This window comes from Canis lupus, chromosome 1 (genome assembly GCF_048164855.1).
Source record: "Canis lupus baileyi chromosome 1, mCanLup2.hap1, whole genome shotgun sequence".
Taxonomy (NCBI): domain Eukaryota; kingdom Metazoa; phylum Chordata; class Mammalia; order Carnivora; family Canidae; genus Canis; species Canis lupus.
The window spans coordinates 102,137,215-102,199,156 of record NC_132838.1 but is presented as its reverse complement, the minus strand read 5'-3'; the positions used below and the strand labels follow the sequence as shown (position 1 = coordinate 102,199,156).

Below are 61,942 nucleotides of genomic sequence, written 5' to 3'. Positions count from 1 at the left end.
CAGTCAGTTAATCATTTGCCTTTGGCTCAGCTCATGACCCCAGGGTCCTGGGATTGAGCCCTGCATTTGACTCCCTGCTCAGCGGGGAGCCTCCCTATCCCTCTGCCTGCTGCTCCCCCTGCTTGTGCTCTGTCAAAAAAAAATTATTTTTATTTATTTAAAAGACTTTATTTATTCATGAGAGACAGAGAGAGAAAGAGAGAGGGGGGTGCAGAGACACAGGCAGAGGGAGAAGCAGGCTTCATGCAGAGAGCCTGATATGGGACTTGACCCCGGGACCCCAGAATCACGCCCTGGGCCAAAGGCAGGTGCCAAATCATCGAGCCACCCAGGTGTCCCACAATTTTTTTTTTAAGAGATATTCTTGGATCCCTGGGTGGCTCAGCGGTTTAGCGCCTGCCTTTGGCCCAGGGCATGATCCTGGAGTCCCGGGATCGAGTCCCGCATCGGGCTTCCTGCATGGAGCTTCTCTCTCTGCCTGTGTCTCTGCCTCTCTCTGCGTATACACTCTCATGAATAAAAAAATAAAATCTTTAAAAAAAATAAATTTTCTAAACCACAGTATTAACATTTTTATGTTAAGAGGTCACTTTTGTTTATAGTTTTTTGCTTGAAAGAATCTCATATTTGAGATTAAAAATGCTGACTTAAGTAACTGAAATATATTTGTGTTTATACCAAGTTTAAAAACACTACTGGAATAGAGTGCAGTTAAAAATGTGGTGGGGGATCCCTGGGTGGCGCAGTGGTTTGGCGCCTGCCTTTGGCCCAGGGCACGATCCTGGAGACCCGGGATCGAATCCCACATCGGGCTCCCGGTGCATGGAGCCTGCTTCTCCCTCTGCCTGTGTCTCTGCCTCTCTCTCTCTCTCTCTGTGAGACTATCATAAATAAATAAAAATTAAAAAAAAAATGTGGTGGTATGCCTGGGTGGCTCAGTGGTTGAGCATCTGCCTTTGGCTTGGGGTGTGATCCCGGGATTCGGGATAGAGTCCCACGTCAGTCTCCCTGCAAGGAGCCTGCTTCTCCCTCTGTCTCTGTGTCTCTCATGAATAAATAAAATCTTTAAAACAATTTTTTAAAAATGTGGAACTATGTGGTATTAAAATATCTAAGAAGGAGTTTTTGAAAAATGGAGTAAGACCTGTAAGCCAAACTTAAAAGGCCTAGGGGGGCACTAAACTTTTGGATTTATAACAAAAAAACCTATTTACCAACCCCAAACACTTAGAATGGACAAAAGAAGAAACTGACACATACCTTATTTTTAACTTTATTTTTATTGTCGACACTATTACAGATAGATAGAACAACCACAACCATATTAACAAACCAAAAACCTGTGCACAGAAACAAGATGAAGAAAATATATCAAGATGTTAACCACAGTCTTTGGATGGTGAAAATATGGGTGAGTTTCTCTTCTACATTTCTGCAACTTCAAAGTTTCTATAATGAATACATACAGTGTTTATAATGGAAATATATGTAATAAAGGTAGATTACCAAAACACTATGATAAAGACCATTTGAGGAAACCAACACAAAATATTTAACCATAATCCCACAACAACCACCCAACTATTTAACTGTTTTCCATATTTCTTCCCATCTTTAAACTCTATGTATACTTCTCATTAACATCCTAATTATCATAGACTGGTGCACAAATCAAGATGTTAACAGCAACTGTTGCTGGGTGTTGGGAATATGGATGAATTTCTTCTTTTCTTCTAGTTTACTGAATTTTCCAGTTTGCTATGAGTATGTATTACATTTGTGATGGAGAAATACATACATAAGATTTAATACCAAAACACCAAAGGTCATTCAAGGAATTTGAGACAATATATTTAACCATAATCCCACAATGACAACACTATTTTAATTATTTTCCATATTTTTTTAGACTTTATGCATACATATTTAATACCAGTATAATCACAAGCTTGTGCACTAAAACAAGATGGAGGAAATAGATCAAGATGTTAACAGTAGTTGTTGGGTGTTGGGTATATGGGTGACTTTTTTCTTTTCTAATTTACTGCATTTTCCAATTTTTCCTCTGGGTATGTATTATGCTCGTAATGGAAACAAACATAATAAACTTTGTTATCAGAACACTATTATAAGGAACATTTGAAAACATTAAGATGAAAGTATTTAACCATAATTCCACAAAGATAATGTAATAGCTATTTTGAATACACATTTTGACACAGTTATAATTATAAACCTGTGCACAGAAACAAGAATAAACAAGATGTTGAAGAGTGTATTTGTCTTTGGATGGTTGGAATATGGATTTTTTTCCTCCACTTTTCTGTATTTTCCAAGTGTCTGATAATGAGTTCAAATTATGTTCACAATGGAAACGTGATTATAAACCTTTTAGTAATACTACCATAAAGAACATTCAAAGAATTTAAGAAAATAATGCTCAACTATAAGCCTACAACAACAACACAACAGCTTTTGACTATAAGCATACATTTTTAATCAGTTATAATTGTAGTATAAATATAATTCTGTGTCCTGCTTTTTCCACTCAATATTCTGTAAATATATTTCCATGTTGCTACATAACTCTTCATGATTATCAATTTTAAACAGCTGCATAACAGCCCATGGATACCTTCATGTAATCATTCTGTTTGGCATTTATGTTGTTCCTAATTTTTCACTAACATAAGGTTGGAATGGACAGCCTGACATTAAGCAAGTTGTTTAATACTGGCAACAGTGATAAACCCAAATTCGCCCCAATAATATCAATGCTGGTTCCCATCTAAAGGGTCCTCCTGTGATGTGGGGCCTCAATGCTCCTTGGATGTCTATTCCGACCTCAGGTCTTTGTATGCAGCTGGCTCTTACCTACACTGAAAAGGCCCCTTCTTAACTGCCCAGGGGATCCTGCTCAGTTCATTCCCACTAACCTGGCCTTCTAAAGCCCTGCTTTCCATGTTTCCTTCTGTCTGCTTCCTTACCCTCCTAGATCTGGTGATGTATTAGGACTCCCTTTGGCTTTCCCATCTCTACTTCATGCTTTCAACACAACCTCCCTCGACTTTGGCATTCTCTGCAGCTCTGACATACACTTCCCAAACCCCAACCATTGTGGATCTAGGAGAGTGAGATTTAGACACATTCCCCCAGCAATGTGGGAATTAATAATTTTGCTTGCTCAAATTATCTGCTGTTATCTTTTGCTCACTTAATCTATAGATCCACTTACATTTTTAAATTTTTTTTTCCAGCCAACTCAAAGCCAAAAAATTTAATAGTCATTATGCAAGGGGAGGGGAAGCAAAAGGAACACAAGTGGTCCACAGAACAGGACACAGGAAACCTCAAGCTATGAGGTCGATTTGTGATTAAGTGGAAAACTGAGGTTATCACACAAATGTGACACTAATGGGTAGCTCGGAAATACTTAGAAGGGTTGAAAGAGGGAGGAACAGATGATAAGGAAACAAATTAAGGCTGCTGGGGAACCTGAGTCCATGTTAAGCTTAAGTTGACTGTAAAGAAAGTTTTTTTTTTTTTTTAAATTCTTAAAATGGAAGTTAGACACGGGGTGGAGGGTCAGACAGGTGAAGACAATAATTAAGCAATAGAAAGCTCTAAGGATACTAGCTCCTGGGCACCCAAGGTGCAAAATGATTTGTGGCAGTATAATACTAATGAAGCCACACTGCTACTTGTCTCTTAAGGCAGGAAGCGCACAAAGGAAGTGATGGAAGTTGTAAGCCTGCATCCTTATTTACAACATGAAAGCCTCTCCCTCTGGTTCTCAATCATCAGTAGGCACTACTGTGATCTAGTGATGGTTGCAATCCACTTTTTAAAGGCAAAAGCATAACATTTACAGGGAAAAGTTTCAGCTTTTGTAAATTTGCTATCAAACACACATCAAGTTGGTTTTAAAAAAAAACAAACTTGTAATATTTTTGCATGACAATCACTGCAAGGTACAATGTGGCAACCAACCACTTTGGGTCACAAAAGGCCAATCCACGTATTGTAAAAGCTTACACAGCATTAGGTTCCAAAGCATAAGGTTCCAAAGGGTTGGTGTAGACAAAATGGTTGAAGAGGAAGTTCCAAGTACTTCTCTTTTCAAACAGCAAAGAATAAAAGACACTTTAACCTTTCATGCTTACACTTTTACAGGAATACTTAAGGGTAAGGAACAACACAATTACTCAAAACAATACTGATGGGGTTCAAATAATGTACAATAAGTCTTTCTCAGAATCTAAGATACTTAGAAATATATTCTAATTTGTTGCTCTCTTCCTCCTCCAAAAAAAAAAAAAAAAAATTCAGAGTACCAGGTAAGGTACTCTGCACAGTAAACTGTAACTGTATATCATAATAAATCCAAATATATGTGACTACTGTTTTGCTATGATATGCTATTTTATATACATTGCAGGGAACATTATATATAGGGTACAGAAGTGTCATTTACAGTTGACTGGGGCAATTTCTGTAATCTTGAAAGCTTCTAAGGTTTTCCCTCAATATGATTACTCAGATGAAAAGTAGGTGCTATAGCTTTCCCATATGCCTACACCAATGTTTGATGGGAGAGAGCTAAGACCAAGGGAGTTTCTACCTTTGGTCTCTTTCTAGTCTGAGTTTTCTGATGTTAAAAGTCAGGTGTGTATACGCCAAGATAAGTTTCCTTCTGACGTTATTATGGATTGGTTTGAAGTATCTGGTTTAGTAAGGGTCAAGTTCTAAATGAAAGTTTTCTAACCTTTATACTTGTGTTCTCAGCCAGTATGAGTATTCTGGTGTCTAGCAAGGGACAGGCGATCACTGAAAAGCTGCCCACAGACATCACATTTGAAGTACTTGTCATCTGCCCTATCATTGTCACTAGTGCTGGTGCTGGCATGTTCAGTGTAGTGTGAGCTTTCCCCATAGACATTTCCAGGCTCAAATATTATCACCCTGGCATGGGTTTTCAGGTGCTCACCATAGGCTGAGTTGGAAGTGAAGGTTTCTCCACATTCCCTACAGTCATAGTACGGTTCTTCAACCTGAATCTCTTGATCTTCACCTTCTTCTTCTGGGTCTTCGATCCCTGCCCCATCTGGCTCATCAGCATCTCCCTCTGGCTCTTCAGCCTTTCCCTCTGGCTCTTCAGCTCTTTCTTCTGGGTCTTCAATCCCTGCACCATCTGGTTCATCAGCATCTCCATTGGGCTGTTCAGCCTCTCCATTGGGCTGTTCGGCCTCTCCATTTGGCTCCGCAGCCTCCCCATCTGGCCCTTCAGCCTCTCCATTGGGCTCAGCAGCCTCCACATTAGGCTCGGCAGCCTCCACTTCTGGTTCAGCAGCCTCTACCTCTGGCTCAGCAGCTTCTACATTTGATCCCTGGATTCGTAAAACTTCTCGTGGAACAAGGACATTGGCTTCCACCTCTTGGGCTCCTTCTTCTTCCTCTTCTTCAAGATGAAGCTTCTGATGTTTATTGAGAACTGTGTTATGAATAAAGGACTTCCCACAGTCCTTGCATTCATAAAATGGTGAATCTCTTTTGGGAGGCTCAGTAAGAAATGAGGTGTGAACAAAGGAGGCCCCATAATCATAGGGCTCATCCTTCTCATGAATTCTCATGTGCTCCCTAAGGTCTGCCTGATTGAGGAAAGATTCTCCACATGTTTTACATTCATAGTGTTTCTCTTCGGTTTGGCTTCTCTGAAATTCAGTGAGGGCTAGGCCTGGACTGACTGCATCTTCACTTCTCTGGCCCTGCTCTGGTAAATCCTCTCCAGTATGAATTCTCATATGTTCACTAAGGACAGAGCCATGAATGAAGTCTTGTCCACACACATGGCATTGAAGAGATGTTCCTGCAGGAGGATTCTTCTGTGGGGCACGAGGCCTCCGCGGGTTAATGACCAAGGGTTGCACAAAAGGCTCATCGTACCTTCTATGGCCATAAAATTGATCTTGCTCATGGATTTTCTGATGCTCAAAAAGGAATGAGCTATGAACAAAAGATTCCCCACATGCAGGGCATTCATAGAGCTGCTCTCCGATATAATCTTTCTGATATTCACTGACAGAATGGGTATGGATCACAGAATGTGTGTACTCACGACTATCGATGAGATACTCTCTGCCATGTACCTTCTGATGATCCTTAAGGTCTGCGCGATGTGCAAAGCCTAGCCCACAGTCCTTACATCCATAGATTGTGTCTTCAGGCTCATCTTGCTCATCTGGCTCATCCTGTTCATCTGGCTCTTCCTGCCGAGGCTCTTCAGGCCGAGACTCTACCAGCCGAGGCCCATCAAGGCCTACGCCCTGAATAACAGAGTTTCCAAAGAGCTTCCGACCATGAAATTCCTCTCGGGCATAGATTTTCTGATGTGCACCAAGCTCTTCAAGGGTAGCAAAGCATTCCCCACACTCCTTACATTTGTTGTGCACTTGCTGTTCAGCAAAACTCGTCTGTGCTTGCTCTTCAGTGTAATTCATCTGTGCTGGCTGCTGTGCGTAACTCACCCGTCCTGGTTGTTCAGTATAACTCATCCGCACTGGGTGTTCAGAGTAACTCAAGTGCACTGGGTGTGCACTGTAACTTGCCTGTGCTGGTTGTTTGGCATAACTGGCCTGTGCTGGCTGTTTAGTGTAACTGGCCTGTGCTGGTTGCTTAGTGTAACTTGTCTGTGCTGGTTGTTCGGGGTACCTCATCTGCCTTGAGTTTGAGTGTTCAGCATAACTTGTCTGTGCTTGCTGTTCAGCGTAACTTGTTTGAGGGTCAGTAGAGGCTAAGCTGCGAATTACAGATCGTTCATAGTTTTTGCTTCCAGAGGGCTTCTTTCTATCGTGAATCTTCTGATGCTCAGTGAGGTCGGAGATACGAACAAAGGATTCTCCACACTCTGGACATTCATAGAATTTCTCTCTAGGGCGAAATGTTTGAGGTTCACCAAAACGTAGGGAGTGAATTACAGAGGTCTCATAGTTCCTATGCTCGATGTTTTTTTTCTTAGCACGAGCCTTCTGATGTTCTCGGACATTTGAGCTGGGAATAGAGGATTCACTGGACCCCTGACTGGGAAGACTTTTCTGAGGTTCGATACGGGATACACTTTGTATGACAGAGTCCTTGTGGTTGTTACTCTTAGCCCCTTCATAAGGGGTCTCTCTGGCAGGAGTTTTCTGTTGCTTATCACAGAGATTTGAGAGGTAAGTGGAGGATTCTCCCTTCTCATCACATTGAACGACTTCGTTTCCACTGCAATTTTTGGGAGGTTTGAAAGCAGCTAAGGTATGGATAACAGATGTTTCATATTTCTTTCCTTCAGAATTCTCTCCAGCATGGACTTTCTGATGTTCAATAACACCTGAGGTCTGAGTGGCAGATTCTGCAATCACTTGTGGTTTACTGGGCCCCACTGCACTGTGACAACTTTTCTGAGCTTTAGCAAAGGCTAAGCTATGAATAACAGACCTCTCGTATGGTTTCCTCTCACAGGCATTTTCTTTAGTGGGAATCTTCTGATTGTCATCAGGGTTAGAGCTAATGGTGAACGCCTTCTCATCCTCCTCATTTTCAGGTGGTCTTGTTATGGTATGACTCTTCTGAGATTCAGTGAATGGCACGCTATGAATGACAGACTTCTCGTACCCCCTGCCTTCATATAGGTTCTTTCGAGAATGAATTTTCTGATGCTCACTGAGGTCTGAGCTTTGCCGAAAGGCATCCCCACCATCCTTAAAATCATAGAGCTTCTCTTTTGAGTAAGATTTCTGATGCCTTTTAAGGGACTGACCAGGAATAAAGGTCTCCTCACACACTTTACCTTTATTTTCAAATAGGTTTCCTCTAGTATGGATCTTCTGATGTTCTTTCAGGGATGAGCTGTGATGGAAGGTCTCCCCGCACACCTTACATTCATACATTTTCTCTTTACCATACATTTTCTGAAGCTCATTAAGGCTGGGTTTAAAGGCTTCCCCACGCTCATTATCTTTGTCATCTCTACCATGTGTTTTCTGGTGGTCAATCAGGGCAGAACTATGAAGGAAGGTTTCCTTACACACCTTACATTCATAGAATTTATCTTTTCCATATATTTTCTGAAGCTCACTAAAGGTTGGGCTAGGCATGAAGGGCTCCTCATACTCCTCATCATTACATTCTGCAAGATGCTCTCTAGCATGAATTTTCCGATGTTCAGCAAGAGCGGTACTCTTACTGAAGGTTTCCCCACACTCCTTACATTCAAAGCGTTTCCCCCCAGCCTGACTTTTCTGAACCTCACTGACAGCCACACTATGAATAAACGATTCACCGTACTCATAGAGGTTCTCTCTAGTATGCATGATCTGATGTTCGACAAATTCTGAAATCACACTGAAAGACCTCCCACACTCATCACACACATAGGGCATTGCCCCAAAATCAAATGGGTGCGACTCGGTGAAGGAGGGTGCACTAAGGCTGCTCATACTCATGGCTTTTCTCATTTCACTACATTCAAAAGGTCTCTTCCGCGCATAGCCTTTCTGCTCATGAACTGAACCCTTCCCATCTGTGTCAAACTGATAGCGCCTTTTCCTTTCAAGAACTCTCTTTTTGGAAACAAGACTCGAATTCATATTAAAGCCTCCCCCAAAGGCATTCCCTTCATAGCCCCTCTCCTGAATCACTGACTCTCTCTTGTTGAATGAAACTCCTTTCCAGTCATTTTCTGGCCTTCTGGGGAACCTCTGTGACCGATCGTTAGATTCTCTGGCCCTTCCCGATTTGGAGTTACGTGAAACATCCTTGATGAATTTTTCCATTATCACCCCGTGCGAAGATTCATCTTCACAAATCCCCCGCCGATGGGCCAACTTTTTGGTTTCAGGTGTGGTTTTCAGCCCTGGAAAGAAACCTCAATGTAAATACGCCCTAGTCCCTGCACCTGCACAGAATAAGAGTGGGACTTGGGAGATGATGGTAAGAGATTTACCAATATGTATGTATAGCTCCTGTCTCACTAACCAAAGTAGCTGCTAGCTGTGGTCTGCCTAGGGCTTACCTCGACTGGTGCTCGGGTAGGCGCCTCTCTTTGATCTCGATGAATGGCCTTGTGTCATGTGCGAGTGGCCATCGTCCTCGGCAAGCTGAACCCCTGTTCACAAGAATAATATGACCTACAACTTAGACAGCTATAGTCAAGCTGGGTATAAGATTCATTACCATAAGATGGTGCCTACCTTCCTACAAACCACTGACAGGAGGTGGCCCACACCCAACTCCCTGAATGTCTTCTAGGTGCAGCTCAACATCCTATTGTTCACTTCCCAGCTGATTCTAGCCAAAATTGTAATTAAGTCTATTGTTTCCACCTAGAAATATGTACAGGGATGACCCATGTCCTGAAATCCAGTGCATCATTTTTCGTCTTCACCCTCCTGTAACCACCTTTTAAATCTGACACCCTCTTTTTCACTGGCCTCCATGGTTCTCTTCTTCCTTGACTCTGTTTTTCCAGCTGTTCTCTGAACACCAGAGCTCCTGAAGGCTACACTGCCTTGCACAGCTCTCTCTTCCCAGCACCAGACCTGCACAGCCAACTGCCCACTACAACTAGAGCTAGATGACTTCAAGGACAGTCCAAACGTGAACTCAGGATCCCACTCTACACATGTATTTAAAAAGCTTTACTGCCACCTCTCTAGAAAAAGTACCAACTCTTGTGGCAAGAGACACCTGGTACAATACACTCTTCCCCTAAAGCCAGAATGATTTCTCAAAACATAAACCTCATCAATCTACTTCTCTGCTTGACATATTTCAAAGGCTTCTTTTATTACCCTTAAAGTCCAAATATATGAATGTCAACTCTAATATCACACAGTTTTAAGAATAAAGGTGACGAGAAGCTCCAATGACTAGGTCTGGAGTACGTGACCGAAGCAGCTGCTTACCAAGAGAGAGCAGTTTCCTATAGTTCTCCATGTTGTCCTGAATCGGGTTCTGAGGCTTCCTGTCCTCAGTCAGGTTCACAACGTCCTGGTATGACACTGCATCCTAAAATACCAAACACAGACCTCTCAATAGAGTTTTTCTATTGGCATCTGAGAGAGAATTCTGGCACCATGGGTGCTACACATACAAAGATATGTAGAAAGTGCTCACAATGTTTGGGGTTCTGAGTGATCCAAGGCAAGTTTTACTACGGACCTACTTTGTACCTACCTTGGCGCTATACTCTGAGGAAGATCCAAAAGACGTATGACACATATTCCTTGCCCTCATGCAGCTTATAATTTGGTTGGAGAGAAAAGACTCATGAAACAATTAGAGAACAATAATCAATAAAGTGGGGTACAGATAATAAGTGCTAAACAGGTTCAGCAGAGGAACAGTTTAGGATTTTATAGAGGGGTTTGGGTGGGACTCTAAGTGGTTAAGACTCTGACACAGAGAAAAGGAATTAATGGGAGAGCTTCAACAGGCCAAACATTAACCATGTGTAGCATGTGCAGGGACAGAAGGAGAGCGTGTCTCAGCAGACATCTGGTCACAAAGTGTGACGTAGGCATCTGTCTACAGTCCCACTATGTCCTGTGCTCACCTTCACTGTACAACATGGATACATGGTGAGCTCTTCCAGAGGACAAGTTCCAAATAGCCCAGATGGAACTCTAAGCTTGGAATGCCTTCATTTTATAGCTGCCTCTTCTGATTTAACAACTACATCTCAAAATAATTTTAAAATTCTCTGCATTACTCAGAAGAGTCTTCTGTGTAGGATCTTATGGGACTTTTTTTTTTTCTTTTTTTCTTATTTTTTTTTCTTATGGGACTTTTTCTCGCTGCTGCACAAAGATGTCACTGGCCTCAGGGAGGTGTGGTTCCATGGAGTATTGCACCAAGGCCTGGAGACAGACTTAAGGATGGACACGCATCATGGGAAGCCCACGTTTTGAAGCCAGAGGAAACTCAAGGGTCAAAGGAAAACTGTACCATTTATGAGCCATGCAACCTTGGGAACAGAAAACTTTCTGAGCCTCAGGTTCTTCATCTGTAAAATGGAGAGCTAGGCACCAACCTGCCTTGCACTATTGTGGGTGAAGATTTTCAGCAACATGATGCGTTGTTTAAAAATCAAGAAAAATTATGTAAAGAAAATGTAAATTACTATAGTACTATGTAAAAGATATTTTGATATTAAATTTATTATAGTTAGTTTCTGAGAAGCAGCATGGACATTACAGCCATGTAAAATATATCAGAAAAAGTATGCGCACAATTAGATGGATCTCCTATGGAGAAAGACAGGCACATACACTGGGATTTAAAAGGAAAGCTTCATTTATGCAACTGCCAATATCCAATGATAAAAAACAAAAACCACAACCAAAACTAAGCAGAGCTTCAAAAATGGAATTCTTTCTAGGTCCAGGCTGAAAATTCCTAACAATGAACAAGCTACATAGCCCAAGAGGTACTGCAAACTCAGTTCAACTGCCACCCTATAAAGCTAAGTGCATCATTTTTGCTGAGTGTCAATTTCCTTCTGTCCAACAGCAAGTTCAATAGCAAAAGCTGTGCTATGTTCCGATTTGTGACACTACTTCCTAAGTCCCAGCACTGGTTTATCATACTGTGAAGGAAAGAATGGGTAGGAACATAAATGCATTTGTAGTGAGAGGAAGGAAACCAGGGCTCCTAACTTGGGGGATTAGCAGAGGAACAGATGAGGTCAAGAACATGGACACAGAGAATCAGAAGGGTCACCATGCCTGGTGTTGACAGACCCCCAAGGGCAATGGCAAAGAGAAGTGGCTATTTTTCATATTCTTCTCTCCATTTGCCTGAGTAAAATAAATGCATGTTAAATTTTGAACTACGTTGTTCCTATGAAAGAAAAATGATGCTCTGATTTAAAATGAAGTTAATCTATGTAAGTGGCCATCTCTAAAGCAGTTGGTCAATATAATCGAAATGGCATCTAAATTTGTACAAGATGCAGTCAAGTACCACCTGAATGAGCACCGCCCAGAGAGCAATGCGGCATAGCTTCCCTTTCAGAATCCACACCATTAGTGATTCAGAGATCTACAAACACTGGTAAAAGATGATGAGGATTTTCTGTTGTGCACATCCTCAAGATATAATTTACATCTGCTGCTGCTGCTGCTATTCCTACCACACTAAGTTAGGAGCAATCAGTGGCTTCTAGACTTTTAGATGACAGCCCTAGAGCGTACTCTTCTCAGTGTCAAAGAATGGCATTCTTTTTTTAAGTAGGCACCATACCCAGCATGGAGCCCAATATGAAACTTGAACTAAAGACACTGAGATCAAAACCTGAGCTGAAAAAAAAAAAAAAAAAAACCTGAGCTGAAATCAAGAGTTGGATGCTTAACCAACTGAGCCATCCAGGCTCCCATCAAGGAGGGGCATTTAAAAGGCAAAATAAGACAATAGCCAATTACTAATCTATCACCTTTATTTCATAATTTTAACACTACCAAAATAAGGACACTTACATTTCTCATTTCCCCACATATCACAGTGAAAACTTAGTTCCCATCTGGCACAGCAGTGCTCAGGAGTCACTGATATTCATCACAGACCACCTACATGGGTGGCAAACGCATATCAATTAGACTTTTTTCACCATCAAGTTTAAGAGAGAGTCTATGATTTTTTTTTTAATCTAGATTCCTAAAATTTTGGTCATTTTGGTTTCTTCAAATAAGGCAGCAAAATTAGCAACAAACTAAGTACGTCACAAACTTCAATTGTTTCCCTGGCATATGGGCATCTGGCCTGGAGGAAGTGAGTCACCTCTGACCTTCTTCCACATCCCCTCCCCTGTCAGTTACTCTTGCTGCAGGAGCTCTGCTTTCAGTATCTGGACCCTATCCTTCCTTCTCATACACACCTGTGGATCCTTGCTTGCCTTCAGGACAGAGGACAAAGGAGAGACCTCTCAGGGTAAGATACAAAGCCCTCTGTCAGCTGATCCCAAATCATATATCCCACTGCAGGAACCATTATTAATATATCTCAGTGCACTGGGGATAGAATTGAGCTCTTTGCTTGGCTACAGGACACCAGTGACCAGGCCTACCCGTGCCTCAGGCTATCTTGGGTCTCTTGCCCTTTATGTTCTGGCCAACCTGGTCTTTGGTTCCTGCCTCAGGGCCTTTGCCTGGGCTCTGACTACAACACTTTACCCAGCCAACCGTTCCTGTCTTTCAGATGTCAAAAGTTACTGCCTTCAAGATATTTCTTTTCAAATCTAAATCAAGACCCCCATGACAATTTGTCATAACCCCCAATTTTTCCTTAGCAGCAGTCTGTATAACGAGCAGTCATATATGGTATTTATATATAAACTTATTACTTATTTGTGGGATTGTTGAATGCCCTTCTCTGTTGTAAGGTTCAGAGTTTCCAGGGCATTCAGGGATCCTAATTATCTCAACCGCCACTGTACCCCCCGACATGGGGGAAGTCCTTATTATTAATAGTAAGATCAGATGCAGGCTCCACACACTCAGCCACCCCCTTCCTCTCAGAGCCCTTTCCATGCTATGGCTCCTCTTCATAATGCCACGTTGTACATCACCTTTGTTCTTAAAGGTCGGCTCAAATCTCAAGTCCTTTTTTCCTTCACCAATTTTCTAGCACATCACCTCTTAAAGTTACAGCCATAACCACTGACAGGTAGGCTGTGCCAACCACATGCCAGGCATCATATTAAGCACTTCACAAGTACATAAGAATCGCACTCACTCCTCCCAGCAACCCTGTTAAGCCAATCGCCACATCCATCCTGCAGATGAGGAAACTGAGGTTCAGCTTGCTTAAGTAAATGGTTGGAGGCTGCACACCCAACAGCTGGCAGAGTTGGGCTTCGAACCCAGCTCACGTTGGCTATAGAGCCTCTGCTCTCCTTTGCCAGTTTGCTGTATGGCTTTGCAACTTCCCTGGCTCCCCACAGTGGGTTGGCCAGAAAGATCTCCAGAATAGTTCTGCTTCCCTGGCCCCAAAGGGAACAACTGACATGACCAAAGTACCACATGACCCAGATGCTGAGCGGATAAGTGTTCCTTCTGACTACATGGATAAATGAGAAAATGGGAGTCACCCCAGCCACTTGCCACTTCTGGGAAAGGGCATGGGCTCTTTGCAGGGAATAACTGGCCCCAATCCCTGCTGGGATTATAGGGAGTGGATGAATTACAGGGAGTGGATTACCCTCTCTCGGTAAAGAAAGGCATTTCTGCCATGAAAGGAAGATGGCCTTTCCAGAAAGAGAGGAAGCCTAAGCATACCTGGGATCTTGACTCATAATCCATCACAGAATCCCTACGTTTGCACTCTCTTTCCATCGCAAAACTTGTTTTCTCCATCAGAGGAAGGGAAAGATCCCGTTGAGGAAGTCCTGGGAAGAGAAAAGGCATTGGGAAGGAACAAGAACCAGTCTAACCCTGCATACTCATCAAGGACATCAGAGTGTGGGACTTACTGCTTCTGGGATTCCTGGTATATGGCCAGCGGTCTCGAGACTCCAGGTCTCTGCTTCTGCCTCTCCGCTCCCTCTCCCGGTCCCAGTCTAGCTCCCAGTCCCGTTTCCGATCTCGGTCCCAGTCCTGGTCCCATTCCCGGTCCCGGTCACCTGAGAAAGCCAGACACTGGTTAACAAGTGCTTGGACACCTGTGCTCTCCCTCCACGTACACACATAGCACTTGGGAAAGGAACACTCTCCTTGCTCCTCCCTTAAGGAAATGGATCCCGCTCTGAGGTCTCCAGACTCCCTAACAGGATCTGGGCTCTTCCTATTACCCTACACCTGGAACCCCACCCATTGCTGGAGGCTTTGCCTAAGTGGGGCACATTGCAAAGCAAGTTCCAAAGGCTGGCTTAGAGGTTAATTCTTCTTCGAACACTTCTGTTGGTTTCCCAGTTCCTACACAGACAAGCCCACACTCAGGACAATGACATCAGACCCTCTACTGTTGGGTTCACCCCTGACAATCTTCATAGACACATTACACTACTTCAACAAAACACATCCCCTCCCCAAAAGCAAGCCTCCTTTTAAAAAGGTCACTGAAGAACCTTTAGCCAAAAAAAAAATCAGCTTTTAGAGAGAGTAGTGATGAACTTTGCCCCTCACAGTGGGGAGGCTGTGGATATACCTTCAAACAGCCTGCTACAAATTCCAACAGCTTTAAATACTGTCTCATTATTTAAAAAGAAAATTGTATTTCATGCCACATACTAGTGTCTTTGATATTAAAAATGTCTCTTTAGGTCATCAATTAATTTACTTTCCCCTCAGACCTGTAAGTAGCAGCAGTGGCCCTGGGGAAGGAGCTGCTATCTTCACTGAAGGTTTCATGCCCACTGCTGTACTTCCATGCCACGTGGCAGGCTTGGTGAAGGGAAGCTAGGTTGAAGTCTGGAAGCATGCCCCAACAGGGGCATATTCTGACAGGGTTACTCACTGCAGAAAGAAGAGGCGGAGCGTGGTGGTGGGGACTCTGCTCCCTTTCGGCTCATGCTGTCTTCACTGTGGAGGTCACTGTTGTTGTCGTCTGAGAGGACACCAGACAATGACTTAATGCTTTATCACCTCTTGCCTGTGTTCTCAAATAGCTCCTCCAAGTGGAGTCTGTCCTTGCCCCGACCACACTACCCACCCTCCAGAGCAAGCTAGAGTGGTCAGATCCTCTCATTCCTCAGCTTCCTACTGCTCCTTGGTGGGCAATGTGACTGCAACTCCTCTCCCATCTCACCTCTAAACAGCAGCCACAGATACCTCTCTGGGATAACACACCCTCTGTTTCACAAAAGGGAACCAGGCCCAGGGCTGTGAGGCCCACAGGGGCTCACCAGTTCCTCACGGAGACCCTCACTTAAGTATTGCTCTTCCTTCTCACACCACCCTGGGGTGGTGGTCCTTAACCAAGGCATTCTACTTCCCAGGTGACATTTGGCAACATCATGTTGTGGCTGTCACGGCTGGGGGGATAGTGCAACTGGCACCCTGTGGGTAGAGAGGGGCAAGAGGTGTCACTGTACGTCCTATATCGAGCTGGCCCCCCAGAAGAGAATGATCAAGCCTCCAACACAAGCAGTGCTGAGGCTGCGAACCCCAGGGAGCTCACACTCCCCTGACTGCCTCAACATGCTTCTATAAAGTCTCACCTCCTGGCTCATACATCCCCTTGTAATTTTCCAGGAGAGTAACTAGCTTCTCACAGTTCTCTGGCTTTTTTGCCCGCACCCAAGGCTTGATCTTTTCTGGAAGGATGGTCAGGTATTGCTCAAGGACCAAGAGCTCAATAATCTCCTCCTTAGTGCGAGTCTCCGGCTGCAACCAATCGAGGCAGAGGTTTCTGAGTTTGAACAGCGTCTTCCGAGGCCCAACAAATTCCACGTAGAGGAAATTCCGAAACCTCTGATGAAAGAATTCAGGGTCAGTTGCACCTTCTCTTATGGTGGCATCCGGCTCCTTAGTCAAGTCACTGTCTAGCTCATACACATCTGGAACCCAAGACTTCTTGGGTTTGGTGGCAGACAAGTACTTTGGAGGCAGCATTTTTCTAAGTAAAATTTTCACTGGAGGAACCAAACATGAGTCAACAGGAAAGACGCAGCAGCCTGTGACAGTCAGTACTCAGGGACCTGTAGATCGTAAGGAGATATACACATGTCCCAGAAGTTGAGGATCAGGCAGCAGAGTGGGGCTGCCCTACATGGGGCATCAATAATGCTTTGTGAACAGGCCAAGGGGGCTGGGATGCAAAAACCCACAATAAACAGACACACACATAGCACACAAAGTTGGCCTCACATGGGAGCTACAACCAGGACCTCTTGGCACCGCTCAGACCCCTTTCAAAGTTAGCCCTACTACTAACTGGTTTTGTGACTGTGGGCAACTATTCAATGTCCTGGAGTCTGTACCCTTATTTACACATGGGGAACAAAAAGCCCTCAGCACCTTTAAAACTGTGAAATTAAGTAAGTCAATATACCTAAAGGCCTAACTACCCCATGTCTACACATGGGAAATGCTCAAGGTAGCCATTACTGAAACCGGAGGTCAATTTTTTTCTCAGCAAAGATGGAAAGGAGGCTATAGGGAATGGGGACCAAATTGCCATTTCTGATTATTCCTGAACATCTCCATTGTTGTGGAAAGTTCTACTGGCCAGAGTGGCACAGTCTGCAGGTATACTTAGGAATCCTTCCATCAGCACCGCACACTCTTCTGATGAGTGCGACTCCCAAAACCCAGTCTGAGGCTCTGCTAACAGCACTTCCTCAGGTAGGCTTCTTGATGTACTTCATCTCTTCGGTGTTGCAAGCACTCATCACATTTATTTTTAAATAGTTAACATGCCCCTCTCCCTATAGCAAACTGTAAACTCTACTAAATGGATTGATTAGAGATTAACTTTTCTATTCTTGTATCCTCTAGTGCCTGCCTGACACAAAGTCAGGTATCAACACTGAAATAACATACTGAAAATAACAAACACAAATCCACTTTAGATTGGTTTTAGATAAAGGCATATGTTACTGTGTGCCTGCAGAAACACAGCAAAGTTTCTGGGGAGAGAGAACATCCTGGGTTAACCTCTGCCACTGCTTTTAAAAGACATTCTGGTGTGTCGCCTCCTTTCCCCCCCACCCTTTTCTAGCAGCCCCTTCTTGGTATTCCTAGACAAATGGGTGGGAAGCCATTGGGGGTATACATGAAGCTATCTTACAATGCTGCCTAGTACACTGGGGGAAAATTAAATGCAATTTTGGTGAAGCTACAGAAACCCTATACAGGTGATAAACACATTATTCTGTAAGAATATGATACAGTGGCCATCAAACTTCTTCATGCAATAGCCTTGATCAATCTTGCCAAGGTTTATTTGTCTGGAAAGAAACAGCTTTGATAATCCTCTGTAGTTTTCATTTATTTCCCTCATTGTCTTCATTTTTATTATCTGACCATCTTTTTTGAAAAATCCTTTAGACTGAGTATAACGTAACCAGTTAAGGCTACACATTTCTCCCTGTGGACAGCCACAAATAGTATGAGGGAGTAGGCACTCTGGGAACACAGTGTAGGCTTGGGTGGGTCAATTTATTCACCTGTCAGTTTTGTACTTCTGGCTTTACTTCCAGAGAAGAACTAAAGCATATGCAGCATAGTCTCTGCTTTTGTTTTAAAAGGAAACCAGCACATTTAAAAGTAAGAGGTCTTTTTTTAAAAATATCTAAAGAGAAAACAAGGTGTTTATTATTTAGGAGTAAATGTAGCAAGCAATGCCATGCTGGGTCCCCCTGGCAGTGATAGGCTTGCACTCTATTCATGTACACACTGTTCTCCCATGCCCTCTCCCACCTCTGTCCTCGGGAGCACCAACCTCACAAACACAATCCATCACGAATGTGAATGAAGCACTGCCTCCCTGACTGCCCTGTCCTAGGGCAGGTACCAACAGAGAGAAGGGTACTAGGTCATACCCCTCTGGGCAGAAGATTCCAAAGCAGGGGAAGGAAAGGGGCAAGTGTTAAGGTTCTGGGGAACTGGTGGGATACTCTGGATCAGAAAACAGTCAATTTCACACAGGACTTGGCTAAAAGGTACTGTCTCTGACAAAAGCACCATTCTCAAAAACCAGCATGCCTGAATGGCAAAGACACAAGGGCAGAAAGCCCAAGTCTGCTCTTGGCATCCAGATTCCAGAGAAAACCCCAGTCCCCTAGAAAACACTAGTCCAACTTCCTGGAGGCAACAGGATACCTGTTTGGGAATAAGATCCTTTCTGGAACTTCAGAACAAGCAGCTATCCACAGGAACAGAGTCAAAATGCCAGGGACCTGCAGACATTTTAAAGAAAAAAAATACATGGACAAATAAACATGAAAGAAATGTAAAAAGAGTGTCAGAAAATTAATTCTCCAAATGTCTATGAACTCAGCATTAGAGATGAGGCCTTATATATCCTATTCAAGAAAAGGCCAATTCCCATGTCATATAAACGAACCAAAGAGAAAGAGAGAGCTTTCAAATTATCTTTATGAAACCAGAGTAATTAAAAAACCCAAGACAAAGCTAGCACTAACAAACCACAGACCAAAGTCAGTTATAAAAGCAGACACAAAAGTGTTTAACCCTATCACTGTTGAACATGATTCTACAGAGTTCTAGCCAATTACAAGGCAAGAAAAACAAATCTGAAGCATAAAGAAAGATCTAAAACTATCATTTAGTCATATAAGACTCCACTCAGATACTGTGATCAATGGATCACAATAAGGAATCACTGATAACAGACTCCCTAAAATGTACCAGCAATTACAAATTTTAAAAAATGGGAAGAGAACTACTATTGTAAAGATAGAAAAGATTTAATAAAAGGTAACGACAACCATGTTAATAAAACTACAAATTATATTATAATAATAAAAGACAATAACTGAGAAGACATAATATAATTATGGGAGATATATGGATCTAGCATATTAAAGTTCTGAAACCCCCCCCAAATTAATCTATACTATTTAATGGAACCTCAAAGAATATTAACTTTGGCGAACTTGGCAGTGATTCTAAAGTTGACATGGAAGAATTCCATTTCTATCAATATTTTACAAACTCATGTATCAAAAGGCCAACAAATCATACATAACATTTAAAAAATATTTTAACATAATCTCAGGTAAGAAAGTTATTTTATAATATGCCTGAAGGCAGAAAAACTACATAAAAATAACAAATGATGGTTTTGTTTATACCACCAAAGCCAATGAAATACAACAAAAAAGATGCACTAGTAATTTATGACAAAAGAAACGGATTCATTTAGGAATTTCTTAGTCTGAGTTGACAATACATAGTCGAGTGTTCAGTATTGGCATGAAAAGTGGCATTTACAAACTAGTAAGGAATGTATGAGTTACTTTAATAAAAACTAGCCAATCATTCACTTAAGGGAAAAAATTACCATATATAAAAATGCTAAAACTAAAATCAAAATAAAGTAAATAAAAGATTACTTTTTATAATTATGGAACAAGGATGGGCATTTCTAACCTGACAATAAGGGGTGCCTGGGTGAGTTTCTGCCTTTGGCTCAGATCATGATCCCAGAGTCCTGGGATCGAGCTCCACATCGGGCTCCCTGTTCAGCAGGGAGTTTGCTTCTCTCTTTCTCTCTTCCCCTCCCCCTGCTCTCTTTCTCTCTCAAATAAATAAAAATCTTAAAAAGAAAATAACCCAGGGCAGCCTGGGTGGCTCAGCGGTTTAGCGCCTGTCTTCGGCCCAGGGTGTGATCCTGGAGACCCGTTAACTGCAAAATGGGACACAGCAAAGTGTATAGCATTCTAAGAAACTATAAAAACAGATCCATTTACTTAGATGATTTCTGTAACGATATATAGGAGACTATTAATAGTGATTAATAAGGACTGGCCTCTGGAGAAGGGAACTGGGGGCTGCCAGGAAGAGAAGGGAAACTTACTTTTTCACTGTATATTCTCCTTTTTTTTTGTTTTTATTTTATTTTTTTTTACCATGAGCATGTATTACCTAGTCAAAAAAATAAATCCAAAGTTAAAAACAAAACAAGAAACAAAAGAACTAGTAGAGGCCTTAGAGACTGTGCTGCCCATTGAATGGATGCATGTAACACTGACATCTTAATGCTGGGGCGGGGGGGTCTCCTCCCTTCCCTGCCCATCCCACCCTACTGGAGTCCAAGGTCACACAATAAACCAGATGGCGGGCAATTTAGAAAACCCCAAAGAATCAACTTTGGAACTTCTGAAACCCAGAAATGACATGTAGAAATTGCAGCTATAAGTTGAATATACTCTTCAGGTCTCCAGCAATTATTATGCCATCCCCTATCCTAATGATTCTCCCTCTGAAACCTAACTGACAGACCTATCTGCCCACAGATACAATTCTCAAATATGTTCACAGAGGCATCATTTACTTGCAACAGCAAAGAACAGGGACAGGGAGAATGCTCAAGCAGAATTCCAACAGCAGACATGAAAATAAAAATTTTCTGTACTATAAAAAACAACCAAAACAAACCAGACAAGGAGGAGGAAAAATATTTTGCAACATAGGTGATAGTTAATATTCAAAATGTGAAAAGCTCTTAGAAAGAGCAACAGAAAGATAAGTGTCTCAACATAAAAATAAAAACACAGTTCCTAAAATCAATGGTAAGATCCAACACAGTTACACCAGAAGTCAAAGATATGTAATTTATTACAGTGAATATTTTTTTGGCTTATCACTTGGGCAAGTATTTCAAAAATAAAAATCAAAAAGAAAAACTGACATTGGTGAGAAGCTGCCTGATGCAGACATGAACCATGTTTCCAGATGCTGTTTCAGCATAATGGTTTAAAAACATTAAAAATGCCCATTCTTGGGCAGCCCCGGTGGCCCAGTGGTTTAGCGCCACCTTCAGCCCAGGGCGTGATCTTGGAGACCCGGCATCAAGTTCCACATCCGGCTCCCAGCATGGAGCCTGCTTCTCCCTCTGCCTGTGTCTCTGCCTCTCTCTCTCTCTCTCTGCCTCTTATGAATAAATAAATAAATCTTTAAAAAAGAAAAAAAATGCCCATTCTTTTTGAACTAGCAAGTCTCTAGTTAAGGTCAAGTAGATAAGATATTAGTAAGGGGAAAAAAGCTAAAAAGTCAGCTGCCCTCTACAATTAAGTCCTTATATGTATATCTAACTTCCAGTTTATAAAAGGTAACACTGGCAGCACAAAAAAGCTACCCCAGTAAATGATGGCAGGTGACATTTTACACATGGAGCCATGGAAAGGGACAAGCGCATGTCAGAGAAGTGTTATGTTGTCAATGTGCTACTGTATAACTGCAGTCCTATCAGTCAACAAGAGTCAAACTCAGGAAGAGGAACTACTGGTTGACATCCTCCTACAGGGGTACCTGATAGCAGGTGAGCCCTGTGAGACAAAGTGAGGTGCTCTTTGGTTGAATGACCCAACCCTTGCCCCTGACTCAACTCTGACCTCCAGAGCTGCCTTTGCAGCTCAAAGGGCAACTAAAAGTGGGGGTCAAACATTCTGAGTTAGTATCTGCTAGGGCTACATACTCACCTTACACTCAGGAAGACCGAGATCCCAGGTGAACTCATCCTGTGACAGTGCCTCTGGCCAATCAAAAGCGTAACTGCTCTACCCACTTCGCCCCCACTTCCCCAGTCCAGCTTCTGCCTCCATGGCAACAGCCATGTCTACCGTTGAAGAAAACAGAAGATACAGGTTTGGATGTGGCTGATACGAAAGCATTAAAAAGGAGCTGGCTAAAGGTTTGCCTGATACGATCACATGAGATGTTGAAGCTGAGGGGGAATCCCTCTAAGGACAGCCCAGAAAGGCCAACAGTAACAATTTACACATATTATGAGAGATGTGCTTGAAGATACAGGAACCCAGTAGAAATGAGAGTTCCCATACTTATCCCTAAAGTCCCTGAGGGCAAGGAAGGCCATTTTCCATCATCATATTTTATCTTCACAGGACTGGAACACAGAGGGGTCCAATAAACATATTTGTACTTAAATGCAAAAACGTTTAATAAATCCAACCTAGAAAAGCCTAAATAGCCCATGATCATAAAAGCCTATACTAGGAACACAAGGAAGATACCCCAATTCTAGTGGACTATTCTAAATGATCGATTAAAGGGGGAAAGGGGATCCTGTGAACACTGTTACATGTTAAAAAGCATTTGCTAACTTCAATAGCTTCTTATATATTCCTAGCAAAGGCTAAAAACTAGGAGACCATTTAAGAATAAAGATCTCAAATAAACGCAAGCAGACTGAACACTAAAAAGTATTCCAACTAAAGGTGGGAACACGGAAGGGTGGTCCTCCACAACCATCATTCAACACTAGCCTGGAGAAAACCTACCAAACACAACTGAGAAAAAGAAATGAAAGGCATCATGTGAAAAAAGCATTTTGAGCTGAAAAACCTGGTCAATAAATACAAGAAAATAATCCCATTAATAACAAAATAAATAAATTCCCATAAATAAATTCAACAAAATATTTGCAACTCCAAACAAAAATTTTAAAAATTTATAGAAGGATATAAAACAAGTCCTAAATAAATAAAAATATATGTTTTAGGATGGGAATGTGGAAATTATCGTTAATCCTTTCTTGAACATAAACTGAAATTCCGTAACAGGGTTGGGAGCTTTGACAAATTGAGAATCCAGTTCCTCTAGATAAATATATGTACAAATATATCAGGAGAATTTTGAAGAAGGTATGTGTATGATGGGAGCAGGGGGTTGTCTGTAAAATGACCCAAACATATGATAACAAAGTCTTCTTCTAACACAATGATGTGTTAGGACAAATACACTAGCAGGGCTAATACAGTCCCCAAACTGACTTGCCTGGAAGTATATACACATGTGGGATTTAATTTATAATAAAGTTTTTTCAGTCAAGAAAAGCATTAACTTTAAATACAAACTATGAACTTTCTGAGGACTAAGCAGTAAGGTAATTTTAATAAAAGTAACAAGAGGAGATGGCCAACACTTTAATTTCTGACCAGTTATTCAAGTATGCATTTCTAAGATGGTTGGAGATAGCCTTTAACATTAGGAAAGAATAATAAAACCAGTTTTGGCCTCCTGACAAGAAATTCTGTATTTCAGCACCAGTATTCCATCCTGGAAGCCTAAGGCCACTAAGCTCAAAACAAATACACTTTATTCACATCAAAATAAATGAGTGCACTAAAAACACAGCATTCCTCCAAAATTTTTATCAAATAGGAAGGAATGAAAACAGATAAAATCTCTAATGAATGTTATGTAGTCATGTTTTCCAAAAGTTTTATAACTTTATGTTCTGATTACAAACGATAGTACAATGTTCAATGACAGGGTATTTAATGTAGAAATTATAAGCCACATACATTGATCAAATTTGCAGCTATACTAAACCTTTTAACATCCATATAGAGTAGCATCTCATTTTTACCCAAATGAGATCACATTAGGAGTTCTGCATTAAGTGTGCATTTTATATCTACTTTTATTTTTTTAAATAAATTTTGCACCCAACGTGGGGCTCAAACCATAACCCTAAGATCAAGAGTCACATGTTCTACCCACTGAGCCAACCAGGTACCCCCTTGTGTGTGCATTTTAAAACCTAGTAATCTATGATGGTTAATCCTTCTATACTAGCACATACAGATCTACGTCATTCTTTCTGAAGGCCACATAGTATTCCATTCTATAGACACGCTGGTTTATTTAAACTTCATGGAAACCATTAATATAAAAAAGCTGTGGAAACATTAATTTAAAATAATAGGGTATAAAATTGTACAGCACACATGGCTCATATACGTACACGAAAAAATGAAAATGTCCACACAAAGAAATGTAATGTGTTTTTTGCAGAAAGCAAAGCTATAGATGAAAATGTATTTATATGGAAATTCTCGTAGACACTGTTAAACAGCCACAAAATAGTACATGTAAAAACACAAAGAAACACACACACACACGTAAATGGAGACTGAAAATGTGGTGGACCTATTCTATGTGCTCTCCAGATGATGTATCACATGCTCCCCCCAACCATTGTCTCACATCCTATGAACCACTCTTGTAGCTTCAGTATGAAACATTAATGAATTGTGCTCTCGTTTGTGTTAAAATAAAAACATATGCTAAAACAACTACATAGATATTTAAACATATGGAAGTACGTATAAACTAAACCAGAAGAAAAGTTCCATATGAACTTGTATAGAGACTATTCATAAACCAGGGAAAATAAAAAAATAATAAAATATACTTCCATTTCTTTTTATATTTTAGTTTAAGTATTATCCTGAGTTCACAATCAAAATTTTTTTGAATAAAAAATTTGGAAGTAAATTCAATTCCTCTTTGTCTTTCCTTTTCCTTTCTGCTTGTTACTGTTTATCAACATTCCCTCTGTTGTGATGGTCCTCAGTCCATGGCCCCTGCTTATTCTGACACTTCATCTCCCCCTCAGGCCACCCCACATTGCTCCCATGGAGTCCTCTACTATCTGTATACCGCCCCACTCAAGCCTGTGCACCACTTGATGGCGCTCCACACAAAAGCCCTCCCCTCTGTCTCACAACTCAAACTGAATTCTGGCCATATGCCCAACCTATCACCTTCATTTCCTGACTTGGAGGTGGACCCTCACAGGCCCCTAGTTACTGAACATTCTGCATTTCCCTCTGCTTTCTGCAGTAAGTGGGTTAAGTAGTAGTCAAGGGCAGGATCTTAAAAGGTCTGACCACATTTGGCAAACAGGAGCCAAGGTAGAGACACAAAGGGACCAGGTGCCAAGGAAGACCACTAATTCCAAGAGGAGGGAAAGAGAGGAGACAAATGACAGAAACCAGTCTCACTCTCCACCCTGGGCAGAAGAGCTTATGGATTTCTAGCTATTCTTTAAGCTCCAAATATCTGTTCTTATATATATTAGATATCTAACCAGGTAATGTGATATGCATAAGCATCTGAATAAATTTCAGACATGAACTTGATCACCTAAAACCACACGACTGTGGTATTGCCAAGACAAGTGTTGCCATTGTGGTTTTTGTGCTATTTAAATGTTTTAAAACACTTTACTTTTCCATTTCATGAACAGAAAACAAAAATATGGGTCTCACAACATAACTGAAACAAAGATGGAATTCATCAGGCATGAATGGGGGTGTCTTTCGCCTCAATCAAAGGATCACTGGGTCAAGTGTTCAACTCAACTGGGAAGAACTCAATTAAAGAACACAGAGCAGAGGATTGGAGATGTGAGTGGGACATGTAAGGAGAGATCAAGGAATCCCGGGACCCCACTGGTTTGACCTTGGGCTTCCCATATCCCATCAGTTGAGACAGAAGCTCCATGAGAGCTTCTCCAAGCCCATCTATACTTACTTACTTTGATCCCTCTCATGGTGCACCTAGATTCAGCCCCCTCACTCATTCTACCTACCTCATCCGAGGGGGCTGGAATTGAGAACTTTAAAGTCAGGAAGCGAGGCAGTTACTTTCTTCATTTCTCAGGGACAGCATGGTGTGCGGTCTCCTCTCTCTTCTCGTTTGCTCCAGTCTCCTGCCTCTTTCTGCAGACCGACATTCTCTACTTCAGCATGTATATGGGTAAATGCTGCCCCCGACCCAGTCCTACCTCACCTCCCGGTGAAGCACCCAGGGCCAACAGACTAAGCAACCCAAGCTTTCCAAATCTATAAGCGCACACCATGGCTCAAATTCTTCTAGGGTAGTGGTTCTCAAACTTGGTGCCAAAAGCCATCTGAGATACTTATGAAATATGTACCTGCCTTTCCAGGTGTTTCGATTTAGGAGGTCTGTGCTTCTTTGAAAGAGGCATTCCTAGAAACACTCAAGAAGCTATACTTTTGAGAACCACTGCTCTAGGCTTAGGGGTCTGGTCTTGTTCAATTGACCGTGAACAGGAGCATATGGACAACAGGGGCTGCTGGAGGATGAATTTTATATGGGAATGTCAGCGAAGAGGAAATGACCACTCTTCCTACCACACTGGCCACGATCTCCACCCTCTGGTCTTTTGGATGGCTCCTGTCAGGTAATCTCCACATTACCCTGGGCTTACCTCTATCACATAAGCTCAGCACTTACCACAATGCAGCGAAATTTCCTTGTTGTTGTCCATTCTTGTGGGGTTTCCCCAAAAAATTTCAGAAGAGAGGAAAATAGTATCTAAGAGTTCAGTTTAATGATCAGATCCCAAATAGTTGCAAATGAATAAAGCTACTTTAAAGAGAATGTCTTCTTAGCTACGTTGACTTATCTAAACGTATTTTAATGTCAGTAATTAGCTGATCAGATTTTTTTTTTCCCTAAAAGAGGAAGGGCATGAAAAGGCAGGACACAAAGCACGGTTCATCTAACCACGTACAGGAAAGGGCTACTCTGTTCAGACCTAATTTGAATAAAATTAGGGAGGAAGGGGACTGTAGATAGGGGGCCTCTGATGTCCTAGTAACCCTACCAAGAGCTTCAATGCAACCAGATGGTGGCACCAGGCTACCTTATAGGTCAGTGCTATTAAACCCTGTCCACATCCTCTCATTGTCATTTCATACTCACCCAGCAACCTTCTCATTAAGGTTTCATTTCCCATATAGGTCTGCCTACGGGGAGAGAATCTGCTGATCATTCATACTTCTGAGCATTTGGGTCACTACTGTAGTTATCTCCCACCATAATTTGATGAACCAAAATTGAGAATAAAGGAACACTGTATTTTAGTCACACTATTTTTCAACGTAAACTAATATGTCAGTAGAGTATCTTTAAGTCTCCTGAGTTTCATTCATGTGGACTTACTAATGTAAGATGAGTCCTTAGCTAAAGTTAGGTTTCTGAGTCTTCACAGGCTTAAGTACCAGACATTGGATACTTGGAGCATACACTGAGGCTAGGAATAAACTAATCCATTCCATGGGGCCCACCTGGAACAATATGTGAGCTTTTCTCCAGATGGTAATATACCATCAGCATAGACACCTGTGTTGGTAAGCATGTTTCCTTACTGTTCATTTAACTAGAGTTCTCATTCAGTAGACACTGAGGCCAGTGATTATATTACCCACTTCCAAGGACACAAAGTCTAGCACAGTCCTGTCCCAGATTGGGCATAATGTCCATACATGGATGTCCAAATGGACATGGAATGTCCATTCTGATGGAATGAACAACCTTTGTTATTTTTCTCACTTTCCCACACAATATGATTCACTACATCTCATCTGCAAGCCATGAAAGAAAGTACAAGCCCTACTGAGTCTCCTAGTACCTCTCTCAAATCCATTCACTTCACTTATTTGACCCGAAACCAAGCCATCATATCTCACCCAGACCTGAGGTGGCCTCCCTGCAACCACTGTTTCCACACTCCCCCCTTCTGGACCCCACAACCATATGGTATGTTTAAAACACAAAGCTGATTCCCAGGTTACTTTCATGGCTAAAACACCTCAATGGTTTCCCACTATGCTTCATATCAAGCCCATATACTTACCTCTCACTGCAAGGCCTTTCACAACACAGCTCCAAATGGCTTTTCCCCACTTTGATCAAATGCCACTCAATTCTTTCCTTTGCTCCAGGTATCCTAGACTTTTGGCTCTTATCTCTAGAATGCCTCTGTCCCCCCTGCTTAAGACTATCATCCTCCCTCTACAGAGCTCAGACTTAGCCTCAATGACCTTCTCAGGAAGGCCCTACATGGCCTTTTTCAGGTTAACTGTTCATAGTCAATGTTCTCTCTCAAAGACATGAATGATACAATTATTTTTTCAACATTTTTCATTACCCAATAGACTACGAGCTCCAGGAAAACACTTCCTTTCCCACTCAGGGCCATGTTTGATAGATGAACAGATGAATCTCTCATACTTCTTTAATCACCCGACAAGAGAGAAAGAGTAGGCCTGAAGGTGCAGCTGAGTATTGGAAATAGAAGTAGGAAACTGAAAAGGATAGCATGAGGCCAAAGAAAATTTCCAGCAAACACAGAATTCACCAGAGGAGTCTGAATTTTCAGAGCACAAATGGCACTTGCATGGCTATATGGAACACATATGCAGTAGGAAAGTGTCAGGATGAGGAAGAATGTGTTCACTCCAAGGATGAGTGCAGCACTGTGAGAAGGGAATTCAGCTCACCTGGGCCTGGCCACCCAGTATTTGCACCTAGTCCCCTCTTCCTCTTGATGGCTGTCTCTGAGAAGGGCAGAAGCTGGAAAAGGCAAAGCTGCAGAAGAAAAAGAAAACATGAGATAATTTACTTTGTATATATACCAGATTCCTCAGGCTGAAAATGACTGCACAACACGTGCATCTTCATTTCCTCCAGTGGCAGAGGTCAGATGAGACCAGGAAGGAGAACTCTCCCTCCCAGGATGGAAGGGCCCACTGCTCCCTGTGTGACATGTTGTATCTTGGACTGTCATTACAGCCTTTTCCCAATGAGGTTATGTCAATGGGTATGCAAGTCAATTTCTGAGTATCCCAGAATCCTTTTTTTTTTTTAAAGATTTTATTTATTTTATTAATGAGAGACACACAGAGAGAGAGAGCGGCAGAGACCTAGGCAGAGGGGGAAGCAGGCTCCAGGCATGGAGCCTGACATGGGACTCAATCCCGGGACTCCAGGATCACACCCTGGGCTGAAGGCAGCGCTAAACCCCTGAGCCACCCAGGCTGCCCACAGAATCCTTTCTAACAAGCACAGCAAAATAGTAAAGACACAGTGCTCTGGATTAAGAAACCAATCCAAGAATCCAACTTCCCGTTTATTAACTATGTGACACTGATTGTCCCTCTAAAAGCAAAGGATGCATGTTGTAGGCAAAAATTGGGAGGAAAAATAGCTATAGTATCATTACTTACTAACTACATGCCTTACAGTGCTTAACGTCTTACTTTTATTGTCTCTGTCACTTTTCACCACAACACTTAACTTTCTGATTCTCACTTTAGAGAAAAGCAGATGCTCAGAGAACTCAATCTTAGATCTCATGACAGACTGTTATAAATCAACCTACTGTCATTTTGAAAAACAGAACATCTACTGACATTTTCCATGGAGTCCATATGGAATAGCAAGAATATGTAGAATTGTAACTCCAGTTTTGCCATTCAATAGTCAATGATGCAGGACCAGAAACTTAACTTTACTGCAAATTTAAGTAACATGAAGATATTAACTTCTATTAGGACTTTAGTACCACTATCATTAGGTAGTAACATCAGGCCTTAACCTTATATAACATTTCAAAGATTATCAACATGCTCCCAGTGGATTAATACTTCCTATTTCAAGTCTTACTATGCCTGAGCATGTGTTCAATCAATTAGAAGCACCTGGAGGAAGTATCTTCACGACTATGCCTCTACTATATATCAATAATAATATTTACCAGTGGATGGACATACTTAATCTTCCCTCACCACCTGGTTGGGAAGGAAGAATCTAACATGTTACCTTCCCTACTACATCCAAAAAAAAAAAAAAAAGGGGTGGGGACTAACAAGCTCCTTTGTTGGAGCTAGGACTAGAAGAGACTCCCCCTTCTGGAGTCCAGGATGTATATAAAGAAACATGGTGAAAGCTAATTCAGTGTTGGAAATGTTGCTCTCCTCCAAAGAACGCGGTGACAGTGCCACAAAGGGCTCTGCACATGCGCAACCCTGCCCCACAGCTCCAGGAAGCTCCGCCCCTCCAGAGGTCCCACACCCTCCCTCACCAAACCACATCCTGACCTGCCAAGGGAGCCTCCTCTCCATAATCTCCCATGCCATGCCCCTCTTCTAACGATCCTCAGCTCTGAATTGTCCAGTTAGTTCATAGGCGTTTAGACCTTTTTCTCTGTGTAAACTCCATATTGCCCTCAGACCCTCCAAACCCCAAAACTTATGTCCACAGCCCTCCTTCTGTTTTCTTACTTGAGACCCTGCCCTTCCTCAAACCTATTAAAATATCTAAATCTGAACCCAAGTATTTCAGACTGATTCTCAGAACTGCACAGGTGAGCCCTGCCCCAAACGCCCGAGTATGGCTTTGGTATCCTTCCACAGGAAACACTGTGCCTGCCGCCATGCTGTGGCCACTGCAGCAAATGCTCTGGGCGAGCCACATTGGCGCCCGCACAGCAAACTTCAGACTCCTCTAGGCCAGGAAAGGTGGGCAGGGCTCCGTAGCTGCCTTTAGTCACTCAAGGACGAGGCAGCCCCATCCTCAGGCCACTCCCAGCAACTCCCTGGTCATTCGCTATGGCGCCTGCACAGTCAGCCTCGGCAGCCACCTACTGGCCAACACCACACATGGATAGGCAGAGGTCTGCAGTTCTATCAATCAGGACGAGAAAACACCTCCTTTACCACTGCCCCCCGGCAGCTCTGCTAGTCACTCAAGATGGCGCCTGCACAGTCAGCCTTGGCAGCCAACTACTGGCCAAACAGAGCACTAGGGCAGATGTGTGTCGGTAGGCCGTCGGTCTTGCTGGACAAGACAGCCCCTCCCTCAGCCCCCCTACCCCCTGCTGCAGCTCTGCCATCATTCAAGATGGGGCCGATGCAATAAGCCTCGGGGAACCACCCCAAGCCAACAAACCTAACCATCCAAAGGGTAGGACTTTACAGTCTTCTGTTAGTCACTTAATACACGAAAGCCCTCTGCTGGGTCAGCTCCCAGCAATACCATCGCTCATGGTGACATCCGCGCAGTAAGCTTTAGCTGTCACCTGTTGATCAACATAAGTGCGCGAGTGGGCAGAGCTCCGCAGCCCCTTCCCTTGGGTCTGCCCCCCATTGCCAGCGGCAGTCAATCAAGATGGCGCTTGTGCAGTAAATCTTGGCCGCCACCTGTTGGCCAACAAATAGTACTAGGGTGGGCAGAGCTCTCCAGCACCCTGGACCCACCCACCCCTCACGGCCAGCCCCACTGTCACTCAAAATGGCGTCTGCGCAGTAAGTCTTAGCTGCCACCTGCCGGCCAACAAATAGTACTAGGGGCCCGCCCCCGGCTCCCCCGCCCCCCCGGCCCCCCCCCCCCGCGGGCAGCTGCACTGTCATTCAAGATGGTGCCAGTGCAGTAAATCTCTGCTGCCACCTGTCGGCCAAAAAACAAACTAGAGTGGGCGGAGTTCTGGAGCCCCTCCCCTTGGATCCACTCCTCCTCCTGAGGTCAGCCCCACTGTCACTCAGACGGCGTCTGCGCAATAAGTCTCGGTGCCACCTGCCGGCCAACAAATGGTACTAGAGTGGGCGGAGCTCTGGAGCCCCTCCCCTTGGATCCATCCCTCCTCCTGCGGCCATCCCCACTGTCACTCAAGATGGCGCCTGTGTAGTAAGTCTCGGCTGCCACCTGCCGGCCAACAAGCAGTACTAGAATGGACAGAGTTCTGGAGCCCCTCCCCTTGGATCCACCCTGCACCCCGGGGCTAGGCACACTACCATTCAAGATGGCGCCTGCACATTAAGTCTCGGCTGCCACTGGCCAGCCAACAAAAAGAATGCCAAAGTAGGCAGGGCCTCGCAGGTCTGACCCCACCCCTACAGGGCCTGCGCAACACATCTCCAGCCAAAAGATAGGGCCAGACACACTCAAGGTGAAAACTGTCCCCAGACAATAGGTGAACAGTGGCCCGGGACAAGGAGAGGGCATCCCAACGGCCTGTAGCCCTGTCCCTCAGGACTAATGGTTTTACGGCGGTGCCGGCTGCCGCGGCAAACTTCAGACACAATGCCTGGCTTCTCCAGACCACATGCAGGGACCCGGCCAGTAATTCGGCCCCCCAGTCACTAACCGTGGCCCATTCTCAAAAGTCTGAGTCCAGATCCCACATCACGGCAAGTCTTTAAAGCCAGACCCTCAACTAGCAAAGAAGGCGCTATGTAGTCAAAATCCCGCAGCCTTCAATCACTGCATAGAACACAGGATCACCACGGCCACCAGAGCCCCTTAGCCCCACCCCCCATGTGGCCAGCCAGCCACCATCGCGCCTGCGCGGCAAACATCGGCCACCCCACCAAAGATGGCGCCAAAGTGGGTGGGGCCCAACATGACTGCCATAGCCCAGGCGAGCCGCAATCTCCACAGCCCTTGGCCCCGCCCCAGCCCACAGACAGCCAATGAGAAGAGCGCCTGTGCAGCCAACTTTACCGCCCAGACCGAAGATGGCGCCAGGGCGGACGGGGCCCAACGAGACTGTCGTAGCCCAGGCGAGCCGCAATCTCCACAGCCCTTGGCCCCGCCCCAGCCCACAGACAGCCAATGAGAAGAGCGCCTGTACAGCCAACGCTACCGCCCACACCAAAGGTGGCGCCAGGGTGGGTAGGCTGGGAGGGGTGCTCCCACCCTCTCACCACGCAGAGAAAGTACCCTGGAGGCACGAAGCCCTCAGCCCCGCCCCCTGCAGCCTGTGGCTCCTCCCGCCGCCACTGCGGCAAAACAGGCCCCGCCCCCAAGGACGGGCAGGGATGCAGGGACAGCCCCAGGGACCCATCCTGTCAGGGATGCCGCGGGATGGATATAGTGGCCGGCAGCCTCCAGACCCAGCCGACAATGGAGGGAGCACCCTGAGACTCGGCCGCCCAGCAGTCCCCCAGCGCCCAGCCCGCCCCTGTCCCCACCTCCACCAGGCAAGATGGCGCAGCAGTGCCCCCGCTCTGCGGCCCCTCAAAGGGAGGGCCCGTCACCAGGACCCTGGCGGGCCACACAAGATGGCGCCCGCGGCAAGTGCGGCAACCAGGACCCTGGGCCCGCTGAGGGAGGACCCCGCCAGGCCAAGTCCAACGGCCGTCCCCCGCACCGCTGACCGGGTCCCTGGACGGCAGCGTGTGACCGCCGCGCCGCCTCCTGACATCATACTGATGGGGACTGGCCCAACTCACCTCCCCTCACCACACTGCCTCAGGGTCGACCGGGGCGCAGCCCGCGTGCACGGTCTAGCACACCCACAGGGCTCCTGGCGCCCTGCGGCGCCACCAGCCCAAGGTGGACATGCCCGCTCTTCCACTCCGACCTCGTCCTCCTGCAGCTCCCGTCGTCTGCACCGAGCCTCTGCGTGCATCTCCTTGTCAGGCTCTCCGCAGAGGCGGGGCTCCAGTGCGGGCCAATCAGCGGCCGAGCTGCCCACCCCGGGCCCCTCGCCACGCCTCTGGGCCCTGCCAATCAGGCTATGGTTGCCGTGCCGACAGCTTGGCGCGAAGGCAGGAGGTTGACGTCAACTGAGCTGACACTAGGGGCCCCAGAGAGGGTCTGGGGGGGAGGGGGCGAGTGGATGTGACCCCCACACAAAGGGGGGGGCATGGAGAAGGGCTAACTAACGACTCCCAAACACAAAACCAATGAAGAAAATGAGAAAAACATACATTTGTCCAAAAAGTGAAAATCCGGCGGGCAAAACCGCGTATGTCGAAGGGTAAAGACAAACGAGAAAGTGGGAGACAGCACTTTTCCGCCTGGGACACTGGACAGACACGGGGCTAGCTCCCTCCGTAAACGAAGAGCTCTGGGAAACCAGTGCGAGAAAGAGCAACCACACCAGAAACCTGGGCAGCCAGGAAGGATGCTAGCACTTCGCGGTAAGAGTCAAATGGCTGGCAGACCCACCACAGAAACTCCCACTGCCTCCAAGCTGGGCGAGGCGGACAACGCGGATGAGCCGGTGCGTGGATCCCCGCGTGGATCTCCCAGAGGATACCCCACAAATCCCCCTGCGGATCCCTGCCAGTGCCCCGCAGAGACCTGCATGATCTCCGCACGGATTCCCCCGTACATCCCCGCCAGCGCCCTGCACAGACCCCCCCCTCCAAGATCGCCACACGGATCCCCCCGACAGACCCCTGCAGGTCCCACCAGCGCCCCGCACAGACCTACATTGATCCCCGCAGACCCTGCCCCCACATAGATCCTGCACACCCCGCCTGCACCCGGCATTGACCTGCAGAGAGCCTCGTAGACCCCTCCGGCACCCCACACAGATCCCCACAGACCCCGCCGGCGCCCCGCACAGAACCTGCAGACCCTGCCCCACACAGGTCCCTGCACAGACCCCCGCAGACCCCACCGGCACCCAGGACTGACTCCTGGCAGACCCCGCCGGCACCCGGCACTGACCTGCACAGATCCCCGCAGACCCTGCCCCACACAGGTCCCTGCACAGACCTGCACAGACCCTGCCGGTGCCCAGCACTGACCTGTACAGAGCCCAGGACAGACCCGGGATAGACCCCGCAGCTCTCTGCAAGCCGCTCCGCAGACCCCGCAGCGCTGGGCAGCACACCTCCGACCCACAGATGACACCAGGGAGGGGTCGGTAGGTCGGGACAACTGTGAAGGGCAGCGGTTTGGGACTAGGAAGGACCGAGGACTCCTAGAGTTAGATAAACACACAAGTTGCTCACGTTGTAGGAATGAGCTGGTAAGTGTTTTCATTTGTTTGTTTGTTAAGGATGAACACATCTGCAGATAAAACTTGCACAAACGGAAAAAAAAAAAAACTTGCACAAACGAATACAAGAAACCTCTAACTGGTTACCTGGTGGGAAAAGGAATTGGGAGGGAGGGGGGTGAAGGAAGGATTTTTTTCCCTTCTCCAACCCATACTGCTTGAATATCCTTGACAGAAATACGAATTTCTTTTCTAATAGTAAAATCAATGAATTATATGAAGTTAATTAATATATTCTTTGATCCAACTATTCCACTCTCAAAGGACTAAAGCAAAGAAGATAAACAGCAATGTATTAAAGATTATATGCAAGCATATTCATGGGGCATCATTTTTTATTAGAAAAGCATACTCTGCAGAATTAAATTGTATCCTGGAAAATCAATACACTGCAATGTTTTGTGGAAGTAAAAATGTAGGATTTTAATTTTTTAAAGGAAAAATTTGTAAAATAATTCATTATAAAAAGCAGGTTACCTATAAACACACAGAATATGATGCCCAAAATTAAATTTTCTGTTTATACTTAGTATAAATAGAAATCAGTGGTTGCTTGTTACATTAAGAAGCTACTGGCTGGGATGGGCATGCTTTAAACTCCAGTCTTCAACAGTTCTCAGCCAGCCATGCCACAGTAAACATAATATCTGAATTAAAACATTGTGTTTGCTATGCATCTTTGAAACATTCCCCAGCAGCCTCTACAAAAATTCTAGAGGCACCGGCTGCAAGTGAATGTGGTACTACCCTCAGGTCAGAGGTTTTCACAACTTGTTATCCATTAGGATCACCTGGGGAGCTGTTACACACTGTAGCTACCCAGGGTCCCACAGAAGTGTTTGTTTTGGAGCTCCCAAGGTGATGCTAATGTCTGGTTAAGGTTCTGAAGGTGATCTTTAACACATTCTATGGACTGGACCCCATCCTCTCTTTCCTCAAAGGCCTCTATCTGCAATATAAGTATCTCTCTGACACTGGATCATTCATTCCTTTCAGATACCACATGCCTTTTGAGCTCCTCCAGCTAGGACCCCTTTCCTCAGGAACCCCTCCTCCCACACTCCCCCAAAACTCTTTTGATAGAGTGGACTTCTGTAGCTAACTCAACGGTCTTACTGCACATTCTCTTCCTCTACCGTGCCTTACGTGCTTCCATCCCCTTCCACACCACTAAAACTTCTGACCAATTCTCTATACAGCAAGGGAACTTGATTTTCATCTCACCTGATCTTTCAGTAACATTCAATATCCTCAGTAAAAGCAACAATAACAAAAACCCATGCTATCTTATTTTTGGTGACACTGCACCACCCTGGCTTTCAATGGCCTATTCTCCATCATCTTAGCTGGCATCTGCTCTGTTCAACCTCTAAATGCTCAGAACTCAGTCACTAGTCTTCCTCATCAACGTCCACTCCCTAGGCAGCAGTTTCAGCGAGTGGCATGGTTTAAATATCACTTAGATGCCAACAGCTCCCACATTTAAATCCTCTGCCACAGAACTTTCCACAGAAGCTCAATCTCCTCTGTCTGTTGAATAACTGACTGCTCTACCTGAATATCTAACAGGAACTGAAAGCATTTAAAACAAATATTTTTTAAACAAATATTTAATTTTCTTTTTTCTCAATCTATAATTTTATATATTTCTATAAACAGCACCAGATTTGGTAGCCAAAAATCTCATAATTGTTCTTGATTCTTCTTTGCCTGTCACCATCTAATTCATCAGCAAGTCCTGCTGACCCTACATCTAAGCCATCCTACATTTGTCCAATGTTTCCCCTCTGTGTGATAGTCCTAATCACCATGATTTCCTCTGGTTATTAGCCTACTCACTTGGATCACCTAATTCTACTCCAAACTCTTCCCTCCTTATATTCTGTACATAACATCCAGGGTGATCTTTAAAGGCAAGTAAGATGTCATTTCCAGCTTGAATTATCTACCGTTCTCTACCCCAGTCGCACTTAAGTATGTCTAAAATACATACCATAAACAAGTTAAAAGAAAAGCCATCAATATCCTTTGTTATGGAAGTGTTAAATACTGGTGCTATAAAATTTAACAATCTTTTCCTTCATATTTCTGCATTTAATACCTTAAGAAATCCCTCTCCACACTGAAGTCATAAAGATACTCTAATAGCCTGAAGTTTTTATTTTTAATTTTCTGTATGTTTTGTGATAGGGACCTAATTTTTCTTCTTATATATTTCTGTATATGGGTAGGCCTGTTTTTAAACTCTGTCCCACTGGCCCATTTGTCTATGTCTGTGTGCTAACACATCATAGTAATTGTGATAGCTTTCAATATCTTGCTATTAGGTATCTAACCTACCTTGCTTTTCAAGCGTCTTTTGACTATTAGCTTTCCACCTTCAAATGACTTTTAGAATTAGCTGGTCAAGTTTGATGAAATACACTATTGTAAGGGCACCTGGCTGGCTCAGTCAGTGGAGCATGCAATTCTTGATCGCTTGGGGTTGTAAATTCAAGCCCCCCATCGGGTGTAGATATTACTTTAAAAAAAAAAAACCTGAGAAAAATATCCTATTGGAATTTCATTTGATTTTAGGAGGTCTTTTTTCCTATTACTTAGCTAATCAGTTATTCTGGTGTTATAAGGTGGTTTAACTTTTTTTTAAAAAAAGAACTTTAGGTCTATTTATTCACTTATTTATTTATTTTCAAAGATTTTATTTATTTATTATGAAAGACACACAGAGAAAGAAAGAGGCAGAAACACAGGCAGAGGGAGAAGCAGGCTCCACACAGGGAGCCGGATGTGGGACTCAATCCCTGGACTCCAGGATCATGCCCTGAGCCGGAAGGCAGACACCCAACCACTGAGCCACCCCGGCGTCCCATAACCTCAGGTTTATAGGAAAGTTGCAAAGATAGTATAAAGATTCCTCACCCAGTTTCCCCTGATGTTAACATCTTACATAACCTCGGTTCACTATGAAAACGAAAAAATCACATTAGTACAGAACTATTCATTAAACTACAGACCTTATTTGGATTTTACCTGTTTTTCTATAAGTGTCTTCCTTTTGTTCCAGGATCCTATCCAGGACACATTGTTACTCCTCCTTAGGCAACTCTGGGCTGTGACAGCCTCTCAGTAGTTCCTTGCTTTTCATGACTGGCAGTTTTGAAGTACTAGTAAGATATTTTATAGAATGTCTCTTGATGAATTTGTCTAATTTTTTCTCATGATGTGTCTAGGATTATGAGTTTTCAAGAATTTTCTGCTATTGCTTTTTATATGCTGATTTTGGATCCCAAGAATTTGCTTACCAGTCCTGTTAGCTGTAACACTTATTAGTTCTGACTATAGATTTTCCTGGATTTTTTGTAATATCAGTATCTTTATTAATGACAATTTTTTATTTACTCTGACAATCATAACTCATTCCATTATAACACATTGGCTAGGACCTCTGAGGTAGGGATACTTCTTACCTTTTACCATCAAGTAAAAATGTTCACAAACTTTTTTGTAGAGCCTCTTTTTGGGGGGATTTGTGGAAAATTCCCTTAAGCTCTTGTTTTCTAAAAACTTTACCATGAATAAGTTTAATTTCATACAATGACTTTTCTTTATCTATTGGGAAGATTATACTTTACTATTTTATATAATCTGTTAATGTGGAGAATTAAGGCTAATTTTCTGATGTTGAAACATGTTTGCATTTCTAAAGCCTACTTGAGCATGACTATGAGGGTCTGATTTATATACACATATAGCTGAATACTATGGTTGATATTTCACCTTTGTTTTTTGTTTGCATCTAAGTTCTTAATTATACTGTCTTTACCTGGTTTCTGTATTAAGGTTATGCCTGCCTTATAAAATGACTTAGATTGTTATCTTGGTGCTTAGATTCTCTAACAGTTTATAAAAAATAGGGTCCTCTGCTTTTTAAAAGGTTAGTATAACTCACTATAAAATTAAATAGATCTGATGTCTTTTTGCATGAAATATTTTAGATTTCATTTCCTCATAAGTCTGGGACTTATATTTCTCCTTTGTCTTGAGTTATTTTGGTCATTTATATTTTATAAGAAAACTGTCCATTTTGCTTAAATTTATTAGCACAGAATTACTCACAGTATTCTCTTTATAATCTCTTCGTACTGTTAACAGGTCACCTTTTCTAGTACTAATATCATTTAATCTACTGATTTTCTTCATCAGTTTTATTAAAGATTTGACAATTTTACGTTTTTAAAGTGACTTTTGGTGTTTTAACCATATTCTTCTTTTCCATTTAATTAATTTCTGTTCATTTTATTATTTCCTTTCTCCTACTTATTTGGGTTTCTCTTCCTAGCCTCTTGAGTTGCTTATTTAACTCATATAATTTTAATCTTTCTTAATTTTTTAACAGATACACTTAAAGCTGTAACTTTCCCTCCAAGTACCACTTTGCATGTATTTCACTGCTGTTTAGTACCGTGTTATATTGTTTTTATTACGCTTCCACTTCATGACATTAAAGAATGCCTTTAGGTTTCCAAGTTCTGCAAAAGTCTTTTGATTACAGATTCCTAATTTAACTGCATTATAGCCAAATGACTTTGCCTATATGTTACTAATATTTGTTAAAGCTTCCTTTGTGATCTTGGGATATAATAAATTTTTAATTATTTAATGCATTAGAAAAGAATGAGTATTCTGTAAATGTTACCTACCAGCTTCTATTGATGTTCATAGTATCAAATTTATGAACTATGTGTTCACATCTTCAGGATTCTTACTTTCTCTCTGCTTATGTATCAATTCTAAGTAGTTATAATAAAATCTCCCAAAATGCCTATGGTTTTATCCTGGTCCTGGGAATTCTTTACCTTATGCTTTATGTTTCAGGGCCTTATTTTTAGGTAGAAACAAGTTCATGATTTCTTCTGTTAAGCTGGCTATCTATCAAATAAATTAAGGCAGCTTACTTTTAACAGAGTTTACTTTTAACAGAGGAGTTAAACTGTTTGCATTTTTATTTTCTGATATATTTGCTTGTTGAATGTGCCTTTTCCTTTGCTTATTTTTTCCTTTCTTATTTTCTACTGAGTAGATCAAATTTTCTTTACTCCTCTTTTTTTCCCTCTGCTCTCAATTATATTTTAGTTACTTTATTGTCTATCTTTAAATTCCCAACTTATGGGCAACCTGGGTGGCTCAGTGGTTTAGTGCCGCTGTTGGCTCAGGGCGTGATCCTGGAGACCCAGGATCAAGTCCCACATCAGGCTCCTTGCATGGAGCCTGCTTCTCCGTCTGCCTATGTCTCTGCCTCTCTCTCTTTCTCTCTCTCTGTGTGTGTGTCTCTCATGAATAAATAAATAAAATCTAAAAAAAAAAATCCCAACTTATACTCAAGTATATATTTTTTAACAGTATAAATAATAAAGGATATCTGGAATACTTTAGCAACTTATCAAATTTCCTACTCCCCCTTTCTAGTTATGATCTAGAATTTTAGTTATACCTTTTAAACAAACCAAAAAAATTTTATATTTGATGATTACTTATATTTATTGATATTTGAATAATTTGTTCATTCATTATTGTTTCTTAAATTTCACTCCTCTCTAGATTCATCTTCTTGTTTTCTCATTAAAATAATTCCTTAAATAAGTCTTTTAGTTAGTATATAAGATAGTCTATTTATATCTCTAAAAATGGCTTTAGAAGACATTTCTAAATGACAGTTTACTTAGGTATGGAATTCTAAGGTGACCCTTATCTTCTCTCCTTATTTTGAAGATATTATTCCATTGTCTTCAGAAACTGCTGAGGAGAAGGTCTACTATCAATCAAAATGTCCCCCTGGAGCCTTTAGAATAGGTGGTATGTATGGATTTTTGTTTATCCTGCTCAGGACTTTCTTTCTTCCCTTTTGGAGAATTCATGCCAGTGTGTCTTGGCCAAAATAGCTTTTCTGCCATTCCAATTCTCTTTCCTTCTCAACCAATTGAAGGATACTGGCTCTTCTTCATCTATCCTCCATTTATCTTAAATTTTCTTTTTCATATTCTTTTCTGGGTTGCTGAATAATTCCTTTCCTTTCTTTCTTTTTTTAAACACACACACGTACATATATTTTTTTAAAATTAAGTCAACCCTATGCCCAACATAGGGCTTGAACTCATGACCCCAAGATCAAGACTTGCATGCTCTATAGACTAAGCCAAACAGGCACCCCTGCAATTCCTCTGTTTAACTACATCCAATATACTGTTTCCCTTGATGTGTTTTCACAACTGCTGTATTTTTTTCACATCTAAGATTTTTATTTTATTTATTTATTTATTTATTTATTTATTTATTTATTTATTTATTTTGAGGTTGGTTTGTTTATTTATTTATTTATTTATTTATTTATTTATTTATTTATTTATTTATTTATTTATGATAGACAGAGAGAAGGCAAAGACACAGGCAGAGGGAGAAGCAGGCTCCATGCCAGGAGCCCAATGCGGGACTTGATCCGGGGACTCCAGGATCACGCCCTGGGCCAAAGGCAGGCGCCAAACTGCTGAGCCACCCAGGGATCCCCTAAGATTTTTAATTGGTACTTTTCTTTACTCACCTTCCTCAAATGGATGAACATTTTATGAATACTACTGTTTATTTTTTAAGACTCTTAAAGTTGGGATCCCTGGGTGGCTCAGTGGTTTAGTGCCTGCCTTTGGCCCAGGGTGTGACCCTGGAGACCCAGAATTGAGTCCCACATCAGGCTCCCTGCATAGAGCCTGCTTCTCCCTCTGTCTGTGTCTCTGCCTCTCTCTCTGTGTCTCTCATGAATAAAAATCTTAAAAAAAAAAAAATTTAAAGTCACACTAAAACTATTTGCTTTGAATTGTATTTTGTCAGGAGTGAATTCATGTCCTAGCTGTTGATTTTATTATCTTGCTTATTACAGGTTTTCCTAAGTTTAACTCAATACTTTGCAATTTTAGTTTCTAAGTATTTCTGCTATAGGTTATCTTTATCTCTTTATCCCCTCCTCTCGGAACTTCTCTTCCCTCCATGTCTAGCTTTTTTTTTTCTGGTTAGCTCTACCAGCCCATGAGAAACTTAGTCTTAACTTAGTTTTATATTGTCCATTGGGGACTCTATGCCATGTGATAAGAGCATATTACTCACTGAACAAGATTTAAACTTAGGCTGGGCCCTCTCTACATGTTTTTCCCTACTACCACTACTCACAATATAAGCTGGAGTCCTGGGTAACCATCACTAGTTTTTTCCAGTCTCATTTCATGTCAGGACAACTCCCCCCTCCCAGCCTGTTTGACGGTGAACCTGGGGCTTCAATATGCATTGGATGCTCCTGAACCTCGTTACTCCAAAGCAAATTGTTAACTTCGTCTGCCTATTTCAAGATCAAAAGTCCTACAGGATTATGTCTTTGAACCTCATATATCCTTGTGTTTTTCTGTTCAGTTTTTGATCCACAGAGATGTCATAAATATCCCTATCATTGCAAGTTCATATTAAAAAGAGGTTGAAGGGCAGCCTGGTGGCTCAGCAGTTTAGCACCATCTTCAGCCCAGGGTGTGAAAGACCCAGGATTGAGTCCCACATCGGGCTCCTTCTCCCTCTGCCTGTGTCTCTGCCTCTCTCTCTGTGTCTCTCATGAATAGATAAAAATATTTTATAAATAAATAAATAGAGGTTGAAGTGAATGCATAAACATCCAGCACCATCTCAAAAACAGTATCTTCTAAATTAAATTATCTAATTTCCCTCCCAAGCATAGAGTGGAGTTCTCCTGTGGCTGACAGAATACCAAAACAGATGAGGATTTAGCTATTTTCATTTAAGCCAGATGTTAATGAGATGTGCAAAAATGTAAAATTATGCTGCTCCCCTCGGTAAGCTTTTGTTTTGGGAATTAAGACATTTTCAGTAAAAAAAAAAAAAAAAAAGGTGTTGCTTCTATTAACATGTAATGAATTTACTACCATTATTTTTAAAAGAATATATATTTATAATTTTTTGTTTTAACGTCTAAAATTCAGGGATCCCTGGGTGGCTCAATAGTTTAGTGCCTGCCTTCAGCCCAGGATGTGATCCTGGAGTCCCGGGATTGAGTCCCGCATTGGGCTCCCTGCATGGAGCCTGCTGCTTCTCCCTCTGCCTGTGTCTCTGCCTCTCTTTCTCTCTGTGTGTCTCTCATGAATAAATAAATAAAATCTTTTAAAAAAAACTTCTAAAACTATGCATATTGACAGGTACAACACATATAAACAGAATTCTTTGGCATCCTCAATCATTTTCAAAAGTATGAATGGCTCTGAAGACCAGAAAATTTCAGAACCCCTGGTCTGCAATAAATACATTGGGCTAACTGGGTATTATGATCCCATGGCTTATACAGATCTTAAATATATGGAAGTCTCTCAGTAAATACTTATTCATCTGGGACACCTGGGTGGCTCAGTGGTTGAGCATCTGCCTTCAGCTCAGGGCATGATCCCGGGGTCCAGGATCAAGTCCCGCATCGGGTTCCCTGTGAGTAACCTACTTCTCCCTCTTTCTATGGCTCTGCCTCTCTGTGTCTCTCATGAATAAATAAATAAAATCTTAAAAAAAATACTTATTCATCCATGCTTTTAACAAACATTTGAGTGCCTCCCACATATAAAGGCCAAGCTCATGGTGAGTGACAATGAAATGGCCCCTGCCCTAATTCATTTATTTGATAAATCTGTCTTCAAGCTTCAGTCTAGCTGGAAGATACATACAATAAATAAGTTGACAAAATAAACCTTTAAAAATTGTGGTGAAGGCTTTGAAGAAAAAAACCAGGATGTGGAAATGAGGAAGGTTGTGTTTGTATGGCGGTTACAGAGTATTCAGGGAAGGCTTCTCTGAGGAAGAGAAACAAAGACTAAATTGTAAGAAAGATTCAGCCAGGAAAACAAGGGAAATGACATTCTAGACAGACAAAATAACAATATACAAAGACCATAAAGGAAAACAATAGAAAGACACCAGAATGAGTAGAGGACAGCAAGGATGGGGTTGAAGGGCATAAAATGAGGTTTACAGATGTGCAAGAGCCAGCACTTTAGGAACTGTAGACCAAGATGATCTTGAATTTAATCATAAATGTGATGGGGAGCCATTATAAAGACTTATAGGTCTGACTTACTCCATTACTCCATTATAAGAAGATGTGTGTTGCTGTGCGGAGTACAGGAGATGGAAGGAGAGGAGGTAGTGGTCTAGGCAAAGGATGATGGTGCTCTGAACTAACAGGGTGCCAGCAGAGATAGGGAGAGTTGTACAAATAAAAGATGTATTTTGAAAACAGAAGAAAGCAATCTTGCTGATAATCTGTGTGTGTGACAAGGAAAAAAGTATCAGAAATGATTCCTATATTTCTTGTTTGGGCAACTTGGTAAATGGAAGTGTAATCTAGTGAGTCTCTGAATTACATTTTTGGGTGGTGGAGGAGCTTAAAATCAAAAGCTCTCTTTTGGAGGTGTTATATTTGAAATGCTTATACTCCTCTGACATGGAGAGGTTAAGTAGGGATTCTTGAGAGGTCTCTGTTGGAGCTCTAGGTCTAGAATTCCACTGCAAAGAGCTGGGTTGTTATATGAATACTCAGGTTAAAATAAACACTACTTTACAAAATAAAGAAATCAGTTCTTCAGTATTTAGGACTCTTATGTATATATTCACAGCTGAATGGGTAAATATCTTAGTATACAAATTTGTATCAAATTCCTCATTAATGCAAATCTAATCACTCTTCCTTAAGGGTAAACTTACTTTTATTTTTTAATCCTCTCAAAGGATTAAAGGACAATGAAAAACCAAATATATGTTAGAGGCAAACAGTTCTTTCACAAAACTGCTCCTAAATTCAATTATTAAAATAATAGCTCCCCCAAAATTAATTACATATAAGATTAAAACTAAACAAAAACAACTCTGTCAGAACTCAGAAGTTATAAAAGGAAACTATGTCGAGTCTGACAGACAGTATTAAGGTTCAGAACTATGAACCTGTATGCCAAGAAGGCTCAACTGCCTACTCAGTGTTCTGCTCACATGTTTCTGTACAAGAGGGCACTGGGCACCTTCTCTCATTGGGAACAAAAACATTCAGAAGTCAATGCTAATCAAAATACTGATTTAGAAAATGTGGGGTTATTTACATACTTTTTTCTCAAATTGGTTTATCAGCCAAAAAGCTCCTGAACTGGCAAAATGCTAGATGCCCATTTATTCAATCATCCAATAAACAGTTATGGAATATCGACTACATCCAGACACTTGGGATACAATGAAAAAGGAAACACAGTCTCTGCTTTCATGGGACATATGGCCCATGGATGAAGCCAAACCATCAAATAACCACACAACTTGAGTGACAAGCAGTAAATATGATAAAGATACACATGTACAAAGTGTCCAACCTGGACCAAGTGCTAAGCAAAGGCAGCCTATGCCTACTGAACAGTGTGTACAGAAGTTAGGAGGCAGAGAGGAATATGGAGAGCCACAGAACTAGAGTACAGACTGGCATAAGACAAATGTTAGAGAGAGAAGTCAGATCTTGTAGGGTCTTGTAGGCCATTTAAGGACTGGAGGTTCCTGGCAATCACAATCCAGCATATTGCAGGAATTCCTCTGAGGGGCAACCAACAATCAAATCTCACCCATGTCTCCTGAAATATGGCACGATTTCCACACATACTCACATGTCAACACCTCAGGATGTGACTAAAATGATATGGAGAGGTGATCTGTCTTCCACAGCATAGATTATCAGGCCAGGCAGCCTGGTTGGCTTTCCTAAAGGCCCATTACAAGATATATCTGAAGAGAATAAGAAAAAGACCATCAGTGAGATAAAAGTAGAAAATGACTTAGAAAGCAGAAAAACAGCTAGAGACAAGAGGTACAGATTTTACAAATTCTATATATAATAGAAAATCCCATATTATTTTACATATAATAGAAAATGCCCAAAGGAGAGATATCTTATGGAATGATGTCCAAGATACATTGTTACGTGAAAAGCCAAGGAGTTGAACGCTTCATTTGTTAAATTAAAAGAGAAACATATATTTGCTACTATATGCATGGAATAACTTTGGAAAGCGTATTCACAAAACTAGTAACACCAGCTATCTTCAGGGAGGAAAACTGGTGGCTCTAGACTGCATGTGGGAAAGAAATTTTCACTATATACCCCTTTCTCCTTTTTGAATCACAGAAATATATAACTTATTAAAAGTCAGAGCAAACACATTAATATTAAATAAGACTTTAAACTGATACATACGAAAATTTAATGAAAAGGAACATTTTCAAAGAAAATTAAAATGATCCAAATTGACTACCAAAAGGATAGAAAAAAAATAGGAGAAATCTTCTTACAAAGAATTCCTGCGTTAAGATGCTCTCCAAAACATTCTAATAATAACCTAGCACAGGGATTTTCAACTACATAAGCTCTCTGAGATTAAAAAACTAATATTTATTTAGCACTCCTTGTGTGCTACCTACTATATCAAGCATTACATGTTTTGCAGCTTGTCCTTAAAATAGGTGAGATAGATGTCCTCATCTGTTTTACATATGAGGAAACTGAAGTTCACAAAGTCTCACTCAAACTTGCAAACCTTGTAAATGACTCCAGATGTCAGACTCTTCAACCATTATGCTATGTAATACTACGCTAACAAATTGGAAAACTTAAAGAAATGCATCCTTTTCTAGGGAAGCAGAAATTACTTGAAATCTCAGCTTGACTGGAAGTGTCCTTCACACTCCAAAGAAACTAATTATTCTTTGTCCGCACAAATTGTTACAGGGCATTAAAAAAAGCAAAATGCTTGCCAGTTCATTTCACTAAATTAGGAGAGTGGCTTTCAAGAACATTTTTCTTAGAATGAAAACATATTACCAGAATAGCTATCTTGTTAAGGTACTTGCCTTGTGGCAGGCACTGGGTTAAGTGCTTTATTTATTTATTTTTTTAAAGAATTGTATTTATTTATTTGACAGAGAGAGAGTGAAAGAGGACAAGCAGGGGAACAGCAGAGGCAGAGGGAGAAGCAGGCTCCTCGTCGTGGAGCAGGGAGCTGGATGTGAGGCCCAATTCCAGGACTCTGGGACCATGCCCTGAGCTTAAGGCAGATGCCCAACTGTCTGAGCTACCCAGGCGCCCGGGTTAAGTGCTTTAAAAATGATCTGGATGCCATTGGAAAACAGTCTGACAGTTTCATAAAAGGTTAAACAGTTACCACAGGACCCAGCAATTTCATTTATAGATGAAATGAAGACATATGTCCACAAAAAACTTCTACATGAATGTTCACAGCAGCTTTATTGTAATAGCTAAAAAGTAGAAACAATCCAAACGCCCATTAGCTGATGAATGGATAAATAAACTGTGGTATATCCATACAACAAGAGCATTTGGCGGTAAAAAAAGAATGAAGTGCTGATACATGCCACGACATGGATAACTTTGGAAACATTACGTTTAGTAAAGGAGCCAGTCCTAATAGCTCACTTCCATTCACATGAACCATCTAGAACAGGCAATCTGTAGTGATAGAAAGTAGATTAAGGGTTGCCTAGGGCTGGGGAAGAGAGGAATGGAGAGTGAGGACTTCTCAGGGTAATGAAAACATTCTAAAATTGCTTGTGGTGATAACTGCACAATTCCATGAATATATTTAACACTAGTGATTTGTAGTACTGATTTGTAGTACTGGGTGAATTCTCCCAGTAATCTTTTTTTGTTGTTGTTTAATATTTTATTTATTTATTCATGAGAGACACAGAAAGAGAGAGGCAGAGACATAGGCAGAGGGAGAAGCAGGCTCCATGCAGAGAGCCTGATGTGGGACTGGATCCCGGAACTCCAGGATCATGCCCTGAGCCAAAGGCAGACGCTCAACCACTGAGCCACCCAGGACTCCCTCTCCCAGTAATCTTAATGAAACCACAAAGAATATATTTTATAGATGAGAAATCTGCAGCTCAGACAGGATGTCATCTCCTCAAAGTCATAATCTAATTGGTTGAGAAAGCCAGGATTCAAACCTAGGTCTTTTTGTCTATACTGCTTACTACTTCCCAATACAAGCCTATGCAAATACAATGAATATCTTCAAGAAATGGCCACCCTGGGGTGCCTACTTGGTTCAGTTGGTTAAGCAGCTGCCCTCAGCTCAAGTCTTTATCCTGTTGTCCTGGGACTGAGCCCCACATCAGGCTCCCTGCTCAGTGGAGAGTCAGCTTCTTCCTCTCCCCACTCCTTCCCTGCTCGTGCTCGCTCTCTCAAATAAATAAAATATGTTTAAAAAGAAAAGAAATGGCCCCCTTTGTTAAGAAAAATAAACTGATGACTCATGAGTTCATGAAGGCAATCTCCTAAGAACACTAATTCCTATAGTAGTACTAAGCACTCCAAACCTAGAATAAGAGGGAAGGCTGTCCTTTTAAGAATCTAGCAAATGGTTTTCAATCTCAAATGGGTCTCACTTTAAGAGTGCCCTGGAGGATAATAAATGTAATAGCTCTCATTTATTAAATTCTTACAATGGGCAAGGCCTGGCACCAAGCCTTTATGTGCATTATGATGTTTAATCCGCATCACAACTCTGTGAAGTAGTTACTATTATTATTGAAGTTTTATAGATCAGAGGCAAGCCTTAAGAGGTTACTTATCTCGTCCCAGGTACATGCTAGTAGGTGGTAGAGTCAGGAATCAAATCCCAATCTGTGAGATGTCTGAGCTCTAGGCTATTAATGTCTAGGCTATTAAATTTGAAAGCCATAATGAAATGTATCATTCCTGAAAGGAAGGCAGATAATAAAAACTTGGCAAATGTCAAGGGAGTACTTTCTTGAAATACTTCTCTAAGCCCTTGCCTTTTTCCGGGCAACTTTCTTTACACTTCTGAGAAACAAATAACTCCTCTGCTTTATAAATTGTACCACTTCAGTGAAATAAAAAATCTTATGTTTTAACAACACAGCACAGGGGATTTCGACCCCAAATATATCGTATTGTAAAAATAGTAATAGCTAATACTAATTGAGAATTTAAATGTGCAAGGGATTTTTCTAAATACTTTATAAAGTGTTGGTTTATTTAATCTTCAGGACAACTGTCTGAAGTGGGAACGATTACAAATCTCTATTTTAGGGATGAGGAAAAGAAGGGAGGGTGGTTGAGTGACCAGCCAAAGTCACATGGCTAATAAATGGCCAGGTCATTTATTTAACCCAGATTTAAACCCAGGTCACCTAGTGTCAGCCTGTAACACTTAATTCTAGTCAACTAACTCAGAAAAGAATGTGAGATAGCTAATAAGTGATTCACTAGACTCCCAACACGAGCAAGACCTTTTATATATACTACCTCAATCTAACAGCCCAAGGAGGTAGGTATGTTGGAATAATGCCTATCTGCAAGATGAAGAACATAAAGCTCATAGTGCTGAGTAACTTACCCAAATACATACAATGAACACATCAGAACTGGCACTTTCTGACTCCAGATCATACCACTCACTAGTCACTATGCCATGAAATTCTATGGTGGGGTCAGCAAACTACACCCTGTAGGCCAAATCCAGCCATCTGTTTTTGTACAGTCCACATACAACACAGTTGAATTAAAAAGTGGTTAAATGGCTGAAAAAACAACCAAATGAAAAGTGTTTCTTGACACACAAAAATTACAATGAAATCCAAATTTCAATGTCCATAAATAAAGTCTTATTGGACATAGCTACATCCATATTTACATACTACATGGTTGCTTTTGTACTACAGTGGCTGACTTGAGTAATTTCAGCAGACATCACATACCTCACAAAACCTGAAATATTTATTATTTGGCCCTTTACAGATGGTTTGCTGACCCCATTCTCTAACATTAAATTGAAAACTCTTAGCAAAATGGAAGGAGAGAATACAAAAAGTACTTTCCAAAAAGAAGTAAAAGCATGACTTTTCAAGAGTGCCTGGAGTAGGAATGGAAACTTCCCTCCAACTTTCAAGGAACAAGTAATTTCTCTGTTCCATAATGTGTTCCAAGGCCTAGAAAACAATGGAGGGCTTCCCAGATCCTTTTAATTAACTAGTTCACAGAGGTTTACAATCCCTAAGCTATTTTAATTGGAAAGAATTCTGCATAATGAAAATGACAGCTGATAATTATGGAACTTTTTCTATGCTGCCAGGTGCTGTGTTAAGTCAAAGATTTCCATTTAATCCTCTTGATAAGAGAAGGTAGGGTGCTATTGTCCAATTTTGCGCATGAAATTGGAGCCTCCAGAGGTCTAGCACATTGCACAAGTCACCAAAGTTGGTAAGAGCTCAGGCCTCTAACCCTTGTTTCCGCCTTCAGAGACTACACTCTTAACACCAAGCCATTTAATTTTAACCTAATAAATCTGCAAATATTGAGGAAATGCACAATTTCCTGAGAAAATATAAACTACCCAAACTATCAAAATAATACTGGTGCTTGTTAGGGGGTGCTTATAAACTTCCAACCAATGCCCAGGGAGCAAATAATTATGAGCCACAAAATGTCTCAGTCATAAAAACAAAACAAAACAAAACAAAAAACAAAAAAAACAAAAAACAAAAAAACCCACAGGTTTCTTAATGAATTTTATGCCCTAGCCCATGGGTTGCAATAGCATCCATTTCTTGACCCATCACCCTCACTGTCCCAAAGAGGAATCCCTACAAGTTAATAATAGCTAATATTTTTATCTGGACTATGTGCCAAAACACTGACTTTCCTGAAATAACTCCAATCTAGGGACAATTATCTCCTCCAAAGAGAGACACAGAAAGGTTGAGTGGTCATCCAAAGTCTCACATTAGCAAATGAGAGAATCTGGATCCAAAGCCCAAGCCAGGCAGTAACCAAAGTCAGCATCTTTATTAACTCCCATGATTCGGTAATAAATCTGAAGGAAATCCTAGCTAAATGTGCTTGACTGAGAGAAAACAGAAATTGGCAAAACTAAGCCAAACTTACGGTGGGCAGGTAGGAGCGACGGCATTCCCACAGTGCCTGAATAAGTCTTGACAATTTACCTAAACAGCAGCAGAGCAGTTCTGAACCCAGACTACCTTCTTGGAAGGGAGGTGGGACCCCATGTGGGGTAAACCCTTGGACCCCCAAAAGTGTTATGCTGGGCCACCTGAGTGGCTCACCGGTTGAACAGATGCCTTCGGCTCAGGTCGTAATGTGGGGTCCTGGGATCGAGTCCAGCAGCCAGCTCCTCCACTCCTTGCAGGGAGCCTGCTTTTCCGTGTGTGTGTGTGTGTGTGTGTGTGTGTGTGTGTGTGTGTGTGTCTGCCTCTCTCTGTTTCTCACGAATAAATAAATAAAATCTTACCCCCCCAAAACTCCAAAAAGGTGTTATAAGTGTAAGAAGCCAGCCGCAAAAGACCCCACATTGTCCGACCTGTTCTCATGAGAGGCCCAGAAGGGGACCTGGAAGGAGACATTTAAGGACATGATGGGGTTGGAGCCCCTCGCCGAATAAGGGCGAACAGGGGGGTTGATGCGGCACATGTCCTCCAGGAACCCTCGGAGCTGTGCACTTAGCAGAGGGTGAACTTTCACTGGGGACACTCTCGCCTGGGGAGGCTGCTCAGCACAGGTGAGGCTGGACGCATCAAAGGCTTCCCTCCGAGACTCCCGCCCGGACTTGTTCTCCTTCAGGTGCGCTGCGGTCCCCACAAATCCCAGGCTCTAAGAACGCGCTGGCCTGCAGCGGGCACCGCTCCTGAGCACCGGGCTACAGGTCTTCAGAGATCAGGCCCAAGTGGCAAGGGACGTGGCAAGAGTCACCGCCAGGGCAGTGTGAGCCCTTGCCTCCAGGGGGCCTCACGTGCCCCAAGGGGAGGCACGCAGGGACCACCCAAGATGGCGCCGCCCCTAGCCCGGATGGCCTTCCGGGTTAGGCCCACGCTGTGCCTCCAGAGTTCTTTGCATTCTCTCATGGCCACGGAGAACCAAAACATCATCATGCCACATTCTTAAAGTCGCAGGTCTCTAAGCCTTCTCTTGCTCCCAGCGGTGGGGCCCATGGAACAGGTATTTCCGGGTCAGGGCGTGGATACTGCCTACACAGCCGCACCTTGCGGCCTCTGCGCAAGGGTGCCTGGGAAACCCCCAGGGGCCGGAGACATGCGCTGTTTTCGAGGGTTCACGGGTGGGTCAGAGGGTCATCTCCTTGTCAGACCCAAGGCACCCAGGACACAATACGGGCTAGTGTGTTTTCAGACCCATTGCCTTTATCTCATGACCTAGACAGTGTGCTAACCCTTTCCTTTCAAAGTAAATTTCAGTTTTAGAATTTATTTTTAATTAATTAATTAATTAATTAATTAATTCATGTATTTATTCATGAGAGACACACAGAGAGAGGCAGAGACGTAGGCAGAGGGAGAAGCAGGCTTCCTGCAGGGAGTCCGATGAGGGACTCGATCCCACAACCCCAGGATCTGAGGCGAAGGCAGACACTCAACCCCCGAGCCACCCAGGCTCCCCTGGTTTTAGAATTCTTGTAGGCCACATTTTTACTGGATTGATTGTATTCTGGGGGAAAAGATAACGGATTCTGTCTGTCCTAGAATGACAGCCCCGTGGCGGGGGAGGGGCATGCTGTGTGTCTGGACTCCGAGTCACTGGTAAGGGAACCATCTGATAGATGGGCAGATAAAACCAACTTTCCGTTTGTCGCAGAGTAGCCTAGGGTGAGAAGGACGGTTGCCGGATTTAGCAAGCACAAGTACGGACCAACCCGGGTAAATCAATTTCCGATAAATGACAATCTTTTTTAGCATTAGGTAGGTCCCATTTGGGCACACTGGGTTTCCTATATTTTATCTAGAACTTTAGTGACAAGGCAACATGATAAGATGGGGAGGAAAGATGACTGCATTCCTCTTAGAAGAAGAAAAAAAATTGTATCTGGAATTTATAGATGAGCAGGTCTGAAGACTACCCTTGACAAGCTTTGATTTATAAAGTACTTGGCCTTCTGCTAAGGGTTGTTTTACATTATCTTAATTGAAACCTCCCATGCAGTGGGATAATCATTCTTACTTTACAAATGAAGAGAGAGATAGGAAGTCACTTGTCCAAGTTGCTACATTTGTATTTGGTCACCCCCAAAATATTGAGAATTGACTGTGTACTGATTCGGTGTTTTGACTCCATACACAGCCTCCTGAACTGGAAAATCCCAGTCCCTGCCCACTCCTCAGCCTCCTTGCCTTTCCCCACTCCAGCTGCAGTTTCCATGGTAACAGACCAGAAACTGCCTCTATAGCTAACAAGAGCTAAGAGCTCTTGAAGGTGAACACGCCAGAATCACTGACATCAACCTAGCCTGGCTGGGGGATGGGGAGGACTGCCTGAAGCCCTAAGGCCTCCTCCACCAGTGGTTTATGCAAGACTTTTGTATGTGTTAAAATCTGTCATTGAGTGGGGGGGTCTCTGCAGAAGAACATAGTGTCAACTGTGTGAACCTCTGCAGAGTCCACAGTCATAGGTTTTCAGTTCAGAAGCTGCTGCAAGCAGCAGTGACATTAACATTATGCATTATATATCATTTATTAATTAATTCATTCTATCATTCAACCAGTAATAATTGGATGGGCAGTGGCATTCTGTTGTCAGACACTGCTAGATCCTAAAGATATAATTGCTGTTAAAACAGTCAGGGTCTCAAAAAAAAAAAAAAAAAAAACACAGTCAGGATCTCTACCTTTCTGTTGCCTAGAGTCCAGGAGGAGAAACATGTACATATTTGTTCATTTTTCAGTGTATTCTGGGAAGCCAGTATGTGTGAGACTTATGTTAGAATCTGGAGGATACAGAGGTGAGTTTTGAAAACAAAACAAAACAAAACACTATGCTACATGAACATGATTTTGGTGGGATTGAGGTCAGATATTGAACAGATAATCACCAATATAGCACATATTTACTGAGTACTGACTGTGGTGTCAGGCACTGTTCTAGGCAAAGAAACAACAGCAGTGAACAAAACAGATTTGGTATCTGTTCTTATGGAACTTACATTCTAGCAGAAAGAGAGAAAAAATACATAAACGAAACAGTGTTCTTTCTTACAACAAATAGCATATTCAACTTACATTGAATTAAATAAAAAGTATTTATTGGCTGAATTAATTGAAAATGCCAGAGATATAGTCTCATCAACATTTATAAACATAATTTATATTATTGTAGACATCTATAGTTTTTCTGCCCAACACTATTTCCCCCTGCTTCTTGCCACAGCCCTCTTTTATATGGGGAAGTGATTAGTATATTAGTATTCAGTGAGTCTGTCCATTGCTGTGCCCATAGTGATTGGTTCAGGGATGAGTACATGATTCCAGATGAGCCACTCAGAGAATCACCTGGAACTTTTCCCTGGGAGCTATGAGGAATGACATTCTCTTTGGTGGAGTGCTCAACTTGTTAGAAATGTGCCTGAGCTAGGGCCATCTTGTCTGCCTACCAGGGAATAAAGCAAGAGAGTTAGAGTCCCCTACTTTCTCTTCTGCTGCTTAGATTAGATAACGTATATAATGTGTTTAGCACAAAGTAAGCTCAATAAATGTTAAGCAGTGTTGTTAGTGGCTTACAAAGCGAGCAGTGGGAAGAAATTCTTTGTAGGATCTGGAAGACTGGCTTGTTGACCACTTCAAAGTAAATGTAAATCAGGGAGTTTCTTGGAGGTCAGGGAATGAAAACAAATGGAGATACACAGTGTAGAAGAATGTGTTCTCCAGGCCAGGGTGAAGTTTTATGAACTGTCCCAGATTCACTGCAGACCCCAATTCCCTGGATTCAAAATGTTGAACCAACTCATTCAAACTTTAACTGACACAGCCCTAATATGTCTGGGCTGCTATAAGGGAAGTATCATAAATTGGATGGCTTATAAACAACAAATACTTATTTCTCACAGTTCTGGAGGCTGGGAAGTCCAAGATCATGGTGGTGGCAAATTTGGCATCTGGCGAAGGCCACAGGGGGGGTGGGGCTGCAGTTTGACCCACAGTAGCAAGTGTACCACCCTCTTTGCTGGTTTTCCTGCTTCTGCTTTTCCTTACTTCCACACATTTCCGAACCTAGGCCAGGATGAACTTTCTAAAATACAGAAAGGACCAAAGTCCTGCTCTGAGTTTGGGGGCTCCTTGGGGCCTGCTTTTTTTTTCTGTATTTCAGGAAAAAGGCAAGCCACCTCAGTCCCCCTCCGCCCTCCTTCTGGGTGGTGAACATGGAAGCTTTGAGAAGGATGCCGCGGGATGGGTGAGTCAGGGTGTTTTAGTCAAAGCTTGTTCTTACCTGTCTCCCTTCTCCTCCCCTAGCTTTTCTTTCTCAAAGCTGCAATTTTTCTTGGAGAAGAGTGAACAAGGCAAGAGGGGAGGAGATGTATTGCCAACACTCTCTGACCAAGTTGGCCTTTTTCTGTTTCAGGTGGGGGCCAGTGTAGAGGGTGCAGTGGTAGCCCCCAGAAAGATACAGCCTCACTCAAATCCACAGAACCTGTGATGTTCCCTTGTTTGGGAAAACGGTATCGGCTGATATGATTGAGAGTTTTGACATGAGATCATTATGGATTACCTGAGTGGACCCTAAATCCAATGACAAGTGTCTTTGTAAGAGTGAGGCAGAGAGATTAGGTGGAAGAGGAGGTGGCGGCAGGTGCATCCAGTGGGCAATTTGACAGGGGCAGGACTCTCACCCATCCCGATTCAGACCTTCAGGAATCGCTCATCCCCTGAATATTGGGATGTGATAGGGAAATACTTGGTTTACTTCCCTGCCCTGACCAGGGCATGATGCTTCACTCTGGCTCAGATGGGAGGGGGAACCTAGCAGCTAGTGGACTCTACACACATTCCTGAGTCAATTGCCTGGGAGGGTCTGCACTCACTACGCAGCTATCTGTATACAAGGAAACATGGCATTAATTAGCAAAAGAAAAACCCCAGGACAGGTCCTGAAGGAGACCCCCAAAAGAAGGGATAAGCATTATATTTTGAGGCCTTCATTGCACACTTTTTCCTGTGTTTTGAGCAATTTTCATTTTGCACCAGGCCTGCAAACTATGCAGCCAGGCCTGCTTTCAGGAATTAACCTCTTTCCTCCCAGAGGGTGGATACAACTGGCTCTACCTCCCTCTAGAACTCCTCTGCCCAGAAATGTACACTTAAACATGATCCTGGTCTCACAGAGGACTTGTCATCAGCCTATACCGAAGCACAGCTCTTCCCAGAGGCCAGAGCAGAAACTTGGCTTTTGTCCTTGTCAGTGTCCTCTGCACACCTGGTATATCCCATCAGTCATCAGCCCTGCCAATTCTGCCTCCTGAAATAGCTCTTTCCTCAGGCCTGATCTCATTGTTTCCAATACAGTGAAGGCCACTACTACCACAGCTTGGTTCCTACAATCGAGTACTAACTCCCTTGCATTTTTACCCCCTCTGAATCCATTCTCCATGCCTCTTAAAAATGAAAATCAGGCTGTCATACCTCTACCTAAAATCTTCCAAAAGATTCCTGCAATTCTTTGACTGAAGACCCAACTCCCCAACAAAGTTTGCCTAGAGCAGAGACTCCCAAGTTCTGTTTGGAAAGTCCAAGGAATGGCAGTTGGCTTGGGAAAACAGAATATGTCTGGAAGCTATGTTTGCACCACCTGTGAACAACTACATCATATTACTATTCAAAAAAAAAAAACAATGTTCATCAATATGTGCTTGCAGTGTATGTGTGTGTGTGTGTGTGTGTGTGTGTGTGTGTGTACACCTTGATATAGATATAGGAAGGTGACAAATAGTAAATAAAAATATTCCCACTCTTTTATGGTTTCATTTAGGATATATTTTGGAATTTTGGCATTTAGTCCAATGGACAATACTCAGGTGGTTTCTCTGTACAGATCACTGTGAAAGGGATTCAGGACACTGAACTGTTTTATCAGGACATGAAGGGGAATAGAGTGTCAGCCCCTGAAAATGGTACTAACACTGTTGACAACAAAGATCCAGGGATAATCAGTGGGAAAGACTAATACCAGGGACATCTTTTTCTGGTTTGGAAATGTGGCTTGAATGTTGGACATGTGCCCTTTCTAAGAAAAACTTCCATCCTCTCTTCTTTGCACCACACATCCCATAGATTGCACTGCCTATATTGCTTGGTCTCTGCATTTGGCTCAGAAATCCAGGGAACATTCTGAGGCGGGGCATTGGAGGGAGGCCTCTATGAGCCCATGTGACCTTTCTGAAGCTCACTTTACTCAGGAGAACAAGCTTCAGCCAGAAAGCTCCCTTTCATCTGTCTCCAAACTCCTATACCTATGCAAAGGTTGATTGTCTCTCACCATCTCAAAACCTCTCAATTGGGTCCTTTTGTACCTGTTTCATCTCCCTCCACATGGTGTCTATGTTGCTACCATGTCTCTCTTGGCAACTGTTCTCCCTCTTCTCTCAGGTCACCTTCCACCCATCCCACATGGCAGCCAGAGTGGCTTCCATTGCCCTTATGATAAATTTCAAGTCCCTCAACCTGGATCACATGAATACTTCTGAGTGTGCTCTTTGTCCCAGACTTCAGCTTCATCTTCCTACTCCTCTCCTAGCATCCCACACTTTGGCCATGATGACTTTTCTTTCTGTTCACTCTGGAGCCCATATTCTCTCTCAAGATTTGTCTGAGTTCATCGCCCGTGTGTTGTTCCTCACCTTCTATTTTGTATTAACCATGTTTCTAGCTTCTGTAAACTTGATGCTTTTTAAAAAAAAAGATTTTATTTAGTTATTCATAAGAGACAGAGAGAGAGGCAGAGCCATAGGCAGAGGGAGAAACAGGCTCTCTGTGGGGAGCCCGATGTAGGACTCAATCCCGGAATCCTAGGACCAAGCCCCAAGCCAAAGACAGTTGCTCAACCGCTGAGCCACCCAGGAGTCCCAAACTTGCTGCTTTAATATCTGCTCTATATACCTATGCTGGACACACCTTTTCTGGACAACCCAACAATATGCCAGTGTCACCTTGCGTGGCCCTCATGCCTCCTTCACTGTACCCCCCTCCGCTGGAGAAGTCCTCTTTTTGGGGGTGTGCTCTTCAAATGCAAATTCGTTAATCCAGAGTCTACACATTCCTAACCACACCCTTACCAGCCTTTCATGCTCTGGACCACCATTCCTCTGCTCTACTCACCCCAGAGCCAGGGACTAGGGACATCACCTATGCCCTAGAACCACTGAAATGATTCAAACTAGCCTATCCTAACCTGGCTTACTCTACCTCACCTGTTCCTTCTCTCAGGAACCACGGTAAAGGATCTTACCCATGTTATGCCCCCTAGCGCCCCTGCCCCTGCCCGCCGCCTCATGACTGGTCCATGGGGCCTTCTTGGGAATTTTGAGTAACAAACAATCTTCTTAATGACAGTGCTCTTCTGATCTGTTGGCCTTGCTATACCTTAAATTTTCTATTAATACACTATATTTTAGAACACGTTCTCTCACCAGGTCCTTCTAAATAGGCTTCCATTCACCCCACACCCCTGAAATTGCTCTTCTCAAAACTTACTATGTTATCCAACAGTCATGTCTCTGTCCTCACGTTATATGGCTTTACCATGGCTGTCAACACAATTGACCTCTTTGTCCTTCTTAAAAATACTTTCTTCTAGTGCCTTCTTTGAACCTCTGTCCTCATAGTTTCCTGGCTCCACCTTCTCATTCCAGCTCCTCCTCTTTTGCTTTTACCAAAGCTGAAGATGTGCACATCCTTGACCAGGCCATTCTCCCATTCTAGTTCAAGGAGCCTAGATGATGACTCCCAGGTAGGCACACTGAGCAAGGAATAATAATAGTTTCCAACATTTACTGAGTGCTTAATCTATACCAGCCATATTCTTAGGCACCAGGATGCGTATGGATGAGCAATTCAGATCATGCTTCTCTTTACACCAAGCTGACAGTCTTGTGGGGCTAGAGTCAAACAGGTTGAGAATAAGGAAGTTCCCACAAGCTTGGGAAAATATGCATTGGTTCATAGCCAGGGAAACAAATAGCCATCAGAATCAGTTTTAAACCCATTCAACCAATCAATGACAACTTGCCTCACAGAATGCACTTTTTGCAAGCCAAACAGTGTCAGCACTTTGCTTTAGAAAGTCAGCCACTGAAGGAGCCCATCAAGGTCGGACTCACTCTGATAAGCATGCCTTTCAGTGCCAACCAATCAACAGAGGTCTCACTTCAGAGGCCACAGTTCTATCAATGATGTCAACCTGTTTGTGTCCTGGAAGGCCTGCCAACCTCTGAATTCCAAATTCTGTATAAAATCAGTCCATTCTGCAACTAACCCAACTAGCATTGCTTTCTCTTCCTATGGTAAAAAATAAGTTCAGCATCGTCGTTTGATTTCAGATATTGAGTTGTATTAGTCTGCTAGGGCTGCCATAACACAGCATCACTACAATAGAAATTTACTTTTGTACAATTCTGCGGACTAGAAGTGCAGGGTTCTAGGTGTTTGCAGGGTTGGTTTCTCTTAGGTCCTCTTCTCTCCTTGGCTTGTAGATGGCTGTCTTCCTCCTTTGTCTTCACATGTTTCTCTGTTCCCATACCTGTGCAAATTTTCTTATGAGGTGCCAGGTAGATTGGATTAGGACCCACTCTAATGACCTCAATTTACCTTAACTATCTCTTAAAGGGTCCTATCTCCAAATACAGTTTCATTCTGAGGTGCTCGGGTTAGGACTTCAACATGTGGATTTGGGGGAGCAGGGCCATAATTAAGCCCATAACAGAATAGCAGTCTCATTGTATTTTGACAAAGTAAATGCAGAGCTCCATATATAATTATTTTTTGTGCATTTCTAAGCTTTCTGTACTTTCCTAGGAATGTGTCTGCAATAGGAGCTACAAAGTCCTTATTACCCCTGGTTTTTGGTCACATGCCATATGTTCTCCATATGAGCAAAATTCATTTCACATAAATTCTCTATATTCTGGATTGCCCATTTATTGCTTGCCTGCCCCTTCTACCTGGGACAATGTCAACTTGGGGAATTTAATGTTCCTTTAGCAAAGGTGGAGTGGAGAATAGTGAGCCTGTAAATAAATCATGCTCTAGCTTTTTCCTCAGTATATTAGCCCCAGAGAGTTGGTGTCACTTCTCCCCCATCTGTCCTGTCCTCCTACTGGGAAGGTAAACACCAGTGCTATCCACTTCTCACTGGCCTCAGGGTCTAGGCTGGGTGAGGAAAGTCTCCAAAAGTTTAAGAAGACACCAAAAAACTCAGTGCTAAAGATAAATACTATTTGAATGCAATGTTTTAAAGAATCCAAGTGAATGCAAACAATCCATGATGAAGGGTACAAACATTTTAAACAAAGCCAGTCAATATGGCTGATTTTTCCTTTAGCCTCAAGCTCTGACTTGATATGATGTGGCACAGCACTCTTACTCATCCTGTCTTTAGAATTCTTAATAAATTAAATTAGATTTTAAAATCACAAATCAAAAATGTTAATTAAACATTAAAATCTAAAATTTAAATGAGGTGAAACATCTTAAACCTAAAAGCTTAGTGAAATTAGGATTTTAAAAATCTGAAATCTTAAAGTTTGATAGTTTGGGCACCTGGGTGTCTCAGGTCATGATCTCAAGGTCCTGGGATCAAGCCTAGTGTTGGGCTCCCTGCTAAGGGTGGGGGGAGTCTGCTACTACCTCTGCCCCTCCAACTCTATCCCCTCAAACTCCCCCTGCACATGCTCTTGCTTTCATGCTCTCTCTCAAATAAATAAATAAAATATTTTTTAATAAAAATAAAAAATAAAAGTTTAATATTTTGTTCACCATGGATTCTTTTGCATTCATTTTGATTTTTTAAAAAACAATCCACTAATATGTTCTTATCTCAATTCCTGAGCTTTTGGCATGCCCTTAAATCTTGCATGTGAGAGAAATGCCTCACTCTCCTCATGCTGATCCTGGCTTTGCTCATCCTTCCCTATGGCCTCGTCCTTCTCCAGCCCAAAACTCTGACTAGAGTTCTAAAAGCTGACTTCTAGGCCTTCTTGCGTGGATGGCTTTGAGCACCTAAAGTTCAGCAAAGCTTTTAAGAAATCCAATCAGATGTTTTTCTCAAACAGGATCTTCTTCTTATAGCAATTCCCAACTCAGCAAATGGGCCATCCACTCAGTTTTCAAGCCTCAGAGCTGAGAAACATCTCTGACTACGTCTTACGCCTCCCACTTATGGGCTTCACCTTCTTCCATCTGACCTTCTCCCCTCTATTGCTCTCTCAACCTTCCCATTTTCTTTATTCGCAGCACTACTCATCCTTTGTCAACTCTGTTCTTTAATACTTTTTTCCAGTTTTTTTGAGATTTGTAAAAAATTCTAAGACTCTACCAAAAAAAAAAAAAAAACTGTTAGAGCAAGGAAGTCAGTAAAGTTGCAGGATACAAAATCAACATACAAAAATCAGTGGCATTTCTGTACTCTAATGATTAATTATCTTTTTAAATGTTATTTATTTATTCATGAGAGACATGGGGGGGGGACGGGGTACAGAGACACAGGTAGAGAGAGAGGGAGGCTCCATGCAGGGAGCACAATGTAGGACTCGATCCTGGAACCTCAACCACTGAGCCACCCAGTCATCCCTAATGATGAACTATTTAAGAAAGAAAAAAAACAGTCCCATTTATGATAGCATCAAAACCAATAAAATACTTAGGTATACATTTAACCAGGGAGGTGAAAGATCTCTATACTGAAAACTATAAGACACTA

At 42.6% G+C, this 61,942-nt stretch overlaps 1 protein-coding gene across 11 annotated transcripts; it reads right to left on the bottom strand.

Annotated features, from left to right (window-relative positions):
* Nucleotides 1–1,261: 1,261 nt before the first annotated feature.
* Nucleotides 1,262–33,729, bottom strand: PEG3 (paternally expressed 3). 11 transcript variants are annotated; one of them, XM_072842689.1, is made up of 15 exons: nucleotides 33,512–33,678; nucleotides 28,781–28,868; nucleotides 27,201–27,244; nucleotides 26,730–26,764; nucleotides 26,062–26,191; nucleotides 22,142–22,278; nucleotides 20,518–20,585; nucleotides 18,798–18,874; nucleotides 16,193–16,672; nucleotides 15,490–15,579; nucleotides 14,507–14,656; nucleotides 14,313–14,422; nucleotides 9,945–10,047; nucleotides 9,053–9,145; nucleotides 1,262–8,893 (listed from the first exon to the last, which is right to left on the bottom strand). In XM_072842689.1, exons 9-15 carry the CDS (start codon nucleotides 16,584–16,586, stop codon nucleotides 4,782–4,784), a joined length of 5,052 nt encoding a protein of 1,683 aa, XP_072698790.1. In that variant the 5' UTR covers nucleotides 16,587–16,672; nucleotides 18,798–18,874; nucleotides 20,518–20,585; nucleotides 22,142–22,278; nucleotides 26,062–26,191; nucleotides 26,730–26,764; nucleotides 27,201–27,244; nucleotides 28,781–28,868; nucleotides 33,512–33,678; the 3' UTR covers nucleotides 1,262–4,781. The 11 variants fall into 11 exon arrangements, with proteins under 11 accessions (XP_072698790.1, XP_072698799.1, XP_072698789.1 ...); XM_072842698.1 differs by lacking the exon at nucleotides 22,142–22,278; XM_072842688.1 differs by lacking the exon at nucleotides 27,201–27,244.
* Between the last annotated feature and the right edge of the window lie 28,213 nt (nucleotides 33,730–61,942).

What these genes read in the sequence shown, in the direction of transcription:
- PEG3 (XM_072842693.1), bottom strand. Translation starts at nt 16,586, where the DNA reads ATGCTGCCTCCAAAGTACTTGTCTGCCACCAAACCCAAGAAGTCTTGG. An exon ending in ATTATGAGTCAAGATCCCAG is followed by an intron (nt 10,048 to 14,312) that starts GTATGCTTAGGC and finishes TTGGTATTTTAG; the next exon opens with GATGCAGTGTCATACCAGGA. An exon ending in CTACCCGAGCACCAGTCGAG is followed by an intron (nt 8,894 to 9,052) that starts GTAAGCCCTAGG and finishes GTTTCTTTCCAG; the next exon opens with GGCTGAAAACCACACCTGAA.